The sequence below is a fragment of the Chenopodium album genome, chromosome 11 (assembly GCF_948465745.1).
Source record: "Chenopodium album chromosome 11, dcCheAlbu1.1, whole genome shotgun sequence".
Lineage (NCBI taxonomy): Eukaryota > Viridiplantae > Streptophyta > Magnoliopsida > Caryophyllales > Amaranthaceae > Chenopodium > Chenopodium album.
Genome location: NC_137844.1, coordinates 38,425,694 through 38,497,782, shown reverse-complemented (window position 1 = coordinate 38,497,782; position 72,089 = coordinate 38,425,694). Strand labels below are relative to the sequence as shown.

The 72,089-nt window shown below is 33.9% G+C and overlaps 3 protein-coding genes across 3 annotated transcripts; 1 reads left to right on the top strand and 2 right to left on the bottom strand.

The window, feature by feature from the left end:
* The first annotated feature begins 20,692 nt into the window (after nucleotides 1-20,692).
* On the top strand, nucleotides 20,693-32,843 carry LOC145567554 (putative zinc metalloprotease EGY1, chloroplastic). The gene is made up of 10 exons (XM_081626859.1): nucleotides 20,693-21,266; nucleotides 21,967-22,431; nucleotides 22,517-22,657; nucleotides 23,162-23,263; nucleotides 29,357-29,568; nucleotides 30,162-30,212; nucleotides 30,515-30,584; nucleotides 32,113-32,181; nucleotides 32,262-32,312; nucleotides 32,389-32,843. The coding sequence occupies exons 1-10, from the start codon at nucleotides 20,886-20,888 to the stop codon at nucleotides 32,545-32,547; spliced, it is 1,701 nt and encodes a 566-aa protein (XP_081482985.1). The 5' UTR covers nucleotides 20,693-20,885; the 3' UTR covers nucleotides 32,548-32,843.
* Nucleotides 32,844-38,828: 5,985 nt separating this feature from the next.
* Nucleotides 38,829-40,643, bottom strand: LOC145566595 (uncharacterized). The gene is made up of 2 exons (XM_081625965.1): nucleotides 40,030-40,643; nucleotides 38,829-39,435 (listed from the first exon to the last, which is right to left on the bottom strand). The coding sequence occupies exons 1-2, from the start codon at nucleotides 40,641-40,643 to the stop codon at nucleotides 38,829-38,831; spliced, it is 1,221 nt and encodes a 406-aa protein (XP_081482091.1).
* Nucleotides 40,644-49,815: 9,172 nt separating this feature from the next.
* On the bottom strand, nucleotides 49,816-50,367 carry LOC145566594 (F-box/FBD/LRR-repeat protein At1g13570-like). The gene has a single exon (XM_081625964.1). The coding sequence runs from the start codon at nucleotides 50,365-50,367 to the stop codon at nucleotides 49,816-49,818; it is 552 nt and encodes a 183-aa protein (XP_081482090.1).
* Nucleotides 50,368-72,089: the final 21,722 nt, after the last annotated feature.

Here is a 72,089-nt window from a genome sequence, read left to right as displayed (position 1 = left end):
TAATATTTCATAAAACTGTTATTTTATTTAGTGTCAATCTATTCCTTGTTTTACATCTTAAATTCAATTTGTTGTTTAAAATTACCATATTAGAAATTAAAGTTAGAAGGGTTTTTTTTATTTTGAGTTGTTAGTTTTGAAATATAACATGATTAGTATAAGTATGACACATTTAAATTTCACTTTTTTTTTTATATTTATTTATTTTTTATATTTATTTATTTTTTATTTTTTTTTTACATAAATCATACGATTATTAAAAATCTCAAAACTATACAATGAAAATCAATTGTGATACCGAAGGACCCATATAAAAAGTTTGATACAAAATGTATCTTAAAAAATCATCATATACATGATTTTTTTGATTTAAATTTTAAGAACGTATCGTATGAGATTTTCTAATGCAAAATCTAAACGGAATATATACCATATTAACCTAGATAATTTTTGCTTATATAGTTATCTTTAGTTCTTTTTATGTATTCACACCATCTTAGTTTCCACAATCACTTAAAGTAAAAAACCCGTCATCAATTACAAACAATACCAAGCAATGAATTCAAATTCTAGTTCCAAGAAATCATCAAAACGACCTTCAAAAAAATCGCCAAAATGCCACCAGAAGAATAATAATGGAGAATGGACAAAGGAGGAAAATAAGAAATTTGAGAACTCTCTTGGGAAATTGGATGTTAGTGAAAATGATTTGTTTGAAAAAATCGCTATAAGGCTTCAGGGAAAGACCGTTGAGCAAATTAAAATCCACTATGAAGCATTGGTCAAAGATATTGAGCGCATAGAGCTTGGAGAGTTTGATCACCTTATTAAGTAGGTCTAAAATTATAATATATTTTTCTATGTCATTACTTTGTAATAAAAAAAATATATATGTGATGTTTGCTAATGAATTAAAATACAACTATTGCATAATTTCAATAATAAAATCACATTTGAACGATCAATTTTTTTACAAGGGATATAACCATACAGAGAGGATTCCCTTCTTTTTTTTTCAAAACAAACCTTGTACCCCTTCTCACATTCTTCTTTTTGACCATCTTCTTTATCCTTCTTTTCCAATCTTTTTTTGCCATTTTTGTTACTTTTTTTTTTACTATTACATCTTTTCTTGTTTTACTTTTAAGGTTATATTACTATGTCTTTGTTGTTCCTTGGGTTTTCATATTTTTTATATTTTAATTTTTGTATATGATTGTGTTAAGCAAGATTTATTTTGCTTCTTTAGCCCGGCCTAAATCTTTAGATTACTTGACACAATTATTTTCCTATGTCTTTTGTCTTTTGATTAGTCGATTTGCCTTTGATTGTTGTACTTATGATTATATTCAATCATCAATTTTATGAGATTAAAAAGCAAAATCACCTACAATTTTGTACCTAATTTCTTTGTTTTATTCATGGCTCTACTCATGGTTGAAGCTTCTGTTGGACCCTTGATTATATAATAAGGTCATTTGCTTTTGTGTGATTTTTTTTTTTTTTTTGGGGGGGGGGGGGGATTTAAGCTTAGCTTATTTATGAGACTTTTTATTTATTTATTTAATTTAGGCTTGCCTCCATTGCATGTTACTTTGGTTTTAGGATTAATCTTGTTTGGCATTTGATAATGGTGTTGTTTAGTGATTAGTTTCATCTTTAATCTATTATATTATCTTATCTCTCAATTTTAATCTATTTATTTGTATTTTATGGGGGTCAAGGAGGGGGTTTCCAAAGTTCATCTAAGTATTTTAATTTTCTATTAACGATAGCATCCTTGCTGATATTGCCACTTATTTATTATATAATTTAATACTATCTTTTATGTATTATTTTTTCCTATTTTTTTTTCTTTTTATATATTTTTTTTAATTTTGGTATGTAGTTTTTAGATATCTGAAACAAGAATCACTTGCCACTTATGGTCTTTTCTTTTCATAGAAAGACCATTAACAATGTACCATTCTTCTGTTAATTATAATTTGTTAAAATTTTATCTTCTTTTACACTACATTAAGTTATGTTTATAGTTGGCAATTCTAACCCGACCCGAATGACCGGATCTGTGATCCAAAATTGACTCGAACACAAAGCTAGCCTGACCCGAAGTGGAGTTGACCCGAACTTGACCCGATACCCGAATTGACCTGACCCGAATTAAACCGACCCGAAGTTGACCCGATACCCGAATTTACCTAACCTGAAATTGACCCGATACCCGAAGTGACATGACCCAATTTTGACCCAAATTGATTGACCCAAACGGACCCGAAACCCGAAGCGACCCGAACTATACCCGAAATGACCCGATCTAAAATTAACAAATACTTAAAATGACCTAACTGATTGAGGGCTTAATTATTTTACCCAAATAAACACTTATCGAAATTAAACTAAATTAAACAGTATAGTATTGTGTATATAATACTGTTGAAATGTGCATGTAATTTAGTACTCGATCGTAATTCATAAAGAGTTCCATTTTATAGGGAAGACTAGTTATTGTTATTGTTATTATTATAACCATTACTCTTAGCTTCTTCTTTTAAGTGTTACATTGAATTTTTTTCCACTATTCACTTTATCTGATTTGAATTTTGACCAATTCAATGATAGTGATCATACATATGAAACAATACAGTCTTGTGTATATAGTAGCGTTGGAATTGTCTCTTGAATATATAATTAATATTCAACTCTTATACTTTATACTTATTGTTAATTATAATATATTATTGGTCAAATTTCTACATCGACATAGACGAAGATTGACCTGACCCGAATTGACTCGACCCGAACTCAACCCGACCCGAATTGACCTGACCTGAGCTTGACCCGATAATTGGACCCGAAGACTGACCCGACCCAAATTAGCCGGACCCAAACTCGACTTGAAGTGTTGACCCAATACCCGACCCAACCCGCATTACCATTGACCCGTAACTGACCTGACAAGGACGGATCCAGAAATATTTTATGACCGGGCCAATATTAATAGAATATGAAACTCAACTAACACTAATTGGCTGCGAAAGCTGCTATAATATCTTTTTTTTCCTCTGGAGTGTTATAACTACTAATTGGCTTACGCAACGCCGGGTCACGCACTAATATAGTACCACCTGTATTGATTGTAGGGTTATCTGATTGTTCATCTACAATTTGATTAGATGACTCTGGAACTACATTATCTAATTCAATAGCACTGGTTGGACCATCAGGGTGCGTGTTATCAACATTTATTTCAAGGGTAGATTTTGCTTTTGTAAAATATGAGTCAATTGTTTTCCTCTTCATCATTCAACTTAATAATAATATCGGAAAAAAAACTAATTATCACTAACTACACTCAATAAAAATATACATATAATTTCACAAATTCAATGCTAATTGCTAAGGTAATTCGTATTTTTTTTCGACGAATAATTCGTATTTGATTAGTAATAAACTAATAATCTAGTCAAAGTCTAAAAGAACATAACAAATTGTCAACATATGAAATATAATTATACAAAAGTAAATTATATATGCAATTTAAATGACTTAAGAAACAAACATACCTTATAAAATAAAGTATGGATGATGAATTGAGCTTTTTTGTATGGAATATCACGGAGCAGCACAAATTTTGAGAAAAAACTAATTTTTTTTTTGATTGATTGGGGATGATACCTGACAAAGTTGCAATTGTAGGTATTTAGACTTTGTAGCCTTGTAGCTGTAAGTATTAGAATAAAATACGGAGTAGTGGAATAGCGGGATTGTCTTAAGCCCACTTAATTTTTTATCCGTGTTTTGCTATTTGGGCTAATTGAGTAATTTTGTTTTTAATCATGTTGGGTGGGGATAATTAGTGAACACTAGACCCTAGTGTAGGTACCACACCCTACACCCCCCTCTAAACGCAACGTTTAGCATCCTACCCACACCCCCCACTAACCCACATAACATCAGTAACTACCCACTCCCCCCCCACTAACCGCAGTAAATGAAAAAATAACCGCCCCTACCCCACATATATATTTACATAAAAAAAAAACCTCCAAATTTCAAATCATTTTCTCTCTCCAGAAACCATCTTCTTCATTTCTCTAGAATTTCTCTCTCATCAAACCCAACGAAAATCGATTTAAATTACTGCAAAATTGCTTCAAAATACTCCAAAATTGCTTAAAATGTCTGATATTCGAGAAGAAATTAAACAATCACAACAACATTTTGATAAAGAGTAAGTAATTTTGTTCATTTTTTTGCAATTGTTGTGCAATTTTATGAATGAAACCTTATTTTTGTTCAATTTCTTGCGATTGTAGTGTGATTTTGCAAAAGAACACTTCAGAGAAGAACATGCAAGATGAAACTGCAAAATCGGAGCAAAATGTAACTAAGGAGTAAGTAATTTTGTTCATTTTCTTGCGATGGCGATTGTAGTGCGATTTTATGTTTGAAACCTAATTTTTGTTCATTTTTTTTGTTATTGTAGAGTCACTTTTGAGAAGAATACTTCAGACAAGAGTACTTCGGTGAAAAATTCTGACGATGAGTATGAAACCTAATTTTTGTTCAATTTTGTTCAATTTCTTCACATTTTATTTATGAACCCTAATTTTTGTTCAATTTCTTGAGATTGTAGTAAGATTTTACAGAAAATTAACAATTTAATAAAAAAATTAACAATTTATTAAACAAAACAGAGACGATGATGATCAACCTCTTCAGTCAAGAGTAGAAAAATTGAAAAAAAAACCGCGAAAAGACTCCAATTGTAGATCCTGAACTATTAAAAGATATTGACAAGTCAATTGCTACAGATTTAAAAATGTCTTCATTACCAAGGTATATAATCATTTACAGAATATATTATGTTCATGTTTAATATGCTTTTTGTATTTGATAATATTTTGGTTTTGTCATTCTTTAATATGCTATTTGTATTTGATCATATACAAAGTTATTATGATTTGGTTATATTATTGTATATGATCATATTCGACACTCATAATGTTCATATATAGATATAGTTATGAACATATATTTATATTTGTTCATTTGAGTATTCATTGAGGCTTAAATAACAAATGTACATTTCGTTGAAACATCATTATATATGATCATAGTTGATACTCATAATGTTCATTTATAGATATAGTTATGATCATATGTTTATATTTGTTCATTTGAGTATTCATTGAGGCTTAAATAACAAATGTACATTTCATTGAAGCATCATGCACATATATAAATGAACATTATGCATTCAAACTAATGTACTGTAATTAATTTATAATGTAGTGATGTGCCATTTAGAGTGATACACTTGCTTCAATTTAGAGATGGAAAATCTGAACCATTAACTCTAAAGAAGGATATAGAACAAAATGAATATGGTAGTAGTTATCAAAGATACACTTTAAACAAGTAAATTTATATGTATAAAATAATGTTCATTTCATTTTTGATAACTATCTATTTTGTGTACCATTTATGTGTATTTTTATTTAAAGTATTTTTTAATATTGATTTCAGCAAGCAAAAAGAAGTTCAACCAGAAGGGCAAAGCAATCTAGAAAAGAATACTCTTGGCCAAAAGTAAGATAAGTTAAATGTTCATTTTCTATAGAATTTATGTTCATTTGCAAAGCAATACAAAAAACAATACTCCTGGCCAAAAGTAAGATAAGTTAAATGTTCATTTTCTATAGACTTTATGTTCATTTTTTATTTATTTAATCAAAATTGTAAATTCAAACATATTTTTAATGAATTATCAGAAAACCCAAAGATGATGATCAACAGAAGCGTGCAAGGAAAAAAAATAAATCAAAAATAACAACCTTAAAGGACAAGATGCAACAAATACATTTAGACATAGAGAAAAACCCAAAGTATGTTCAAATTTGAATAAGTGAATTAATATAATCAAATAATGTAGATATTTCAAAATTATATAACAGTATCATGCATTTACAGGAAGTACAAAGAATCGACAATCAGAATTATGAAAAATCTCAAAAGAATGGAAAAGGCAAGCAAGGAAATCAAAGAGGTAGATGTTCAAATTTATTGAATATTTTTGTTTAATAATTATAAATATCAATTTTAACAATACTATTACTTTTGAAGGTGAAGCAAAACAGAAAGAAAAAGGGCCAGTAGAAAAGAAAACTGTGGAAACAGAGCTGAAAGGTAAAAAATTTTAAAATGTACATTTTTATTACATAAAATGTTCATATTGGATCTGCATAATATTGAATGTTCAATAAGATTAATAAATTTCAATTTTAACTGATTAAATTTTCATAGAAGGACAAGAGGGAAAAAAAAGGGCTTGAAAAAGAGAAAAGCCCTAAAGAGAAAACTGTGGAAGATGTCTTTCCAAAGACAACAAATCTGAAAGATAAATATTGAAAAATGTACATATTCATTACATAAAATGTTCATTTTTGATCTGCATAATATTAAATGTTCAAGAAGATTAATAAATTTCACTAACTAATTTTATATAGATGGACAAAAGCAAGACATGACAAAGCCTAAAGAAATGAAAGATACAACTGCAAATGAAAGCCTAAAGAAAGGTAATATTTATTATCTAAAATGTTCATTTATATTGTATATATTAAACATTTGTCATACTATTTACATAAATGTTTATTTAATGTTTTATATTTGATCATTTAATATGCAGCACAAATGTCATCTGATTATGTTGAAATTAAGGATGAAACTCATCTGCTAAATAAAGATGTGGATAAAGATTTCACAAAAATAAGTGAGGAAACAGCTACCTCATCTCAAAAGAGTGAACAGTCAACCAAAAGGAAATCAAGATACAAAATGGTTGCAAGGAAAAACAAAAACAAAAGGCCTGTTGTGCCAAGTGGTAGAGTTACAAGAAGCCAATGTAAAGGTGTAGGGAATATTTCAAGCATTATCCCAAACTTGAACCCCACTGTGATCATACACTTAAGCATGGTGGCGTCCAAAGGGAAGGAAGCTACAGCAAAAGAGTCGCCAACAAGTTTTAGGAACTTGTAAACCGTTCACAAGTTGAAGATTACACCCCTTAACGATCCATGAGACCGTCAACTCCAAAAGGTCTTGAACCAAATAGGGTTCCGGGATGAAGGTACAAATCCAACCTAAAATAGATTGAACCTGCCCTAAATAGGCCTCTACTTTATTCTTCTCGTATTCATGTGCGCTTTCTGACTAACATGCAATCAACAGATTAACCCTAAACCTGTTTAATCTATGTTGGTTGAATATTAATGCACAAATAAAACTATTATTGGCGACACTTGAATTATAATCAAATTAGCCTAAACAAGATTATTAATTATCTTATTAAGCGTGATTACAAGTACAAATTCCCTTTAAACATGCATAAAAGGTGTGATCAAGCAATAACAATAAATAGGCATCAAGCAACATAATAACAATCATCACCATCATAACAATCATAATCATGTTAATAATAAAGCTTAAATATAATAGCAAGATCTTAGGCATGATACTAACAAGATTAATAACAAACCCTAGCATGTCACTAATCAATAAAGATCAAAGCTTTAGCCCTAACATGATACTAACATGATATTAGTAAAGAGAATAGGAAGCATCGCAGGAATCATAATAAGCATATTTGATATTATAACCTTTTCCCTAAACATGATACTAGAAAGCAATAACAACATCCTAACATGATACTAGGAATTAAACAAATTTAAACATGCTTTCTACAAGAATAGAGCAATAAGATTACATACTTGGATGCCTCGTACCTCTTTCTAATAACAAAATACACGCGTTAGTAACTTCAAGAAATATATAAAATAAAACAATTAAATTAAATAATTAAAATAGAGATTAGGGACCAAACCCTCAGAAATTATAACCTTTCACGTCTAGGGCGAAGGCAACTTCGAACTCGGCTAGATGTATCTAGATCTTGTGAATGCGGAATATTGTAAGAGGGAAGGTTTAGAAAAAGAATATAGAGAGAAAGCTTCTAGCTTTAGAGAGAGATGATTGTTGTAGATTGTAGATGAATAAAAACGGAGGTTCAGGACCCTATTTATAAGAAAACAGTCCGGAAATAGGTAGAATTTGATAAGGAATAAAACTCCACGCTGTCACTGCAAAACCGACCTTGTCGCCAGACAACAGGGTCTGTCGCGTGGCGACAAGGCTTATCGCGTGGCGACAGGCCTGTCGTCTGGCGACAGCCTGGACTTCTACGCGCTTTCAACACGGAGTCCACATATGAATCAAAATCAATTTGTAAAGTCCGTATGAAACTGAAATCGTATCTTTCATAAAATAATATTTTATTCCAAATAAAACTTTATCAAAATATAATTATTAATTCTAATTCTATTAGGATTAAAGAGAACCTTCTAGAGAATTCTAGAAGACTATAATCAATTCTAATAACTTTAGGAATAATAATTAATATTGGGCCCTCCCCTATATCATTGGGCCGCATGTAAAGATCAAACCGGGCCCAGTTTAGTATTTTGGCCATAACTTCCTCATTATTCATCGGAATTGGGCTTATAATATATCGTTGGAAAGCTCTTTGCAAGCCCCATCCAACTACACTATTATTGGACCCTTGTCATGGACCAAACTAAACTGGATTGGCTGTTTTCATAAAATAGAGTTGTTTTCGAAACAGAAAGAAAGAATTTAATAAAAACCAACCGCAACACTTGACCTTTCACACTTTCACCTCATTCGATAATCATTCGACGCAAAAGGTATTCATCACTGGGTTTGGTTTTGGGGAGACACATTTGGGTGTCTACAAAAGGTAATACTTTTCTATTTAATGATAAATATTACATTTTTAACTTTACTAACATAAAATTTAAAAACAAAATAGATGTTCTGTTAGATGAATCTGAAAAGGGAGGCCAGAAGGAGGCTGTTGAGCCTGCCGAAGAAACCGCGAAAAAAGGTCAGAAAAGAAGAATGTCTACAAGGACTTCTCCTATTCAAAAGGAAGCTGATGCACCATCTGCAGCACCTACTCCAATAAAAAAAAATGGTAGGTGCTCCTGCTGAATATGTTGCAGCACCTTTTAAAAAAATGTCAGGTGCTCCTGCTGAAAAAGTTGTACAAGAACAAGCCAAAAGGGTAAATTTTCAATTTTAATATATAGAATGATCATATATAATGATGTATTATTAATGTTCAATTTCAATATATAGGTGGAAAAAAGAAAACCGTAGAAGAAGTGAAGAAAACTTCTAGGGTTGCTGGCAAAAGAAAAGCAGGTATATAATGATATGTCATAAATGTTCAATTTCTATATATAGAATGATCATTTATAAAAACAATTTTGTTCATTTTATCATTTTCTTATTGTTCGTTTTCAATACATTAAAAATCATATGGAGATGATTTTTATATAAATTTCAATTTTCAGTTGTCAGCCCTGCCAAGAAAAATGTTGGGAAGTGGAAAAAAATACAAGAAGTACCATCTGATGAACCATCTCAAGATCCTACTGATGAAAGTTCAACTGACAGTGGTGATGATAGTGAAGAGTCAATATATAAAGCTGAAGCAGAGCCTGTCAGTGAGGAAGATGATGAGTTGGAGGAGGAGAATGAGGAGGAAATAAATCCAAAGAAGAAACAGGCAAAGAAGGTGAAGGCACAGAAGTTAGTGAAGGCAAAGGCTGAAAAGGGGGAGCAAAAGTTGGTAGTGTATGATCAAGGAAGGAGCGAAGGTAGGGGAAAAAAGAAAATGAAAACTGAAATAGTTGAAGCAATGGAAACTGAGGAAGTTGAGGAAATACAGGAAGAGGAATTTGAGGAAGAGAAAGCATCAAAAAGAGGAGGACATGTCAACTTCATGCAATGGATAGATAAAATGACAGCTGAGCAAAAACAACAAGTTGTTGATATAGGGTTAGGATCACTTCTTGACATTAGTTTACATCAACTTGATCAAAGGTTCTGTAATTGGATATTGGGAAGTTTTGAAGAGAGTAGCCAAACTTTTGAATTGCCAAAGAGTGAAAAAATAGAAATTGAGGTAGAGGATGTGAGGGTAGTTTATGGCTTGCCTACAGGAGAAATTCCAATTGTTGAGGCAAAGTCTGATAAAGCTAGTGAGGAGTATGCAGAATTTCTGAAGAAATGGAGAAAGTCATGAGGAGGAAAAACTCCATCAGTGAGTCAGGTATGATCAGTTTTAAATGTTCATTTATAATACATTAAATGATCAACAATTATAAATATTTTGGTCATTTTGTTTACAGATTGTCAATGGATACATACATGACAAATTCATCAATAACAGACCACCAAGTGAACATTTCATAACCAACTTTTTAGCAGTGGTTGTGAACTGCATGATGAAATGCAGTGCAAACAATCAATGTCATTTCAAGTTTCTTTTTTCTATGATGGACAAAGAAAGAATAAGAAATTTGAATTGGTGTCAGTATGTATTTGACTCACTTATCAAAAGTCATGTTGATTGGAGAAAGCAGCAAGGCAAGGGGTTCTACAAAGGCCCTTTGCAATTTCTGATGGTAAATTCTTAGATACAAAATTTTCATTTATATTTTGATAAATGCTCATTTCTTTTATTGTTAATGTTCATTGTTTTCTTTTTTCTTGTAGCTGTTTTATTTTGATAGGGTTCAAAGGTTAGACAAAAGGGCTCAAAGAACATTTCCTATTATATCTGCATGGAAAAGAGACATGGTTCTTGAAAGGATAAAGACTGAATTTGATTTGGGATTTGGGAGAGGAAAAATTCTACCAAGGATTGCTGCAAAAGTTGAAGAAAGTCCTCAGGTTATAAAAATGATCAATTTCGTTAACATAAATGTTCACTTATATGATCTTAAATGTTCATCTGCATAATTCTGAATATTCATTCTTATAATCTAGGTTTTCATGGATGATTTTGTAACCCTGGTAAAGACAACTTGTTCAAACCTCTCAAAGCTTTCTACAAAATTGGTGAAGGCAAAGGACATCTTTCCTGGAAATGACTTGGTCAAAAAAGTTGATGAAGTGTTAGGAAAGGTGGCAAGTAGGGAACCATCAATTCTAAGCCAAGATGAAGAATTCTTTAGCAGTGATGATTTCCTGAATGCACTTGATCAAGTTGAGAAGGATCTGATGCAAGCATCTGAAAAGCAAACAACTGAGAAGCAAATGACTGAGAAGCAAATTTCTGAGAAGCAAATGACTGAGAAGCAAATTTCTGAGAAGCAAATGACCAAAAAGGGAAAGGAAAAAGAACAAGAATATGACATCAGAAAAGCTTTCAGCTTGGGGTTGACTCCACTTTCTCCAGCCATTGGTAAATTCTAACTCAAAGACACTATTTTGATTTTTATATGCAAAATTCTCAATTTGTGGTCTAAATTATTTTAATTTGTTAATCTTTAAAAACAGGAACAGGACCCAACACTTCAACACTTGGTAATATAATTGAACCACCAACAACTTCAACAAATGGTAAAATGTTCATTTATATAATAAATAATGTACATAAGTGAAAAATAAATCTTCATTTCTAATTATTATGTGTAAATACTATTAACTTTATGTATATCCATAATGATGATATATAATACAGCTGAAGAAATGGATATGGGTAAAACTTTAGCAGCTTCAGAAGAAAATATTGAAGGATTGCCTAGAAATGGTAGAATGTTCAATTATAAAGAGTCAAATGTTCATTTACAAAGAAATAATATTCATATCTAATTTTATTTCTTTTTAGATGCAAGATCTGGTTCAAAAGTTGATGCTGACACTAGGTCAGATATTGGTGGAAAAAGTGATGATCCAATCGGAGAAGCAGAATAAGACAAGGAAGATGTTTTTGAAAAAACAAAGAATGATGAAAAAGTGGAGGGGTAAAAACTTGAAGACATGTCTTACTATTAGGTTTATGTAATTAGTAAGGATAAATTATCTAGATGGAACAATTTAACTTATGTAACTATTGTGTTGTAACTTCAAACTGGTGTTTCATAAACTATTGTATGTGTGTACAATATTTTGTTGAATATGTAATATGAATGTGTGGTTTATGTTATATAAATATCTTTCATTTTATGAATTGAAAACGCACATAACGTATTATATGACTTATCATTTTATTTATATGTACTGACACTGTTTGACATTTCAGTGAACCCAAGGAGACTGATACAACATCCTTAAAAGTCACAAAAAGGTACATACATAAAACTAATGTTCAAAATTATTAATGAACATTTTCAGATAACTAAATGTTCAATTTTCTTATTTAATATGTCCAGGAATGATGAAAAGAAAAAGTCAATTGCAGAAAAGGATAAAAACACTGAAAAGCAAAAAGTTGAAAGGTGCAATTTTATATTTTTTTATATACATATAAATGTCCATTTATATAAGAAATAATGTTCTTAATTTCACTACTTTATTTAATTTACAACAAGACCACAACGTGAAAAGCAAATAATTCCTCTTGCTTTCCGATCTCCTTACATGATCAAATACAAGGATCTATTCAAAGATGACAAAACCATGAACCAAGTTGCAGTAGACTTTGCACTAGGTGGAAAAGATGAAAGGTATTTACTTTTACTCATTTTACTTAAGGTTAAATATAATCTTTGAAAATATGTTCACCTTTATATTACTAAATGTTCATATTACAGTGCACTTTTATATTATGATGGGTTGAATCACATCAATAGACAAGAAATGAAAACACTTGGAGATGATGTTGAAGTGACAAATTGTGTGATAGATGCATGGGCAAGGTTTCTTAATCATAAAAAGCCAAGAAACAAGATTTACTTCTCAACAATGCTTCATGTTAGTTTTACTTCTTTTTTAAAGTATAGGTGTTGTTTTATATGATTTATAATTGCTAAAAATTCATTAATTTTGAATATGTTTGTGTCTATTTCAACATCACATTATGTGCACAAATAGAGTTTGTCAAGAAGGCTCATCCATGGAGAAAAGAATTGAATCCTTCATAGAAAGAATGAACAAGGAGCTGAAGGGGAATAAAATTGATAGCATTGTTGGATACAACACAGGTATTGCCATGATAATCATATACAAATGTTCAATTATATTTAGTAAAATGTTCAATAATATTTTATTATTTGTTCAGGTCTTCTTCCCAGTATCAACTTCTCAACATTTTTTTCTATTGTGCGTCAATCATATAGAAGACAAAATTCATATAATAGACAATAGAAAACTGCCACAACATGTCTCAGTCCAAGGAAAGAATGAAGAACAACCAAAATTGATGGTGAGATAATATGTTCATTTATACTTAGATACATGATCAATTATGTGTTATTAAATGTTCATGACTTCATCACAAAACCAACAATTCAACAATTTTTTCTGTTGATTTTATCAGTTAAAAGGATTGGCAGAATACATGAAACACCTTGGATATGAAGATGCAAATAGAATTGAAGACTACACAGTTGTTTTGGAAAAGATGAAATGGTGTAGCAACAATGATCATACAAACTGTGGAGTTTACATTATGAAGCATATGGAAATCTTCACTGCTGATCCTAATGAGAGTTGGATTTGTGATTTAAAACCAAACAATGTAAGTATGATAAATGTTCAATAATATAAGATATAATGTTCATTTATAAAACAGTGTTTAAAAATTAAAATTTGATAATTCATTTTCTTCAACAGGTGAACCAAATTAGGAAGCTTAAGATCCAATACACAGTAGAATTGATGTTGTTTGAAGAAAATTTTGAATCAAGAATAAATAGAAGGAAAGCAAGAAAGTTTGCAAAGGATTAGTATCATATGTTCATTTACAAATATGTATATGTTCATATATTATATATAGACTTATAGATGTTTTTTTTTCTTTTTAAGAAATAGACTTATGAATTTTATTTGTTAAAAAATTATTGTTGATATTTCATTTTAATCTTTGAATGAAAAAATTTATAAGTTTTATAAAATGGATAATTGTTCTTTACTTTTGTTCATATACAAATGACTAAAAAATCATTTATAAATGTTGAATTTTAAAAACATATAAAATTCTAATCTAAAGTTTAAATTGTTCTTTACTTTTGTTCATATACAAATGACTATATAATCATTTATAATTGTTGAATTTTAAAAACATATAAAATTCTAATATAAAGTTCTAATTAATCTTTACTTTTGTTCATATATAAATGACTATATAATAATTTATAAATGTTGAATTTTAAAAACATATAAAATTCTAATATAAAGTTCAACATTACAAAATATATAAAATAGAGTTAAATAGAACTATATGAAATAGACAGAAAATTTTTATGTCTTTAAAATAATAAACAGAAAATTCAACATTACAAAATAGTACTTAAACCACCATTACAAACAAGAAGTTAAATCCACATTTATAAAGATCTAATATACTAACCTATTTATCTTTATTAGCCAAACGTTTAGCTACAGTTGTATCAAAAAAAGGCTAACAACCTGTCATACTTAGAAGAAATTTTTCCAGAACCTAATTGAACATTTCTTGATTGAACATTTGGAACACGAGCACCTTGATCATTTCTTTGAACTATTGGAGGAATAACTTGAACATTTTGAACACGAGAACCTTGATCATTTGTTGAATGAACATTTCTTGAATTGGATTTGAACAGTTCTGGATTGAATTGTGAACAATTCTGGGGGGCAGTTTGAACAATCCTAGCAACCGTAGGTTGAACACCAGCAGGAGATTTTGTTGAAGCACTAGTATGAATTGGAACTCCTGAATTAACTTGAGAATAAGTTTTAACACCAGCAGCATCTCTATTTGCACCAACATTGGAACGAGATTGAACAGCAAAAACACCTTCAACAACATTTAAATCCTTCGCCTGTAAAAAAATTAAATTGATCATTATTAAAAGTATATATGATCAGTTACAAACACTTATATAAACATATAAGGAAAAAAAAGCCTTAGCAAGAGATGAATTATCAACATCAACAAATATGCTGGATTGAACAGTGCTTTCACCAGAAGCCTACAAAAAATAAATAAAATATTATATACATAATATATGCATAAAAATAAAATAAATTTATAATTAATAGCAAACAAACATACCTGATCAAAATTATTAAAAAAACTCTGATCTGATTCCTTAGAACTAGAAGGAATTTCTTCTAAAACAACTGAATTCAATCCAACCTATATTTTTAAACAATTAAAAATCATTAATATATAAAATATAAATAAACTTTTTTTTTAACATTTAAATTTACCTGAGACTGTTTATTTCTCAAAACAATCAATTCAGTGGGATCACTGATAGAATTAGCATAGGTAACAGCACACCCATTCTCATCAAGTTCCTATAAATATATATATATATATATATATATATATATATATATATATATATATATATATATATATATATATATATATATATATATATATATATATATATATATATATATATATATATATGTATGTATGTATGTATGTGTATATATATATATATATGTTATATATGTTCATTTCAGAAAACACAAATGTTCAATACTGAAATATTAAATGATCATATACCTGTAAAACTGCTTGCCCTATACGCCTTTTGTAAGGAGTGTACATTGACTTTTTCCTCTTCCAATTACCTTTTGCCTTGTTGCACTGTTTCTCCAAGGTACTCTTAGGCCTTACATTCCTCTCACCTTTAGGCCTAGCTTTTGGAGGATTCTTGATCTCAAGATCAACAATTTCAACCTCTTCAACAGGTTCACTAAAATCAATTGCACCTGATATGCTCTCAACCTTTTCTTTTAAAAGATTGAAATAACATTCAACCTCTACCCTTGCATTCAAAGAATTCTGACAACTTGTTATCAACTTAACAAACTTTCGAAGTGTTTGTGACCTCCAAACACTAGTAGCCACAATATTTGTGCTCAAAGTAGGTTCTTCAATGCCATGACTACACATGGCAGCCTTTGTCCATCGTTTCATTATATACTCTTGTGGAATATTACGCACACAATGCAAATGATAAACTCGAAGAGAATGAGAACAAAGTAAACCAGTCTCACTAAAGTACATGCATGTGCAACAAACTGCATGTGTTTCTTTATTGAAAACAACTTCATGCTTAATTATATCCTTCCCATGTCTCCAAAGAAGATATGAATATTCTGGAAAACACAAACCATTATCAACATGATCATAAGCAGTCCCCTTAATGAACTCTTCTTCAAAAAGAACATAAGCTTGAATAGTGTACAATGATCTTGCATGAACTAATATACCAATATTAGCAAATGCTAGGTGCCTATTACCCCTCAAAGTATTATAATCTTTGCCACCTTCCTTACTTCTCCACTCAGAAATGACATCAAGAAAAACATGATAAAAATCACATAAACCTTGGGTCTTATTAAGACGTTGTGAAACTGACTTATTAGTAGTTTCACTACGTCGAGAGGACAAAACACCACCAGACCAATACTTCTTAGAGTAAGCAGGACACCACATTTCTTTTATTTTATACAAATCACATAACCAATCAACATTTTCACACTTGTATTTATCCAACATCCTGTACAACAGAAATGATCATATATTAATTGAAATTGGAACAAAATATAAATTAATATGTGTACATTTGTATAAAGAATAATGTTCATAAACAACATGGACACTAATAAATATTATGATAACATACAAAAAACATAAAATGTATGAACATATGTAAAACACTAAATGTTCATATACATATGACATAATAATCAAATATATCACATAATAAAAATCAAAAATAAATATTAAAATAATAATATACCTTTTCCAGAAATGTTCAAATTCAGGAGGAGTTTCACAATACTTCAAAAGATATCCAAACAAATCTGTAAAGCGTTCGAAAGCTCTCAATGATCCAATGTGTTTCTTCAAATTTTGTTCAAGATGCCATACACATAAACGATGATGGACGGTTGAAGGAAAAATGTTTCTTATACCCGCTGCAATCACTTGTGCTTGATCTGTCATAACTGTAATAGGACTTTTCCTTCCCACTGACTGTAGAAATGTATCAAACAACCAATCAAAATACTCGGTGCGCTCATTAAGAATAAAACCCATATCAAACATGACATTATTACCATGATGGTTCATCCCAACAAATGGAGCACATATCATTCCATATTTGTTAGTTCTATAGGTTGTATCAAAAACCAACAAATCTCCAAAGTAATGGTAATCTCTCATCATCCTACCATCACGCCAAAAAAAGCTAACTAAAGCACCATTATCATCTTGCTCAAAATCATAGTAAAAATCTGCCTCATCCACATGTCTCTTCGCAAAATATTTAATCAATTGGTTACTATTACATCCTTCAATTTTGACAGCTTTTTCAGATGATAATGCATTGTACACATCAGGAGTAGTAAAAGAAAGATTAGGAGATCCACCAACCTCCTTCTTTAGAACCCTCAAAGAATCAGTAACTTTGACTCCGCTCAATTTCATTGTAGAAATGAAAAGAAGTGAATCTTTATTGACAACCCTTTGAGACCTTATCAAATGCCTTTTTTCAGGAGGAATCATATCATGATTATGAACCATTTCATGTCTTGTACATGTATAAACACCTAAATGATCAATATGAAACTGCACAAAAGCTAAACAACCAGTTCGAATATCCAGCTTCTCATAAACCCTTTTATTCTTACACTTATCATCTTTGAATCCTTCACTACAACAAACAAATCTTTTCATCAAAAATGAATCATCTCTTCTTCTTTTACTCTTCCCAATTCGAATTTCAAAACCTTTCCTAAAAGCATATTCGTTATACGCATCAAAAGCTTCATCTTCAGATTTAAATTGTTTATCCTTTAATTCAGACTTTGATGCTTCTTCATAAACAATATTATACTTTTTTTCCACTGCACAAAGTTTAAATGTACAATTATAAATGAACATAAAGGGTTTCAGGAATGAACAATAATGAATAAATAAAATGTTCAAAAATAAAACAGCACGTGATCAATTTTAAAATTAATTAAACCAACAAAATAAAACCAACGAAATGTTCATAACAAAAACACACAATTCTAAAACACAGAGCAAAGAAATTAAACCACCGAAATGTTCATAACAGAGTATCACAATACAAACTTACAAAATATAATATAATCAAACTTACAAAATTTCAGCATAATATAATCACATTTGAAAGTTAAAACAACAAAAATGAATCATAATATATAAATTAAGTTCAAATAAACAAAGCATTATAACATTACAAACTTACAAAATTATGAAAAATTACAAAATTATAATGCTAACTACTAACATTGTTGAGCAAACAATTCAACCAAACGAACAAATTATTCAAATAAACAGAGCATTATACAATTACAAACTTACAAAATAATCAAAAATTACAAAATTATGATGCTAATTACTCACATTGTTGAGCAAACGATTCAACCAAACGAACTCCAGAAGGAAACAACCGCTCGCAATCACGATCAAAATCATCGTAATCTCCAGCTGAAGAATTTGCCATTGATGAACAATAACGATTATCAAATTCGAATGAATTAACCAGAAAAAAATCGATTCAAAAATGGTGAAAATTGAGGTTGATCAATTACAAAAATGGAGGTTCATCAATTGAGGAGAGAGAAAATATAGGGTTTAAATTAATATATATACGTAGCTTGAAAAGAAATAAACAAAGAATTAAGGAAAAAAGGAAAAAAAAAACAAGGAAACAATTGAAGAATGAAGAAGCTTATTGGGGGGGTGTGGGTAGCACGCAAAACGTTGCGTTAGATGGGGTGTAGGTAACACTACCTACACTGTAGTGTTGGGTAAAATTTTCAGGGGGGGGGGGCGCACGGCCCAGGCAGGCCCCCTAGGTCCGTCCTTGTGACCCGAAATCCGAATTGACTCGTATCCGACCCGAATAATGATAAACCAGAAAATGACAAAACCCGAACTGATCCGACCTGAACTAACCCGATCCAAACTAACCCGACCCAAATGACCCGTTTGTCAGGTCTAGTTATGTTCAAGTCATATACATGCTTTATTAACAGTATACAACTCAATCTCTAGTGCACAGCTTGAATAGTAAATATCTATACCATTGTTATTTCAATCATCACTATAAAATCACACTAGGAGAGAAAGAGTTAGGGTTTAAAAATTGATGAAAAATAAAAAAAGGGAAATTGTAGACACTTGATTGTGTTTCTCCAAAAACCAAACCCAGTGATGAGTACCTTTCATGTCATTAAATATCGAGTAAGGTGAAATGTGAAGAGTCTCGTGAATTCTTCTGTTTTCTAAAATGTTTTAATAAAAATAATTCATTTTTGTTTTTGAAAATATTTCTTTTCGTACTCTATTTATGGAAAACGTCTAACCCAATTTAGTTTGGTCCATGATATGGGTCCAATAATGGTGTAGTTGGATAGGGCTTGAAAAGACCTTTCCAACGATATATTATAAGTTTAATTCCGATGAATAATGAGGAAGTTATGGCCAAAATACAGTCACTGTTAGTGTGGCCCACTTTACACCAATTAATTTTTTTTTCTCGATTTGAGAGCTAAAAAAAATGTTTCGTTAAAGGTTTAAGGGATTATTTTGGCCTTAAAGAACCAAATTGAGCTCGGATTTGGCTAAAAATAACACAAAACCCTACGTTGTCATTATTCTTTTAACTATATAAATTCGAATTCTCAAAACGTAGCTTTTACATATTTTTTTCCCAAATCCGAGCTCAATTTGCATCATTAAGGGTTAAATGACCCCTAAAACCTATAACAAAACAATTAATCCCGTTAAGGTTAAAATTGCCATAATTGCTCCGTCTATTGAAATTAATCCCAACTTTATACCACATCTGCCAAAGACACTACCAAGTGACTTGCACTTGGTTAAGCGGGTTAACATTTGCGAGTTGGATTATTTTTTTTTTTTTTTTTTTTTTTTTTTTTTTTTTTGCACACGTATCACTACGTGATTGGTCAAATATAAAAGAAATCAAAATTGAAAAAAAAAATGAAAATAAAAGGGAAGCCACCCTAAACGCCAGCCACCTTAAAAGGCAGCTGGAATTGGGGACGGGTGGCCGAAATTCGATGGAAAAGGCAGCTGGGCGGTCAAAATTTAATGGGGAAGGATGAGTGGTCAGAAATTGGTGTGGAAGGGCTTGGAGGGGATGGGAGAGAGACGATCGGAATTCCACGGGGAATGGATGAGAGGGCGGAAATTAGCAGAGGGAGAAGGGGGTGCAAACGACGGGGAAGGAAGGAAGCTTGTCGAAAACGATAGGGGCTGCCATCTGTTTGAGGTGGTAGGGGTTGCCACTTGCTGAGTAAGGTTTGAGTTTTTATTTTATTGAGTTATTTTTTATTTTAATTTTTTTTTTTGGACCAATCATGATTGACACGTGTCTAATAGCTTGCTTTATAAAATTCGATGATCGGTAGGGTGCGAAGGGAGCGGATTGAGTATAAAGTTGGGATTAATAAAAAAATAAACGAAAGTTAGGATTAATTTTGACAAACGGAGTGAAGTTGAGATTAATCTAGAACTTTTCTATTGATTATTGATGATAATACTAACAAGATATTTAAAAGTAAAATAAAATTAAAATTTAAAAAATCAAAATTTAAAAAATCAAAACCAGAAGAAAAAGAAGATAAACTGTCCAAACCCAGCCAACGTGCAAGAACAACCATGAAAATTAACCCTCAATAACTTATTAGCCTCTTCTACTACTTCATCTCAATTTCAAAAAATCATGTCAAAAACACCATTTTTACAATACTAATCATCTCTTCTATGAGCTTGTATTCAATCAATGGGAACTTTTACTAGTTGCAGCAGTCTTATTACTCTTAATTTCAGAACCACCATTAATGGGGTTCCTTCATTTTCTTCCAATATACACAGAAAACCTCAAAATTTCAATGGTAATTTTGGGTTAAAGTTTGATAATAATAACTGTTATTTGTGCCAAAAGGGGTCAAAGAGAAATTTGTTAAATACCCAGAAAAATAGGGGCTTGTTTGATCGATTAATGTGTTATAGTAGAGGTAGTGATGAAGATGGTGATGGCGGAAATTCGGCAAATGAATCAAATTTGGCGACTAAAGAGAAAGAGAGAGTGGTGGAAGATAAAGAGGAGGGTGTTGCTGAGTTAAGGTCGGAAAATAAGTCCACTTCATTTTCTTCTTCGGAGGTGAGCACAATTTTTATATCCTACACTCGTGAGCATGATGCGCGTTATGCTCCCGGTTACGTTATGTTTTTGTCCATAGTTTCTTGAATGAATTTGTGGGGTGTAAGCTAAAATAATGTAATTTCATTAAGTTTTAGTATTTGTTTTGTCTTGATGATTGAAGACATAACTAGTTGGTATGCCAATTGCTAATGCACCCTAAATATTGAGTGGTATCGGAGTTCAGTTGAAGAGGTGTATGCCTTACCATTATAGGATTTGAATGTTGAATTTCACTAGTTTTAGTTGTGCAAGTAATTTGATGTATACCCCAAAAAAAAAAAAAAAAAAAAAAAAAGTAATTTGATGTATTTAGGGGAAGTGATTCTCCTTTGTGGAGCTGATCCTTACACTAGGCCTTTCGGCTTTGGTAGGTTGCTTAAGCAAGATGTTCCGTTAACTGATCGTGTATTAGTTGGGGAATCAATTTGTGATTTTAGAAATGAAAAGCCCTCCATATTAAATACCATGTACTTTAGAACTGGCAGTCATGGATTGCATAACATCATCAATTTACACTTTTTTAGGGGCCGGGGTTTTGCAGGATATAAGAAGAATTCCTTAAGTAGTTAGCCATACTGTTTTGAATCTTCCGATTGATTCTTTTATATGCCCTTGGTGGGAAGAAATCGAAATCCCATTAATATGATTATCTTTGCAGCCACCACCAATTTCTCCTGTAGGAACACCATACAACAATTTTCAAGTCGACTCTTTTAAGTTAATGGAACTTTTGGGACCGGAAAAGGTTGATCCAGCTGATGTAAAGCTGATAAAGGAAAAGTTATTTGGTTATTCTACCTTTTGGGTGACAAAAGAAGAGCCATTTGGTGATCTTGGTGAAGGAATTCTTTTCCTTGGGAACTTGAGGGGGAAAAGGGAGGATGTGTTTGAGAAGCTTCAAAAACAGCTCGCAGAACTCATGGGTGACAAGTACAATCTTTTTATGGTGGAGGAACCTAATGCAGAGGGTCCTGATCCTCGTGGTGGACCTCGTGTTAGTTTTGGTATGCTACGAAAAGAGGTCTCTGAACCTGGGCCTACGACACTTTGGCAGTATGTAATTGCACTACTTTTGTTCCTTCTCACCATTGGTTCCTCAGTTGAGCTAGGCATTGCATCTCAGGTATGCTTAAATCCATTAATTCCTTGGCAACAATTATATATCCAGATTATATCAACCTTACTGTCACAATTGTGGAAATTCACAGATAAATCGTCTTCCTCCAGAGGTAGTGAAGTACTTCACAGATCCTGATGCAATTGAGCCTCCAGACATGCAGTTGCTACTTCCATTTGTGGATGCTGCTTTGCCTCTAGCTTATGGTGTCTTGGGAGTTCAGCTGTTTCATGTAAAGACATTATTTACCTTGTCTTTTGGTTCTTCATTTGGTTTTGATTCATGAGAAGGATTAAATTTAGCCTTTTATGCTCAATCTTAAAAAATTACTCTTAAAACTGGAATTGAGGGTTTATGTACTTATTTCATAGCATCTTTTGTTTAATATGATGACGTTAAAGGAAAGAGATTTTGTTTCATAACTTCATTTTCTTGGGTGGGTAGATATAAAGACTGTATCTTTCAGCTTTTAAGTATTTCAGCTAATACTCAACCACCTATTTAAGTTCCTATTGCATGGAGTTTTCTATCACCAGTCTCGTTAGTCTTGGGTCATAGTCAATTACTGGAAACTGTCATACAATTTTCTGTAATCAGATGGTAGGCTAAAAGCTAGTTACCATTTGCTTACCTTGACTTATTGCCAATCGTATCTTAGACAATGGTGAGCTGTGACCTTGTTGCATACTTGTATTTTTCTTATATTTAACTAGACTTTTTTTTTCCCTTTCTGTAGGAAATTGGGCATTATCTGGCAGCTTTTCCAAAAAATGTGAAGCTTAGCATTCCTTATTTTATTCCCAACATAACTCTTGGTAGCTTTGGTGCAATCACACAGGTAAGAACACGTGCTTTTGTAAGCCAACTATTGAGCTCTCCACAATACCTCTGTAGTCAATAAGCATCTCTTACTCAAATTTTAACATTTCTGACTGAAATTTCAAACAGCTTTTCTATATAAAGCTGTCTTTCTTATTAATCCTCCAAAGGATAAAACCTACATAATCTGTATGATTCAGTAAGATGAAGATAATGTATTTATCAATTCACAAAAAGGAAAGAAAGGTTAAGGAGCTAAAACTGTCGATCATGGAATTTTACCGCTACTTTAAAGATTTATAATGGACTAAGTCTCAATTGTAATTTGACTGATCTCTGCTTTTTACTAGAGTTAATTTTATTTTGTCTTTAGATAAAAAAAAGAAATAGCATAGATATGGTATTCCCTTTTAAGAAATGTGTTAGGCTGATTGTATGAAAATGTGTTAGCGGTTTCTTCTATATCTTTGCATATTTGTTTGTTTGGTTGTTTGTAATTTTTGATAATACTTTACTTTATAGATGAGTATAAAAAATGCGGTCCTTAATTAGATCAGATCAAATAATTAAAATTCACATCAAACCAAATCAAATAGGAAAAATGAAAACTAATAATCCCACCTTTAGTGTGTCTTCCATAAACATCACACCTTTTCAAATTCCAGAAACAATCCCACCTTTGACCCCATCTTCCATTAACAATCCCTGATCTTTTGGATTGTTTTGGTAACCGGTTTTCTTAGGTTATAAGACACATATCAGATTTTAATAGGTTTATTCTATTTTTTAATAATTAAAAAAAAACCAAAACCCCCCGCCCTAGCCCTCCACTGCACCCCCCCCCCATCCCTGCCCTTGCTTTCCCCGGCAACCCAACCTACCCCTCCAAAATACCGGAACTTAACCCCTAAAACCACCACCCTCATGCCCAAAAACACCATAAGTCGCACACCCCATCTACGACCATCAATTTCGCAAAGTCCTGGAGTTCAACGATAACATAATTTGAACACCCAATCTAGGCGTCCTTGCGACCAGAATTCGGCGACTGGGGAGTGGGGTGCGGCGGAGAGAGGGGTGTGGAATCTCGGGTAGGTCTTCGTGGTGGGGATTTTAGGGGTCGTTTCGGGTGTCTTCGAGGCTGGTGGTTGAGTTTTGAGGGCTAGGTGGGGTTTTTCGGGGCTGGGGGTGGAGGTTTTCTGGCTGGGGCTTGAGTATCGGGGCTAAATGGTGTTTTTCGATGCTGGGTGGTGTTTTTTGTGGCTTGGGGTGGTGTTTTTGGGGCTGGGTGGTGTTTTTCGGGGCTTGGGATTGAGTTTTTTTGGGTTAGGTGGTTTTTTCTGAGGTTGGGTGGGGTTAAAGGGTTAAAGGGTTTTTCTTGGTGGTTAAAGGGTTTTTGGATGTGGCTAGAGAGTTTCGTGGTGGGTGGGGGTGACCGTTCAGGTGTTGTCATGGTGATGGATTGGTTGCCAAGGAGAGAGTTAAAAAAAAAAAAAAAAAAAAAAAAAAAAAAAAACCCTGTTTAATAGGTTGTAGGTAAAAAGGATTGTTAATGGAAGAAGGGGGGTCAAAGGTGGGATTATTTCTGGAATTTCAAAAGGTGAGATAGTTTATGGAAGACACGCTAAAGGTGGGATTATTAGTTTCCATTTTTCCAATAAAATATTATTAAAATCAGATGAGATCACCGTATTTCATGTGAAGTGAACAAGTCCTTAGTTCTTATGTATGCATACCCCCAATATTTTTTTTCCCAAAGGATTAGAATAAGCCTAGGCTCATGGTATATGGTTCCAACCTAAAAAATTAATACATATTATGTCATTCCACCAACATGGTCAACACCATAGGGGACCCAACCTATGATGGCTTACCAGTTACCAACTTACCATCTAGGAGTTTTCAATCTAAGTGATTAAGCACTATAGAAAAATAATTTTGCACGTGTACCATCACATAGGTCACATAATATAATAATTTATTTATTTTTAATTATAGTTAATCGTATAAAATTAGTTCCTTCCTAATAGATTGTTAAGATCTATGTACTACGTTTAATAGATTCCGATTATTCAATTTTCATATAAATGATCTTTGCAAGACTATTTGAAAATCTTTACTATAACAAGATAATAACAACCATCACTAGAAATAAGAACCCAAATGGGACCAAATGATATGTGTATATGCTAAAATAGTTGCTTGAAAAAGGGAAGTAACAAGTCAATTTCCTTCCCTAAATCACATAATACACTTATACAGTTATACACAAATAATACGCATTATCACATCAAAATATCAGTTTCATTTAGATTGATTAAAGTAAAATAATTACCTTATCAAGCTCGTATAACACACACTAAGATTTTAATATCCACTAGTTTCTACTACCCACCTACAACTAAAACGAAATAAATTGGTATTAGTTACAATAAGCATGAATATCATGACCAAGATAATAAACATGTATATCATCATTAGTAATACGCCGAACATGCTAATGAATGATTAGATCAAACGTTTTCTGCATTTCAATCAAGTTTAAAAAATTCCCTTTACTATTTTGATACAATCTCTCATTAGTACCACGAAATGCTAAATTATGTTTTGCAAGAAATTTCACGATTGAACAAATTCTCGACAAAACCTTTTACCAATGATCTTTTTCTTTTTCATTTTTTTTGAGCTACTTTATCAATAATCTTATTACAACTTTAATTACAAATCATACCAAATTGCCATGTTCTTATAATATTCCATACTTGTCTTATGCTCTTTTAATCTTATACTAATATGTGCCCAATCTTGACATATTTGATGGCCTTTGTTTTATTTTTGATTTTTTTTAAAAAATATTTCACAACAAAAGTAGAAAACTTTATCAAGCTCTTTTGAATAAACACGCAGTCTTTCTATTATAAGAGATATTTAATTAAACTCATTTTTATTTCACACACATTTGAGAGATTGTAAGAGAGATTGTATTAAATGCATGTGTTTCCCTCTTTATTTTATTATGTGAAATATTTATTATGTGAAATATTTGTGCGTCACCACACTTACAAAAAAAGTGGTACCACAACCAATTAACAAAACTTGGTAACAAAAAATAATGCTATAACTTTTCAATATCCTAGAAACCTAGACTTACTAAAGAAAATTATGATAAGTGCTCTTATAGGATGAGAACAGTTCTTAATGCACAAGAGGTTTTGGAGATTGTTGAAAAATGGTATACCCAACTCCCAACATGAAGACGTGTCTAAATTCAACTAAACTGAAAAAGAATATTTGGAAAGCAAGATAAAAATAAATCATAATGCACTTACTGCATGAAGGTTTGGATGATGATATGTTTGAGAAAGTTGCTGATTTAGCTAGTTCTAAACAAGCATGGGATACTCTTAAAATTTTTTGCTGATGGAGTAAATCGGGTAAGGGAGGTTTGCCTTCAAACTCTAAAAGGAGAGTTTGAAATTCTTGTCAGAAAAAAAATTCCATCTTTTCACAAGAATTTTATACATTATCAACCAAATGTAGAGGCTAGGTTAGTCAATCCTGCATAGTTTAATAGAAAGTATTCCGTTCTTTGAATTCTAATCTCTTTAACCACATTTTTGGTTGCTTTTAAAACTCAAATAAGGTTTTGGATTCCATGACAGTTGATGGATTTAATGATTCTCTTGGAGCCCATGAGTAACAATGATAGAAAGGAAAAAAAAGAAGAGCAATAGGTTTTTAAGCCAAAATTTCCTTTAAACAATAAAAGATACACATGATAAGCATAAGTATCAATAAATGTTGTTGAGTTGCCGTAATGGCAATAAGGACGTGGTCAAGGAAGATGGAAAGTGGCTAAAACTCCCAAAAGTATTATAGAAGTGAAACTTCTACTGGACATGGTAGATGAATGGATATTAAAAAGTTATAAACATTGCCATTTTCCATGGCAATGTTTTTAAAAAGGGTGCTGGAAGAAACAAATCAAATCTTATTGAAGATAAAGTAGATGTAGAAGAATCAATCATGCTATTTAATCTAAAAATGATGATACTTATTGTTGTTGTGGTTTGAGATTGTGGTTAATGATTTGATTTGGGTAGTGTTTGATTGAAAGTTGAATTGAAGTGATTTGTATTGTTGGACGATGATGGATATTGGTTGTTGAATGTTGGCTTGATAACATCAATTTGGGATTGTTTCAAAGTAGTATGATTGGTTGTTGTGGATATTGAGTGGTAGCAAAAGTTGTCTGACATTGTTTGGTGGATCTTTCGGGTTGAATTGATGATGCTTTTTTAAAGTTTTGGTGTGATAAAAAAGGTCAATTGTGAACAATTTGTAGCTCATAGAGGCTTTTTCTTTTTTTACCCATAGTTGGTGGGCATTCTCTGATGATCATTTGTGATCAATTTTTGACCCAATAGATGGTCAATATTCAGACCTAATAGATGGTCAATTTGTTGTACCCATCTATGTTACTCGAACTCGGGTACATGGGTACGTGTTCAAGTGCCCAACTCGGACACTTGATTTTGTGAAAAAAATTCTATGAGTTTGAACTAAAATGAAGTGTCCAAGTGTCCTACCAAATTACCAAGTTGGTTCCAACATGGGTACTTGAGGTAAAATGAAGAGTTCAAGTAACATAGGTGCCCATAGAGGCCTTTTAATGTGATCCATAGTGATCTTTGTTGTGGCCCATTAGAGGTCTTTTTTAATGATCCATAGTGATCAAATTTGATGACCCGTTGAGGTCCTTTCTTGCCCATTTAGGCCATTTCTCAAGATCCATAGTGAATTTTTTTTTTTTTGGATGTTTTGAAACTCATTTTCTAGTTGTATTGTCTCACATATCTTCTGATTCCCAAACACAATTTTTCTTCCATATTCATTCTCCTCTTGTTTCACCATTTACATTGGAGTTACGGTGTATTATTATGCAATTGGTGGTTGGTTTGCTTCTTGAATTTTGTGGAGTATAGGATAAGAATCAGCATTTTTAATGTTGTTTCTCAACTGAAAGTTGAGTTGTTGGAGATTGGTTTGGTTCTTGGTGCATGGTGCTTTTATGAGTTTCATCATTTTCAAAGAACAAAGGGATAGCCAGGTTCTCTTCCTTAAATCAATCGTTTCTTGTTCGATTGAGCTGGTTGTTTCTTGTGCAAGAATTATTGATGAGTATATGGTGATTATGAAGTGTTCTTTTGGCTGTGCCAGTATATATGAAGTGTGGCAGCAATGGTTCATTTTCTTATTCAGTATTGCATTGCAGTTTGGTGCAAAATTACGTGGTATGATTGTGGTGGTATTTTGAGAACATGGGACAGTGAACAACAGTAGTTATCTGGTGATGTTAATTCAACTGGAATTACTTGTTTTGGAGATTGGTATTTTAGTCTCCAACAAGATATATACTCCATTAGTAGTTGAGCATGTCAAGGAAATGGTGGTCATGTTTCGGTGCCTTTTCAAACTACATGAATGAAGGAAGTTCAAACTGGAATACTTTTGTAACCATTCCAGTTTGAAGGGGGATCTTGGAATTCAAGTATTTTCTAAATCATGGGTATCAATTTTTTCGATCAACACTCTGTCTACACTAACTTTGTGATCTAGCTGGTATAAGAGAGTTGATGTTAGCAGATATATTATCTCACTAAGTACTGACAAGTGACAACAAGTTTATGAGTTCATGGTGTACTGCAGTCTGCAAAGGAACTAGTTTGCTACATTTGGTTAAACATCCATTTCCAGTTTGATGGGGAGTGTTGTTGTTTATGATTTAGTTAGTTTATGTTTTGTTATTAGCATTAGCTTGTAAATATAGATACTATAAGCTTGTACCATTTCCATAACATAACAGAATAATAATAAACCTCTTGTTCTTCTGTCTTCCTCTCCAAGCTTTAGCATACCCTGTCACTAAACCCCTGATATTAATAAGAAATCTGCCTTAGCTTTATATACTTGCCTTTTCTGTTACTACTTGTGATGTAAAATGGATGAAGTAAAATTTGTACAATTTTTGTACCAGTATCTTCATTGTGCAATGTTCCATTAAAGGTGCAAAGAGTTGAATGCTGATTGGCTGACTGTTTTTTTTTTCCAGTTCAAATCTATCCTTCCAGATAGAAAGACTCAAGTTGATATTTCACTGGCTGGCCCCTTTGCTGGTGCTGCATTATCTTTGTCCATGTTTGCTGTTGGCTTGCTGTTGTCTTTGAATCCTGATGTCTCCGGGGATTTTGTACAAGTGCCTAGTACCCTATTTCAAGGTTCTCTGCTTCTTGGACTCATAAGTCGAGCCACTCTTGGTTATACGTATGTCTTCCCCTGAAGTGCTTTTTTGAAACTATTGTTTTAATTGATTAGGAACTTTCTTAGTGTCTAGTATACCTGATACACTGGCGAAATTTTTTCTGGTGCTTAGTATATGTTCCATCTTTTTTACGGATTAGTAATTTGAAGAAATAATTATGTTATTGATATAGATGAGAAGATGACCCATATAAAAAATTAGCTTATTATCATCTCAAGGTTAGTGTATAGAGTGCCTAGATGGCAAGTTGAAGGCATTAGGGGTCATACGCCTTTCGCTTTAGGCAGCTAGGCTAGGAAAAGCGATTTTGATGAATTGTGGATGAGGCGCACCTAAGCTTACCCTCTGAGGTGCACAACCGTTTTTTCATAATTTTTGTATTTTTTTGGTATGTACACCTCATTTCAACTAGGCGCAGCTAGGCCCACTTAAGACACAGGGAACTGTGCAGCTTGAACTTGTTTTAACATTGCTCACGGTCCAAGTGCAGCTCAGTTTTCTAAAGAATTGAGAAATAAATTCAATTATACTTTATATTTCAACTTTGTAATGCTCCTATTCTTAAATATTGTTGACTTGCTCTATGATAATGCAGAGCAATGCATGCTGCCTCAGTTTCAATCCATCCGCTTATGATTGCTGGCTGGTAAATTTCTGTGTTCCAATATCCCTTATATGTTTTCCACATATGCTTATTTACTACCTCTGTTTCATATTTTTTGCAACTTTGCAGGGTTCACGGACTCCTAGGCAAAATTTTTTTGTGAGTGTAAGATAGAGAGAAAAATAGGAATGCGTGTGATGAGGAGAGAGATAGAGAGAAATGACAACCTAAAAGGAAAGAAAACATTAGTTGCAAATAATGTGTAGCATCCATTTTTGGCAAAAGTTGCGAAAAATATGAAACGGAGGTAGTAATTGAAAATTTTAACCTAATCCTATTTGCAGGTGTGGATTGACTAGCACTGCTTTTAACTTGCTTCCAGTTGGGTGCCTTGATGGTGGGAGAGCAGTGCAGGTAATATATACCTTGGTCTCTTCTCTTAGCTGAACTACTTGGATGACAAAATAAGCGAGCTAGGTTACTTGGCTTTAACATTTTGGATAATCCGATGTGTATCCTAAAATATGTCTTTGTCTTGGCAATTTAGGAAGCTTTGAAATATTGTTATTCTTGATATCCGAGTGTCAAGGGTCTTCAAGGGTCAATATTATATTATAGTCCCATAACATTGTGTATAGTTTTCCCTAATTTCCTTGAAGAGTTCAATGATTCATTCATTTGTTCTTGTGGGTAACATAACATTTACTGATCAAGAGAGGTTCACTTTGGGCAAGAGGAAAGGAGTAGGAAATTACACAGCCTTTTTTCAGTTAAATCTATGAGGAATGACCTCGTGCTTTTTCACTTAATTAATTACAATCCAGTAGCCAAATAATAATTTAGTTTTTTTTTAATTTTATTTTCTACATTTAAAAAAAAAAAAAAAAAGCTAATCTGTACAATTTTTAGAGTGTGCAAATAGATGTCAATAGTGGTTGTAATGGAATTTCAGTTTTCAGTTTCTTCTTTTGCAAAATGAAAGTTGAGTTGTTATATTTGGTTATGCAAGGAAAGTTGAATTGCTACCAGTTCTGTTGAAACTGATTTATGATTGAGAATCATTTAAACCTGCACTCTGTTTTTTTTTTTTTTTTTTTTCATACGACTTAGTGGTCATGATAATACAAAAACTGATCATGGTGGTGATACGCAATACACTAACCAACCTAACTATGTTGGCTGCTCTACTCTTTTGCTTCATTGCATGTGCAAATCACTATAGTTGAACAAGAAAGTACTAAGCAACCAAAAGCTCCAGAAACAATGGAAGAGGTTATTACCTATGAACAATCTGTCAGCTCTTTTGTTTCATTTTTATTTTGGTGACATTAATTAATGATGTGAGTTTGAGGATTCATATTTCAGTATCCCAAGGTTTGTTAAATCGTGTTATCAGTTAATACACTGGAATTTAGTGTTGGGACTACCTGTTAACATCACATATGCCGTTTATAACTTCAGTAATGACCAGGCGATTCTTTTTGCATCTTTAGTTATTGAAGTATTTGTCTTCAGCGTGTCTTATTGTGCTAGAGAAATTGTGTAACAAGATTAAGTGATTATAGCTATGCCAGGTTGATTTTATCTTCTTTATGTGGTTGATTTAGTTACTTCAGTGATTCGGCTGTTACAGCCTTCTCTACTGCAGCAATGTTCAGTGATAACCATCTTTGTACAAGTAGTTGGAAATATTTGCACAAGTCTCCCATTTTAGAAGATAGGTGATCTACTTGGGGTTGCTACATGTGTTTCATTATCGGCATTGATCAGGTGCCCTTTAAAGTAAAATGGTTAAACTAATTGTTACTTTAGTTGCTATAAATCAGGTTATTATGGTCTTCATGACTTCACTCAATCAAACTATTCCCGTGTCTTCTTCAAGTATTGTGGGATAGTTCAAACTTGTAATTGCTCAATGCTTTTTCAAATATCATTTTTACAGGGTGCTTTTGGAAAGAATGCACTCATTGCTTTTGGGTTGACAACTTACGCATTGCTTGGGCTAGGAGTGGTATGACTCTTCTTTTATTTGATTGAAAAAACTTATAATTTGTTGATGTTCTATCACATGTGCCACAATTCTTGTTTCAGCTAGGGGGGCCTTTATCACTTCCATGGGGGCTATACGTGCTAATATGTCAGGTAAAATGCTTCACCTGTAAACTGGAACGATTATTCAGTCTTTTGTTTAGCTAATGTATGTACTAACAATGTTCAGAGAACTCCGGAGAAACCATGTTTAAATGATGTGACGGAGGTGGGGAGTTGGAGGAAAGCCGTGGTAGTAGCAGCTACTTTCCTGGTTGTATTGACACTGCTTCCTGTTTGGGATGAGCTAGCTGAGGAGTTGGGTGTAGGTCTTGTGACCACACTCTGATTATCTGTTTACGCGATGAACTGCATTCTTAAGAACAACTGAAAATGAAAAATCATCTGCTTTTTGATTTGAAGTGTGCATATGTTAGCTAACACAGAGACTTTGTTCGTACATGTACGTTATTAAAGAATAAATGTCCAAGAATTATACAATATTTGGGATTAGAGATGTACAAAAATTTTGTAATTTTGATTTATATACTCAAGTGTATTCATCATTTTTTTAGGAGTTCCCCTCGTGAGGAGAGTCTCTTAATGTCCTCTTTTATTAAAAAAAAAAAAAAAGTATATTCATCATTCTCTTGTTATAGCTTTTGGAAAAATTAGTCTCCTTAACTAGAATAATTGACGAGTTGGTGTTCGACTATTCTTATATATTTATTCGCTTATTAGGTACATAGCTCATATATTTTTTATTCGCTTCTAAGGTACGTAGCTCAGCTTCATAGAATCCTCATAATATAGTCGTATCTATACTAATATACTAAAGTAATACGCAAATAATTCTTAGATTACACGTGTCAACACCATATTAAAAATTTTCCCTCCAAAAACTTTTGTTTTTTGTCATTTTTTTCATATGGAAATAAATAATAATTTTTTTCATATGGAAATAAATAATAATCTTTTACATAATTTAAGAGTTAATTTTGCAACACTTCACCACAATCCTTCAAAACCCCAACTCTTAATTCTTACGCATTATTATTATTATTATTATTTTTTTTTTTTTTTTTTTTTTTTTTTTTTTTTTATTTTTTTTTTTTGGCATCCAAACAACTTCCACCTCTCTAAAAAAAAAATAAACCTCCAAATAACTTCCACTATTATTTTTCCTAATAACACACAACTACCCAAAAAACTACCTATTTATCATATATGGAGTACTATATAAAAATCAACTTCATTATTTGAAATATAATTTTGTTATTAGATTTTTTTTATATATCCGGTGCATTTTGCACGGGTACACTCTTTTTTGAAGACAAGCGGGAAATTTTTTTTGTGTACTCGATCTTTTTTTTTTTTTTTTTTTTTTTTTTTTTCTTTTGGTTGGTAAGGAGAAGGGTCCTACCGGGCCGAAACCTCTCACAGGTCCTCTCGGCCCTGGTTAGCAAGCTAGACACTTTGGAAGTGGGGGGATGGATAAGGAAATGCCCACCCCAAAGCGTCTCTAGTGGGATTGTGAGATACAACCTTACCACTAGACCAAGCTATGCTTGGTAATTTTGGGTATTTGATACTTAAAAAACAAAAAGGAAAGAACACGTAATATTTTTAGGCATAAGGTTTATCTGGTTAAAATTGCAAACTTATATTCATTCCAGATTGTATGGCATGTAATAGAAAAATATGATAATATTCTTTAATATATTCTGTATAGTCTCATTTGATATATTTGGGGTGGGGATTCCTTTACCTATATCTATATGTACATACAATCTCGAGTGCATCGAGGTCAACTTCCTTACTAACTTTGGGGAGAAAAAGGTCGATCAAGACTGAGCGTATCTCATTTTGGTAGAGATCTCCGAATGAAACAGTTACAGAGCCAGTAGCATCATCAGTAGATTGTGGATAGTTTCCGGCATAAACCTTGATGATTTTAGATTTGACCCTCTCTCTCCTACTCACTTTATCTTCGAGTGGCTTGAGGACCAGCTTCACTTCCCGAACTAGGTTTATCAAGAATAAACATAAGATAGAAATTTTAAATCTTACATAATCCTATTTTCAATTTGATGGAATAAAAAAAAAAAAAAAAAAAAAAAAAAACAAAGGGTTTGTTATATATTGTTAATTCCAGTTATTGTCAACTAAGTAAATCATTATACAAATTTTATTTTTCATAATATGCATAAAAATAATCCAATCATGTATTAATTGAAAAATCTGATCATAGCTTGGGCATTAACTAGCGGTTATTATTACTATGAGATTGAAATTTCAACAACCCCCTAGTATTCAATGTACTCCCTCCGTTGTTTTTTAAGTGTTACACTTTGACCGGCACATAGTTTTAAACAATTTAATTGACTTAAATAAAATAAGAGGTAAGTGGGGTAGTTGGAGTATTAAAAAATTGTAAAAGAAAAATAATAGGGTTAATAGTTTATTGAGAAGTAATGAATGTGAAAGGAAAGATATAATAAAAAAAGTAGTAGTGGGTTTGGGTGGGAATCATGAGAGGAGAGATATAATATTTTAATGTAGCTTTTTGCCAAAAAAAGAAAGTGTAACACTTAAAAAAACACGGCCGAAAATGGAAAGTGTAACACTTAAAAAAACACGGAGAGAGTACGACAAAATTATGAGGAATATTATTCAACGATACAACGAGAGCTGATACACATACAATACCATTAGAAATTTGATACATTAGCAAAAGAGTAGAGAAAATTAGGAGACAAATATAAAATTGAATTTAATGGAACTTAGACCCATTATTTTAACCAATAAAAATAAGACAAATTAAAGTTGTATGTAAGGACCACATACAACAATTGTATGTTTAGCCTTTACCATGATACAACTTTTGCACTATCGTGGTGTGAGTCCTACATGTTACACCCAGTCTTAGTTATTATTATTATTTTTCTTTTGTTAATTTTGGAAAACAAGCTACGATATATGAAGTGAAAATAGTACGAGCTATAGCAAGAAGGCTTGTATCAGGGACAACAGTAATTATATTATATTTTATACATTCATCCATAGAGTGTAGAAGTCTAAGTTTTTGTTCTAGGACAATTTTACTACAGACCATGGTAGGGGAAAGCAAAATGATGGTCTTATATAGACATTTGTTCCTTGATCTTGCATCCTTGTCTAAGATATCACCAGCTTCCGTTTTTCTCAAAAAAAAAAAAGATATCACCAGCTGCATTTCTAGATCTTCAAGTCCCTGCAATTTTTTTTAGTAAGGAGGTTAGTCTGCTGTTTGCACCGCAATCTGAGAGTTTTCTAAGAGTTGAATTGTCTATACGCAGTAAGCCAGCAATGAGCTATTATACAGTTTGTCCAATTGTGATGTTCTGCTTGAGCTAATGCTTTAAGTGTATTGCCTTAGTCTTTACCTGATTCATTGATGAAGACACCAGCTAATTAATGCGACCATGTCACATGTGTAATGAGACTAATGACTGAACCCCCTGAAATTAGATTACTTTTTTATTTATTTATTTTTTTATTTTTTTTAACCATTTCTCAGATTTAGTCTCCATGACTAGTAGAATATAAGTTTAATAACTGGATGGCTTCATCATGTATTGTTTATCCCTAAACATATAGACAGTAATGCGTAGATAAAAACAGATTTCGGTCATCATCTAAGTTAGCTTCAGCACAAAGATTGGCTACTTGAGTCAGTAGAAGATCTTATAACAGATACTGACTTTTCACAATCTGAACAAAAAGAAAATTCACAGGCTTCTACATTAACATCTAAATTACAAGCAGCATCCCTCCAAATCCAAGTTACGGCACTAGTAAAAATATTCGCAAATTATACACAGAAGCAAGCAATTTTTCACTTTAATTATCCTTCTCTTTATTTTTTTAACATTACCTATTGGCTTTTAATGAGCTGCATACATTATTAAGGGCGATGATACTCACACATGCCAATTAAAAACACTAAAGATGGATACATCTTTTTTGAACAACATTCTAAAACTGACTAGTTTAGACTATAGAGCATGCCATAAGGGCCCATAACCATGTCATATTTAACAATTTAGATTGACAATTGCAAATCGTTTAAAAATCTAATACTTCCTTATACTCTGGCTTGGCTTCACATAATTCGTCATATGGTTATTTAATTTTTAAGATAGAATTTTCAACAAGCCCCTTTGAGTCCAACTAATACTAGTTACTAAAGCTTAATCATCAACATTCATTGTAGCTCAAACTATGTAGAGAGTAAATCTAGAGCATATGTTGTATATCAAACCCTGTCTACTTACTACTACTATTTTTCATCCTTTCAAATCTAATTTGAAGCAAACTTTTAACACATATCCTGTGGCTTTAAGACCCTCAATTGTTACGAAAAGTTATAAGGCTTGAGTGACAACAAACACAAATCACAGCATTTTATGTCAATACCATCTAAAATTGACATGCATAAAACAAAACAATTCAAGAATGAAAATATATCACAACCATATACAAAATATAGAGATGCAAAAGAACCCATAGTAGAAGAAAGGCAAAATTACAATTTCATAGCAAGCTAACATATTAACAATTGACACAAATCCAACACATTGAGAAGTGATTGTAAGCATAAACCAAACTAAATTAATCAAAGCAAATTCGGAAGGAAATTTAGTTGTGAGTACCTGCCGAGCAAAATGCATCCTTTAATCTTGGAAGAATATAGTCAATGAACCTGGCTAGGTCATTTTACAAGTAAGCTTTCCTTTCTTGAAAGTATTACTTGATGATGTAATAAACCTTCCCGAAAACACAACCTTAGAAGTCGGCGAGCTCCTTGGGAGCTTAAACAAGGACTTACAGAACTTACGTTCCTTCCAGAGTTCTTGTGCTTGAGAATGTTCATCAAACCAAGCACCAAAGTAAAGCTTTCGCAAAACTTTTGCATTGCGTAGGATGCACCTCAGCAACATGAGCCCAGCAGCAATCCCACTAAGTGGTAGTCCGATTATCTTTATCATCTCGAGCTTATTAGCTAGACAGTTTGGTACAATATCTGGTGAGCGCCACATTGTCTGCACCAGTTCGTCAACAAAACCCATCACATCAAATTTCACCCAAATGCTGTAAGTTAGGGAAGCATTGCAGCGAAACCAATAAATCATTCCAACCACTAAAATTAGACCCATCCAAGGTCACTTCAAGACGGACTACATTAAAAAAACATGGGTGGATTTAAATTCAAGACAGAATATATTAATACTCCTGAACACTACAATCCCAAGGTTGGTAATACTAGACATTCCTCTGAAAAATTCAGAAAACCAGTGAAAATCCTCTGCATAATCATTCTCATCTTCTTCCTCGTCCTCCCTCCTCATTTCAATACACGCTTTGATTAATTCAGTTGGAATACGGTGAAAGGTATAAGGTAAAACACAACCACTAATAACAAGATGTGTTAATTCAGGTGCATCAATAGAAACCTGAATAAAACCGGGAATTAGAGCTAGCGTCAACGACTTCAAATTGAGAAAATGCATGCAAATTCAGAGGAGAAACTACATTAGGCGGTAGTCTAGACGTCGTCTCAAACACCAGAGCTAAATCTTGTAAGAACGGGACAAATGTATGCAAAGACCAAACCCAATTAGGCACATTTGAAAGGTTAATCAGAGAAAGCTTCTTCAAATTCGGAAGGTAAAACTAAGTACTTTTATAATCAAAGTTAAGCGGACCAAACAAATGCAAATCTACCAAAGATTGACAACTAAGAAAGGAATCAGGCGTTCGAAAGTGCCCTTCCTCTACACGTGTGTCAATGAAAATGAACTGTTCGACATTTCGGCGAGAAATATGATGAAAGCAGGACTCTACAGCATCAGCATCAGGGTCATCATCATCATGTAAGAAGGCACCCGAATCGAACTCGATTTTGAAAGAGTGGAGTTTCGAGGATGTTAGTTGTAGTAGGATATTGCTGAGGAAGTCGGTGAGGTTTGGTGCATCATCAAGGATGAGATCAAGGCGAGTGACGCCGGTCCGGAGGTAGCGCCATCGGTGGGATAAGACGGAGGTGGAAGCGGCGGTGTTGGTTGGGAGAAGAGAGAGTATGTTGATGAGAATTGTGTCGGGAAGTGAACTCAGACGGTCTTCTTTACGCTGGTGTTTGGCCATTTTTTTCCTGGAGTTGCAGAGGTCAATTGTAGGTTAGTGAGAAATTGAGAATAGTGTGACCCTTGAATAGTTGAATAGGAGGGGATTTTGGGAGGGAAATTTTTGGGTATTTGGCGCCAAAATGAGAAAGTGGGAGCCAAAAATCCCGCTTTTTACTCACTATTTTGGCTTTTAAGATTTTACAGTAGGATTTTTTACTTTAGAAACCAAATCACCCATTAATTTTCATGATTTTTTTTTTTTTTTTTTTTTTAATAACACAAAAGGAAGTATGCATTACCTGGACATAACCCTATTAAAAACTATTAAAGCCTAATGTTCAAGGGCTTGCATATGTGCAAAATGCAATCCTTGAACCAAGTCCAACTACTACACCATAAAATAGTCTTACAGACAAAGTTTGTTAAAAAGCTAGAAGAAGCAGGAGAACTATTCCTAAACAGACTAAGGATCTTGAGATAAAGCTTTGAGATCAGACTCATAAGCTGCTACAGCACTAACAGGGCAAGCAAAGTGATCAAGATGACCTACACTCATAGTCATTGCATACTTTGCTAGATATTGAGCAAGGCAGTTCAGTTCCTTGGGAATAGTGCTAAAGATGATGGTCATTCCCCTGTTGTTGAGGAGACGCGCTACATCAATGATAACAGCTGCTAATTCATCGTGCATATAATCTCCCTCCATGTTGAGGAGGCTTTTGATCTGCTCAGCATTAGCTTCAACCTTTACGAACTTAAGAGGCATGGCTCTAGCATAATTAAGGCCTTCCCTTAACGCATAGAGTTCTGCTCCTAGAGCATTAGGAGCATTATACTTGCTAGAGTAGCCAAAATTCCACTCTCCTTTTGCATTCCTAAAAGTACCACCTCCACCTCCTAATTCTGTAGAAATCCAAGTACCATCTGTGTTTAATTTCAGAAAACTTGGCTTTGGGGGACGCCCGTTGGCAACCTTAGGAACAGAAGGACCCGCTTCATCACCCAATTTTTCTTTCCCTTTCCAAACACCCTGTAAAACAAAAGAATTAATCTGATAATCTATAATAAATCTGTTGAAAACAGAGTTACAATTATAGAGTTCTTCATTGAAGATGACACCATTTCGAAGCTTCTAGATTTGCCACATCCCCATAATGAAAATGCATTTCCATTTAGGAGTTTGTTTGAGGTTATAAGTAATCCAATATGTCCAATCACTATTCATGAAAATGTGGTAGTTAAATTTTGGAGGAGGTTTAAGCTTCATGAAGATCATCTTCCATAGAATAATGGAAGAAACACAGTCTCTAAATAGGTGAATGAAAGTTTCAGCATTGGTTTGACATCTGCAACAAACAACATCAAAATTTGGGATTCTGGAAGAAAGAAGAGAGGCTGTAGGGATAATGGAAAGAACACAATTCCACATGAACATTTTATATTTATAGGGCACTTTAATCTTCCAAAAAGATTTCCAATTAAAAGCAAAGGGAAGAGGAATAGGAGTTGGATTAGTGGAAGTGAAATAAGCAGATTTGATTGTGAAGTTTCCTAACTTGTGAAATTTCCATCTGATTTGATCTGGGGAGGAGGCAGGATCAACCATAGAGATATGGGTACTTAGAATGAGAGAAACAAGATGGGGGGGGGGGGGGAGAAGATACTTGATGTTATCAATGTACCATTTTCCATTTCTAATAACATTGGAGACTCTCCAGTGGCATTTGGACTGAGGGACATCTGTGTCAATGACTTGATAAAGAGGAGCTTCACCCACCCAATGATGGTACCATAAGGATGTGTCTTCCCCATTACCTATTCTAATAATAATCCCTTTGAAAAGTAAATCTCTACCTTTAAGGATATCCTTCCAAATGGAAGATTGGGATGAGTTGGGAATGCAATCTTGTAGATTGCTTCTTCTCACATACTTATCTTTTAAAATTCTAACCCAAAGTTTATCAGGTTTTGTCAAGAAGATCCAACCCAATTTGGCCGTAAAAGAAAGGTTCCAATCTCTCAAAGATCTCAAGCCTAACCCTCCCAAGGCTGTGGGAATAACAACATTACCCCATTTTGTCCTAGGAGTGTATCTAACAGCTTCTGTCCTATTCCAAAGGAATCTTTTATAATGCTTTTCCAGATCTGTAAGGATAGAATCAGGAAGAAGATTAGTTTGCATGGCATGAACAGGGTAAGAATTGAGGACAGATTTTATGAGAGTACATCTTCCTGCCATATTCAAGAGCTTAGCTTGCCAACCTCTTATCTTATCCATAGACTTAGCTATTAATTCCCAATAATCTCCCTTTTTCAATTTGTTTGGTCTTATGTTAACACCTAGTTATTTTCCAAATGAAAGACTAGATCTGAATTTACACAAAGTGGAAAGATGCTTCCTAACATTATAGTCCATTTTAGGAGGGAAAATAATACTGGACTTTAAGTCATTAACTTTTAGACCAGAAAAAGCACCAAAATCCTCTAAAGTGGAAATCATAGTTGACAAATTATGAACATTAGCAGTCCCAAAAAGGAAGACATCATTAGCATAAAAAAGGTGGGAAAGACTATAATTTTTAGATATCCTTAGAGGCTTCCAAAAACCACCCTTAACACTCTCTTCAATTAGAAGAGATAACCTTTCCATACACAACACAAAGAGATATGAAGAAAGAGGGTCCCCTTGTCTAATACCCCTAGAAGGTCTAAAGCTACTAGTGATCTCACGATTCCATTAAACAGAAATATTTATAGATGACACACAATGCATAATCAGTCTAATAGAAGAATTTGGGAAGTCAAAACATTTGAGAGTATCAGCAATGAAAGACCACTGAAGACAATCATAGGCCTTATCTAAGTCTAGCTTCAAAGCCATAATGTTTTTATTCTTCTTGCACTTATGAAAGATGTGAGCGACTTCTTTTATAAGAATGATATTATCCTCCATACATCTATTTTTAATAAAACTAGTTTGAAAAGGACTAATCACTCTATGCAAAATAGATTTCATTCTTGAAGAAAGGATTTTAGTAACCAATTTATAGATGGTATTACAAAGGCCAATTGGTCTAAAATCATTCATGGTAATAGGATGATCTTTTTTGGGGATAAGAGAGATATAAGAATGATTCAAATCCTCTGGGATAATAGAAGTCCTAAAGTTAGAGGCTATAAACTCATGGATAGATGATCCCAAATCATTCCAAAAGTGTTGGTAAAAAAGAGGTTGGATACCATCTGGTCCAGGACTTTTAATAGGGTCCATTCTAAAAAGATTAGATTTGACCACATCCAAAGAAGGAATACAGGAGAGAAGCTCTTGATCAGAGAGATTAAGAGAAGTAATGGAGACACAGGGGAGAGAAGATTGACTACTTATGGAGCTAGTAAATAAAGATATGAAATGAGATCTAGCTAGGTCCTTAAGTAACATATGATCTTCTATCAAAGCACCTAAAGATTTTGTCAAAGCAACAATCTTACTTCTACTCTTTTTGACTTTAGCAATAATATGGAAATATTTAGTATTGAAATCACCAAATTTTCTCCAATTAATGCCTGCTTTTTGAGCCCAGATGATTCTTTCCATCTTATAAATACCATTTAAATCTAGGAGAAGAGATTTCTCAAGATTCACAAGGAAAGCAGAATATTTTGTGGCTAAAGAAAGTTGAATGCCATTTATTCTAGCTAACAAAATCTTTTTCTTTTTATTCAAATTACCAAAAACATTATTATTCCAAGAAAGGGCATTTTGAAGAAAATTGAACCTAGCTTCCAAGAAAGGTATAAGAATGTCATTATTAACCCAATTAGAAATGAAGAAGTCCTTAAAATCTTTGTGTTGGAGCCACACTTCTTTACACCTAAAGGGAAAAGGTCCTTTAGGTCTTTCAGCACATAAACTAATCAAGATAGGGCAATGATCAGAATATGTCTTGACAAGATTAGTAACAGATACCCGAGGGAAAGCTTCTATGAAAGCAGCATTGACAATAGCTCTATCCAATCTCTCTCTGATTAGGGCTCTTCCATGCCTTGCATTCTCCCAAGTGTAAGGGTTACCAATAGCATGAAAATCCATCAAGCCTGCCTTATTGGTGAAATTTGTGTAATCCTTGCATTGAGAAGATCGAAAAGGTCTCCCCCCTTGCTTTTCTCCTTGAGTACTGACTTCATTCATATCCCCAACAACTAACCAAGGTGTGGCAGGAAAAGGGACATTGCTTTGCATTTCATTCCAAAAAGCATGCCTTTCCCTAGCAACACTAGGGGCATGCATTCTTGTGATAAGTGCTTCTGATTTATGGTTATAAAACTTAAAAAGGGAATGGAATTTGTGATGATCATTATCATACAAGATCAGATCAATAGTTGCTTTAAAGAACAGACATATTCCCCCTTTGAGACCTCTGGCAGGAATAACCCTCTTATCATGAAACCCTAACTGCTTCATAAGATCAGAAGCCTTTCCAACATCACACTTGGTTTCAAGTAGTATTATGATATCAAGCCTATGCATTTTAACTAAGTCCCATGCATGAGATAGAAAATCATCATTATTGACACCTCTAACATTCCAAACTATCAACTTCATTTTTAAGTTAGGAAGGGGTCTTTGAGGACATAATTTAGGTAAATCACCTGGGAGATGGTTGATCGGAAGGAAGAATTCCTCCCAATCCCTCCAATGTTGCCAGTGACCCAACCCGTGGACATCCTCCACCTTTATTGGTGATATGTAACTCCCGAGAGATGGCAATATCCTGGAGTGTTCCTCCTGAGCTAGAATTTGGACTTGAATCCCTAATACCTCCCCTTAAGTCTGATAGATTTTCATGAGTTGAAAGAACTATTTAAACAAAGAGTGGGTCCTTTTTTTTTTTGGAAGGCATAAAGACTTAGGGTTTATTCTGATTTACTGAACTAAACTGATTAGAGCTGAAATAAATTATATATGACAGAAGGAAATTAGGAAATAAATTAAACTAAACTGATTGGAGCTGAACTGAACTGAAATTAAGCAAGAGAACATGCCCTTAAAGAGTGGGTCTGGGTTAATCATAGAGATAAATATAATAATTTGTTTATCAAATGACAATTATATAAATACTGAGTGTTGGATATCGTGTTGTATTTACTCTTTTTGTTAGTTGTGTATGAAGGTAAATAAGACTCCTCTCCAATACATTAACCAAAAGGATGGCAGTGTTGGTTCCTGGAGTTAAAACATTTTAGATAACTCTTATGAATATTATTTGGATAATTATACCCTCTACCTTATTTGTCCTCATTAATGTCACTCCATAATTACTTTTTTTTTTTTAACTCTTAAAAATAGTGTGGATATTTATACTCCTAAAAAAATATGTTTGCACAATTAACAACTAAATTTGTGACATAAACAAATCGAAAAAAAAAGTTCATGTAGTCGAAAAAAAAAATATCATGTAGCCGACCCCTCTAATCGGATTAAGGCGTTCAAGGCAAAGAAGAAGAAGATTTAGGCCTTGTTTGGTAAAGAGCTTTTTATAGAGTTTTTAGCTTATTTTGCTCAATTAAATATTTGTCCAATTAAACAAACTAATTTGGGTGTTTGGTAAATAACTTATTAAAAGAGCTTTTTGGGCTCAAAAAGCTCTTTTAGAAAAAGCTCATTATAAGAGCTTTTTAAAATTAGTTTATTGAGCATTTAGCTTTTTGTCTCTTAAATATACTAAAAAAGCTAACAATTAATAGCTATTTACCAAACACTTTTATACAATCAACTAATTATAACCAACTAGTTAAACCAGGTAATATAACCAGCTAGTCAAATTAGCTAATATAATCAGCTATAAGATAATTACCAAATAGGGCCTTAATCATATATGTCTAAGGTGAAACTAGTACATTGACATTTTATTTTTTTTGAAAAAGTAAGATACACGGAGGAGTTTAGGTACATTAGCATGTATGTCGAGTTTAATTGTGTCAGAAGAAGTATTAACCTTGATATTTGGCATAACCAAAGAAGGTAGTTCAAATATATCATCAATTGACCTTGAACCTCAGCTTAGCAAAATCATTTCAATTGCAATTTCACTATCCAATCTCCTTATTCTTTTTATTCCCCATGAATATGTCATTATTGAATTTCTCGAGTCTATTTTCTAAGGGTGTTTGATCAATATGATCATCCATGAACCTACCACACAACTTCTGAATTTTGATCATCCATATATCCGTCGTCTAAAGCTTTGCAAAATATTCAAATAATCAAATGATGATGGTAGCACTTATGCATTGGTTCTTCTCAAGCTTCGAAGAGAGGATCTATTGTAGTTGAGTTAGAATACGATTGTTCTGCAGTCAGTTGGATACTTCAAAACTAGGATGTTGTAATAATCGAGTCAGACCAGATTCATCATAGCCAACTAGCTCAAATCAGTCTGTTACTTCACCACCAACTGACGGCTCAGCTAAATCCACCTCTGTTCCAAAGGCGTTGAACTATACCTGATTGACTTTACAGATTTATAGGTCCATATCTGAGGTCACTTAACCAAGCAAGTTACAGCATCTCTTTGCTAAACTAAGGCTACTTATGTTGCCTGTAAGTGAAGAGAGATTACAATAACAGTATATAGTAAAACCTGTATGATATTCTTTCAAATTCTAAACTACATCAAGCAAAGTTCTCAAATAATACTCTACCATGAATAAAGTGCATCAAGTCACCAAGTAACTTCAAAATCAAGTAACATAGTAAACGACTCATGAGGGATTTAGGGAGTGCAAAATAAAAAAGGCATAGGTGTTTTGCTCTACAAAAATTATCAAATAAGCCTTCAGTACGCTGCAGAAATAACAAATAAGCCTTCAGTAACCTACTTTATCAGAAAAGAATTATCTTCAGTTCTGACAAATTTCCTTTGCATCATTCTAAAACCAGGAGGTTCTCGGAAAAATTTAAGCACCAAGATTCTTGAGTGCATTGAAAAATTTCATACAAGGACTTGTTTGACTTGCACACAAAAGGAACTGATATCGATCCCTACATGTAGCTTAGTAAAAATTCATATCTAAATCTCAAGGAGATTAAGAAAATTGTTTAGATTAAGGATAATGATGGCCATCACTTAAGCTTAAAAAGGCCTGACAAGGATTCATTGTGCACCACAGTACAGTACATAGCCACATACTATCAACCAACCAGAAGCTATATATTCGCTACCCTTTTCGCTTTCCTTCCCCTTATTAACCCCTTCTCTCAACACATTCTTTATTTTGCCCCACTACCTCACTCCTAAAGGAATTTTTTTTTATAAATGTTCATGAACACAGGCTAAAATAGCCTCCAAACATTTCAGATGACATGTCAGGAGGCAAAATATTCACTTGATCTGTTTTCTAGACTCATTGGTGGGATAAGTGCTTAGATACACTAGTGTCTAATGTCAAGGAAGCTTAGGACATAAAATTAGTCACATGAAGCTGGTTTCTTAAAAAATTAACTCCATCACCGCGCTTTCTAAAAAGTAAGCAATCATAACCAACTTCTGTTCTTGATCAATGCTCCATTGTAGGAAAATTTCAATTGACATTGATATGAATTTTTTTTTTTTTTTTTTTGACAGAGATATGATAAATTCAGTTAAGAAAAGGATCGAGTGGTTTTTATTTATTTAATTATATGCATAATTATTGCAAATTGCATAAGTATAGTTACTTCATTTTGCATGTAAAAAGGGAGGAAAAGGCTGGTTATTAAAAACCTGACACGTCTGTCAGCTTGACGAAGTTAGAAATTTGCTTCATTTATCATATCATATGATGTAATTTAACCAAAAAGTTTGGGAGATAATGAGCTGGGATTGACGATATCAGTCCTTTTGATGAACAAGTGCATATAGACCAAGTGAGACAATACATGGCATGGCTTAAATCACACTTTTAATGCTCATTTTCTTGCACATTCCTAGAACATTATCATAGTAAATCATGTCCAGTAGCATTATAAAATCAACATGTATAGAGTAAAACATTTTGAATCACACATACACCATAACCATACCATATAGAGAAGCAAAATAATAGAATATAATAGAGACGGATTCATGCATAACAATGTTTTGTACAATGATGCACTCACACTACAAGAAGTGATTATAAGCATACACCAAACCATACAAGAAATTTAAATGGAAATTGAGTAGTCAATACCCACTATTGATATGCTTGAATTTAGCCCTTTTATAAGCAAGAAGTTGCAAAACTTTAGTTGGCATTACTCAGAATGCACGCTTAGCAACTTCAGCTTGTCATCAAAGCCCTTCAGTTGCACTATTTGTATTGTTTTGAGCTTACTTTCCAAGCAATCATGTACAACTCTGGTGCACACCAAATCTCTGAAAAAACCAGTTAATTTGTCAATTCAATTGAGTACTAGGAAAATAAATTAATAATTCACAGGCTTCTGAACAATCATCTGAGTTTTAAGTTGCATCCCTCCATCACATAAGAGTTACGGCATTAGAAATTAACACAAAGAAGCAAGCAGTTTGTTTCTCATTTTAATTATCCTTCTCTTTAGTTTTTTACCTTTACCTATTGGCTTAGTGAGTTGCATACATTATTTAAGGGCTATGATACTCACACACGTCGATTACAAACACTAAAGATGGATACATATTTGTGGACAGCATATAGCTACAAATTCATATTCTTTCACATTTGTAAACTGACTAGTATAGAGGATGGCATTTTGAGTCACATAACCACCATAACCATTCATATATATAGAGGCACATGACTAAAACTTACTTAAATAATTATAATATTAAAGATTATAACATAAAAATAATAAAAAATATGAATAAATAGCAAGGTTTTAGGTAGATGATACACATCAAACAAACACTTTTTTAATGGTAAGGTGAACACTGGCCAAATCTTAGCCCTCACAGTTTTTTTGGTCCATTATTTTCAGGTACATGGAAGTAGATGGGAGGGTAAGGGAATTCCTACCCCAAGTACCCTCACATGGTAGGATTCGAACCCTATACCCCAAGAACCTTACCAAGTGAGCCAACACTTAGTTGCTACATCAAACGAACACTTATAGTGATTTCAGGCATAAAATAAACTATTCTATACATCAAAAGATCAAGAAACTAGAAATCGATACCTATATCATATGTCAAATAGACCGGAGATTTCACATATAAGTTTTCCGTTTTTCCAGTCATTACTTGAAGCACTAAACAACCCACATAAACTAAACACAATCTCACATGTTGAAGATGCCCTGGCTAGCTGGAACAATGGCTTACAAAATTTACACACATTCCATAGTTGAGCTTCTTTGTCTCTCTGGATGTAACCAAATTCTATACACTCTACCTGAAGTTTTTCCAAATCAAGGGCATTGCTTAGAATGTACCCTATCAGCACGAGTTCATCATCAATTACTTTTACTCTGGATATTTCTATTGTCTTCAACTTACTTAAACACTTCGGTACACACCAATTCACGGGATCCATTACAAGATCAGAATCCGTATTTAGGCACACCTTAAGATGCCTTAAGTTAGGAAAACATTTCATACAAATTAGCAAATCCTTCCAACCAACATAATTTAAATTCGTTTCAAGACGTATGAGATTAGGAAAAGTTATCCTAACCTCGAGAATTGCAGAGTTAAGGTATCGATATATGTTGGTCAGTTCATTATCCTCTAGCCTTAGTGTAAGATCTGTTCAGATATTAATTTCATGCCTTATAATCTTTATCCAAATCTTATATGGTTGGATAGATCTTGAAATTATCTTTCCAATGATATATTATAATATTAATTCCGAGGTATAACGGAAAAGATATAAAAGAAATACGAAACTTTATTCAAAACTGTCCCACTATTTCGGCCATATATTTTTATCTACAAAATATTTTAATCTGATTCTAATTGGGTTGGAAAGTAGACTTCAATAGCTTTCCAAAAACATAGTATATGCCTTATTTAGACTTCTGGATCAAAAGATATGATAAAAACAAAATTCACAAAAACTGCTGTCTACGAGTTTTATTTTGATTCGAATTCGAATTCTTTTCTTAATTCTTCGACCCTCTTTTTTCCTATAAATAGAGGTCATATCTCCCTCCTTTCAATCATCAACAATCTTGATCCACAACCATAATAATTCTCTAATTCTCTTCTCTCTCTCAAGCAATAGCTTACTCTTTCTCCCTTTAGCTTTCTAAACTAGCCATTTTCAAAATGCAATACCGCATTCACAAGTCTTAGACACACCTAGCCAAACTCAAAGTTGCCTTCGCCCTAGACGTGAAAGGTTGATAATTTCTGAGGATTTGGTCCCAAATCCCTATTTCAATTATTTAATTTAATTATTTAATTTATTATTTATTGAAGTTTACTAACGCGTGTATCTTGTTATTAGAAAGAAGTACGAGGCATCAAAGTAAGTAATTTAATTACTTATCTATTATGTCGATGTAGAAAGCACGCTTAGATTTTATTACTTCCTAGTATCATTTTAGGATGTTATTGTTGCTTTCTAGTATCATGTTTAGGATGTTTCCTATGCTTTCTAATATCATATCAATATCATGTTAGTATCATGTTAGGGCTAAAGCTTTGATCTTTATTGTTTAGTGACATGCTAGGGATTGTTATTAATCTTGTTATTATTATGTCTAGGATCTTGCTATTACTATTGAGCTTTAACGATGATATGATTATGATGTTGATTATTATGATTAATATCATGTTGCTTGATGTTTATTTATTGTTATTGCTTGTTCACGCCTTTTATGCAGGTTTAAAGGGAATTTGTACTTGAAATCACGCCTAATAAGATAATTAATAATTTGGTTTAGGCTAATATGATTTTAATTCAAGTGATCGCCAATAATAGATTTATTTATGCATTAATATTCAACCAACATAGATTAAACAGGTTTAGGGTTAATCTAATGATTGTATGTTAGTCAGAAAGCGCACATGAATATGAGAAGAATACAGTAGAGGCCTATTTTTAGGGCGGGTTCTTTCTCTTTTAGATTGGATTCGTACCTTCATCCCCGAATATCCAGTCTTGGTTCCAGACCACTATGGAGTTAGTGATCTCTAGGATCGTGAAGGGGTGTAACCTTCACCCTGTGAACGGTTTACAAGTTCCTAAAACTTGTTGGCGACTCTTTTACTCTCGTTTCCTTCCCTTTGGACGCCACCATGCTTAAATGTATGATCACAGTGGGTTTCAAGTTTGTGATGCTTGAAATATTCCCTATAGCAATGATTTTAAATTCGATGCTGATATATTCAGAACAATTTGGTGTTTGGGTTGGGTTATGTAATCGCTAACTATCAAATCGGCTTCAATCAAACTTTGACAAGACCTAAATAGACTCCCTAAACATTTAGAGCCATTAACAAGATAATTTAGACTGAATTTCTCAAATTGGGAAGTTGAGTATCAGCATTTTCTGGTAACTCAAACTGAATCACACCTTTTAATATCAAAACCACTAGATACTTACAAGAAAACAGAAACCCAGGAATGGTAAAGTAATCCATATTACCAGGTTTCACTTCGATAATGATTTCCTCCACGTTTCGGCTACAAATTTCACAAAAACATGAATCTGCAACACCAGGGTTACGAAAGTGGGACAACAAACTTAACTGAAGTTTGAAAGTACGGAGGGTCTGAGTGGTCAATTGTCGGACGATGTCGACGACAACGGTGGAGAATTTGTCTAAGGTTTGTTTGGAAACGTAGTTTCCGTCATTGTCGAATGTGAAATCTGTGATAGCAGTCCAAAGGTAACGCCATCGATGGGATAAGGTGGAGGTGGCAATGGCGGAATTGATTTGGAGACGAGAGAGTATATTGGTAATGACATCATCTGGAAGTGACCTCAACCTGTCTTCCTTGCTCAACCTCATGCGTTGTGCTCTGACGTAGTACTTTGTATTTCTGCTATCACCCATTCTCGAATTCTCCTCACTATAGGTAGCAATGTAGAATTGTGTTAGTTACCTGCTTACCTCATTAGTTATACGAGTTCAAAAAACCCTCTTATTTCCTTTCTTTGTTTCTCGTCATTTTGTCAATTTTATCTCTTAAACTCCCACCATTTCGTAATAATCTTATTGCATAAAATTTAAAGAAAATTATAATTCATATTTGGTAATCGGTATTATAACTATCTTGCAGGACATCCGAAAAACCCCGAAAACACTGAGCAAAAAATTAGAAACATGACTAATCCGATTATAGACATGTGAAGCAAACCACACATAAAAATCCCAAGCATCATCATCACGCTCGAATTCACTTTTATACATGTTTTCAACTATATTCCTAGTTTGCTCATTGATACCACAATAACAAAGCTCACAAGTCTCCTATGGCCAACATCAATTATAGTCCACAAATCTCTTAAATATATTGAAATATATTGTCATATTAAGGAAATGAGATATATGTCACTATCTTTTTTAAAAAAAACAAATAAAAAAAAGTATCTAGAAAACCTAGACTCAAACAATTAAAAACATTCCAGCAAAGACACTATTTCCCATCATATCAAACACGAGTCAAGAAAAAGTTAATTAAGTCAGTTCTATACCAAACAAGGGACAAAGATAACTTCATTATTAGTTTATTACGAATCTCCTATCTCTATCCTCCTTTCTTATCCCTCGTATCCCATTCCCCTAAAGGCCCAAGGCTACAACCAAATGTCCCTTTAAAACCCCTACTGGTGTTAATTAGAGGTTTAAAGGTAGAATTGCTACTGATGTTACTAGTTGTACCTTTTTTAAACCAAAAATATGCCATTTTTGCCAAACTACGGCTCCCTCCTTCCAACTTCTTTTCTTCACAAATGAAACTCCATAAGATTGATACCAAAACCAGCAACAATGGCAGACAATGCCACCGGAAGCTAAACAACTACGAACAAGATGAATTGAGCTCACTATCAGACTCCATTCTTACCAACATACTCTCTCTCCTCCCAATCAATTCCGCCGCCACCACCACCTTCTTATCTCGCCGACGGCACCATCTTTGGACCGCGGTCACCTCTTTCCAATCCGACTTCGATCTCTCCCAAGAACCTTCAAACCAAAATCCTCTCAATCATCAACAACATCCTACAACTGCTGATTTCCCTGAAACTCCATGGATTTCATCTGGTGTTGATGTGGATCTCTTAAGACGCTCACAAGGCTCTCAAGCTATAATAACATTAGATCTTCGGATTTTAACAAGAACTAAAGAAATTACACGAAAATTAAAAGGATATTACTCTAATTCTAGCAGGAATAGATGGTCTTTTCCTAGTCGCAACTAGAAGATGATCACGAGTCGCAAAAAGTGATGTTTTTTATTAACAATCAAACGAGCAACGCTTAAAGGAATAATTCCCATAACAAATCTCTCTCATTATTAAACTATTATTGACATACACCCATATTTATAGGGTGACAAATCGTACAAAGATAAGATAGGAAACTAATAATTATATCCTAAAATAAGATAAAATATTAAGAATCCTAATCCTAATATATCTACTAATCATATTTTAACTAACTACTAATCTATCCTAACATAAATAAATTAAATAAATAAATATCCTAATGGCTAAAACTCTTAAAGCCTAAAAATAGGAAAAATCCTTTCAAGTGAAAGGTAAAAACCCATAGGCAAAAATCCTAATAATTAATAATAACTAAAAGATAGTGTAGGCTTTCTTAAAATTCCATGAATTTTCAAGAATACCCATATTGGTCTATTGCTCCCGCATCAGGTGTTCCCATCAGAATCTAACTTAGATCAACCTGAAGCAACTGAACAATGCTTTCGAATGATTCTCCGACGAAATGTAGAGCAGATTGTCTTCAATGTGGGGGATAGGAGTTTCTTTAGGGTTCCTGCTTCTTGTCTGTTTGATTTGCAGTCTCTGGTAATTTTGAAATTGATTGGTATGCTTAAGATTAAATTACCTGAAAAAACAACTATTCAGCTTCCTAATTTGAAGAAACTCAATTTATGTGATCTTCTAGATGTTCAATCTTGTTGGGTGATTTTTTTTAGTGTTGTCCATTGTTGGAAGATTTGCAATTGAAATTTGATTTGATTTCTTTGCCGCAACCCTAGAATCCTGATTCTTTAGTGAATGTGGATTTTTTGAATTTGAATTCATTGGAAATTTGTATGAATTCATCGAGTCACCTACAACGGAGTATGATATATATTCACGCGCCGAAATTAGCAAACATTAGAATTCGTGATTGTGATTCATTTTATAGCTTTATGACGAATCCAATTGTGTTGGTTGATGCGTGTATTGACTTGAGGGGGATTTCAATGGTCGAGTCTAATGAAGATGTGTTACAAGATACATGGTATAGATATGTTAATTGGATGTTCTTCTCTTTTGCAAGAATGGTTAATGTTCAAAACCTTGAGCTAATGGTAGAAAATTGTACCAATATATTTACCTGTCTTCGTCGTAGGGTGGATATGCCAATGTTTGTGGATATGCCAGTGTTTCATAATCTAACGTTGTTGGGTTTTGATGAGTCCGACTCATCACGGAAGAAAACCTGAGCCAAGATTACACTCACAATAAATATAATCAAAAGGCATAATAAACATAATTAACAAAAGAGATTAAGAAAAGAAGTAATTACCCTCGTAGCGTGCTTCGCTCGTACCTCGAGCTCTTACTTCGGAAAGCTTTAAGTCTCGCACACGCAAAGACCTCCTACGGAAATCCACCCGTAACACTCCCCGATGAGGTCTATTGCCTAGAGGTTAGCTAGGCCTGACCAAACTTACTCGAGTAATTATATGTGTTCAAAGGTTTTCTTAATGGAGATGCCTTTTCCAACACCTTACTCAAGTGAACAATCCCAAGCCATGCCTTGGCTATTTATAAGGAAAGCTTCCTTGTGAATTCCACTCATCTTTCAATGTGGGATTTTTTCACAAAAAGATCCCACATGGAAAGATTGTAGAATTCAATCCTTAGTTAAATTAACCAAGGAATAACTAAGTAACAAGTGTCACATGGTTAGATGAGGACCACTTCCTCACTTGCTCCCCAAGTCAACTCATATGCATTATTGTGAGCTAACCATGTGGCACCCAACCTTGAGCCCCAAGTTGGGTTCGGTTGGGCCACCACCTTTTGGCCCACGTCTATGACCTGCCACCCGGGTCCGTGGTCCGTTGACACATGGCATTGCCAACGTGGCATGTTGCCACTTGGTGGCTGCCAACGTGGCACGTCGCCACCTTGGCTTGCTACCACGCCGCCACCTTGGCGCGCTGCCACGTGGCACGCCGCCACCATGGTGGCTGCCATGATGTGCTGCCACGTGGCACACTTCTATTTGGCGTGCTTTCCTAGCCTTTTGCGCGGCTAGGTTTTTTACTCGTTACTTGAAGCATTTTCCCGTCTTGCCAATTCCTAAATTTTGGCTTGACGTTTAAGATTCGGTTCCGACGCTCTAAGCTTGGAATCCGACATCTTTGTTCATAATACTCGAGTGACTCATTAATTCCTTTCGGATTAATTCATCGTGTCGGTTCGTTTGTTGCTTGGGGTGTAACCCATAGGGTTCAGTCAAGATTAAGCTTTAATATTAATTATACATTAATATTACTGATCGGAAGCAGCCTCCACCTAGGCATTCCGATCACTTGACCTCACTGAATAATTAGCTTTCTAATAATTCTGAACCCTTTATCAGAATAATACACTTGTTCGAAGGACACTATTCCTTTCAATCTCCCACTTTTCCTTCCGGACAAGTGAGCTTTTAGTGTATAGCCCTTTTCCTATGTCACTTAATGTCTTTTCATGGACTATAAGGTAAGATTATTCGTCATCCTTATTACGTCCAGAAGTGTTTCTCAAAATCCGAGTTCGACTATCAATAAACAGATGATTTCTAAAATCCATCTGAGCACGACCATGCATTTTCACAGTCTCGCTCTTCGAGAGGCTTGTAAACAACAAAGACATGTTCGCTATTGTTAGTAGGGGGACATTCCTAGTCTTGTAATGTCAGCTTCTCTTACTAAGAGGACCTAGCCACCCGATTTTCGTTGTTATTATAATCCCCATGTACGGCAGACGTTTGACCAGCATCAAAACGGGTTAGTACTCAAACAAGAGAACTCACAATACTCATGGTCGAGGAAAAAGATTCCGATAGAAATAATGAGAAATATACTTATGAAGATATTTAAATCTCTTAAAGTATTCTCACAGGTCGATCAAGTATGGTTCTAAACCAATATTTGTGTAAATGATTTATGACAATCATGTCCTCGTAGCACAAGAAACAGTGCTATAAATCATACTACACACTAATCTCAAGTGGTCATTAATCGTCCATCATTTAAATGACCTTGATTAGGGATAATTTTCGAATAAAATATTCAATGTTAACTTAATAGGTGTTTCTTTATCCAAGACATTGTCTTGATACCCTATTTTAAATATTCTCAAAATCAAATGGACTCAATATTTAATTCTAAACCACAATTAAATAGTTTTGTGGAATATTTAGAAAAATTTTATTCCACTATGAAACTTTACAACGTTTCATCTTATGATAAATGGTTTTTCCCAAATGTTTTAAGAATTGTACTCTTTATAAAACGTTTATAGAAATCACAACCATATTTTATATGCTTGATTTCTTTTACGCAATTTGTGAATGTTGTCTTTCACTTATTGCATAGGTTTAGTCATGATTACTTTGCAAATCTTAGCATCTTAATTATCGACCATTTTCATAATAAGATGATAAAACTTTGAGAGTGTTTATGGATTACATGTGATTTAGGACTTATTGTCCAAGTGATATCTCCCACTTATTTTCATGATTTGAGACCTTCAACTTGACAACCTACAATCATCAACGTTCAATAACATACTTTTCATTTAACATCTTCCTTATTATTGCCTTTAAAGGCAACAATACTCTCAACATATATTTTACTAGACTTCCTGATGATGCTTTGTTTGGGTTCAGTCAAATGACTCACAACGATTTGGGACACCCTAATCACTTGTGATCATGGAAATTTACCTTAAATTTCCGCACATTATATATGGATGCACATCCATGTTACCATTCTCAAGCCACGACGCTTCTTACCTCGTGCTTACGAATGGCTTCCTTGTTAAGGTTTGTGCTTGCAACATCAATATTCAAATTACATTCGTTTCCATGCGTCAAAAACTCATCCTCTCACTCATCCAAGTGCTTTGGATGTTCTTGACTATAATCTAATGATCAAATAATTAGATTCAAGTTGATTGGTACTATATACATACTTCACATGCTCTAAGCAAGTAAGTCGTGTGACGATTCCATATCATAGCTTACATGATGGATTTAATGGTAGAATGATTCTCAATCTTATTCCATCCATGTAATATGTTAGCTCATTCAGTTTTACTGAGTCTTGCTAAACTGTTTGCTATGTGATACGGTTGAAAGTCTCTTACTAGAGTCTTTCTTGTTTGACTTAGTATTTAGCCTAGCTTATACTTAGTTCAAACCTTTACTCAGTTTTATACATATGGGTTGAAAGCCTTTCAAGGTCCTTCATGTTTAACATGATAAATTCCTTTAAATGTTTAAACATTTAATTAAGTCTATACCATAGAACTTAATTCCCAATATGTACGAAGTATCGCCTTTAGCTTGGTCCATTGTCGAAAATACTTTCAAATCTAATCATTGAGCATTTGATAGTTATTTCACAATAGTTCTCGTAAGCTTCTCGCTGGACCTTTACTTTTACTCCCACTAAACTTCTTATTCACAAGAATTTCTATGTTTCTCCATAAGCCAATCCTTTTATTAACTTCATGAGAAAACACGTTCCAATTCCTATTTTCAATGCTCCCTTTAATCCCATAATTGGATTTCTTGAGCTTGTTTCCAAATCTAGCATTATTTAGATTTTGCCAAACCCTTAGACTATTTTTATAGTCACTTCCAAAATCCTATTTTAGGAAAGCGGTTTTGGTATCTATTTTGCCATATTTCATATGTGCAATTTTGCTAGAACAATCACAAAAAGACTTAAGCATTCCGATTGGTGAATATGTTTTTATTAAAATCAACTCCGTAAATTTAATTATATCCTTTTCAACCAATCTAGCTATGTATGCATATACATTTCCATATTTGTTAGTTTTCTCCTTGAAAACTTATTTGCGATTGATGGGTCTTTCACCCTTCATGCAAATTAATCAAGTTTCAAACATGATTTTCAAATATGGAGTCTATTTCGGATTTCTATGGCCTCTAACCATTATTTGGAATTTGGATTTTTTCGTAGCTTTCTTACAAGACATTATTCCCTTACTATCTAATAGTAAATAGTATGCTTGCAAGTATTAGGTTTATTTCTAACTTAATAGAAATTTATAGGATTCAATCCAAGACTTTGGTGAATTCTATGCCTATACGGGGTAAATGCATCAAACACTGAGTTTCAAGGCGCTTTCAAAGCCCTTTGATTATGTTGATCTTACTCCAACATTTCTGATGTTTTGTGAGTAATGAATTCTCTTTTAAGGCACTTGTAAAGTCCTTTTGAGTATTCTTGATCAAGCATTCTCACGAAGCCGAAGCCCTTTTAAGGTCTTCCGAGATTCTCAGTTCTAGTTTGTTGCTAAGCTCGATGGTCATCGAGTTCATTTTCCTCCCACTTGTCGTTTTGGAAATGTGTTACTTTCCAGAAAGACACCAGTTAGAGCAAAAAACATTATGTTCTCAATTAGGTTGTAGAGGTAATGCCCGTAGTCTCACTTGTATGCTTACAAAGAGACATGTATATTTTCTTTGGGTAAAAGTTCGTTGTGCAACAAACAGTTAGCTCCCACTTGAGCTACCTTAGCCTTTATTGAGCCATTAAGCTCCCACTGAGCCACCTAGTTTTCACTGAGCCGGTGAACTCCCACTAAGACTAAGAACCTTAGATATATACTTGAAAAGACGTTTAGAAGTTATTTCTATCCATAACTAAATATGGCGTCCTTTCTTAGATTCGACATTTTGTTTAGTGTAACATTAGTCATTTGTGCAAATCTTTTAAGAACTTTATAGGAAGGGATGTGAACCATCATCATTCGAGTCATTTTCAAATGACTTCGAGGTCTCCGTGAAGAGATACTATATTCTTTGTGGAGTTGTTTATGAAAATTTCCATTCATAATTTTGAGATGGTCACACTTGGCTCAAGCAAATATCGTGCGATCTAATCTAGACGTTTTGATATCTTTCCAAGTCGATCCTGTACTTCACTGAACTCTTGGGCTACTCAGGTCAAGTTTGTTCACATTTGATGAATATAGCCATATTCTTTCAAATTCTTTGTGAAATGTTGAAGTAATTGAATCCTCTTTAGCCTTCGGAGTCAATTGTCTTTACCAAGAATAATAGCTCTTTGCTTTGCCGATTTCAACAAGTAAGACTTGCTTGTCTTAGAATGATTCCGAATCGATCAACTATCAAGAGCCTATCTAATAGAGCCTTGAGTATGTTCTTGTTGATGTGACATTGCTAAAGATGTTCGGAACGCAAATCATGCCCATGACTTGAGCTTTTGTGAGTTTATCATGTTAGGGAAATGTTTGTTTATAATCAAGCATTCTTGACTCATGGCTTAGATAACCATGCCATCCAAATAAATTCGCAACTATTGTTATTTACTTTGAATGTGAGTCTTTCCGTGTGTAAATGGATCATTTGTTTGATTACGGAACATATTAATAACCATTATTTGTTCCAGCCTTTAGCTCAAAAGGTCTTTAAACAAAGCATGTGACCTTACAACTGATGTAGCTCTTCTTGCTTCATTCTAAGCTTGTAAGTCGATAACTTAGCTTAACTTCAATAGTTTGAGGTCAATTTCAAAGTGGAACACTCAAGCAGTATCCGATACTTGTGAAGATAATGAGTTGCTAAGTTAACTACAATAACATGAACTCATCGGTAGAAATGGAATCTTATTCCTTTTCTACGTTCCTCGTTTCCTATATTTCTTATCATACAATATCTCATGACCTTACTTTAAAACAATTTCTTTAAGTGCCTTGACTTTTATACTTTGTTAGGCATAATCAAGCACCTAGTGCGCCGTAAAACAAAGTTTCATTTTTTCCTTTAATTTATTCTTGAATTACTACATTAATGAGTCCTACTCATCTATGTATTAAGCGAAAAGATATGTTGGTTGTCAAAATTGACAATTTGAGTTTGCAACTCAATACTTCATGTTTTATCAAAACTACCTAGTATTTTGAATACATGATATCCAACCGTCCTTTCGGACTTATAAAAGTCATTTATGAGAATTGTATTTTAGAAATGCCTTTCCTTTCTCTGAGAACTATTCTCAAAAATTTCCTTTACCAATCATGGAAAACAATATAGTTTGATTTGGAATTCTACAAATATAAGTGCAAAGAATAACCATTTATCAAGAAAATAACATAATAAGTTTGAAATTTAAAAGCATTCATGCAAATTTTCAATCTTATTAAATGTCTTATCCATGCATTAAATTTCTCCCCATTGGGCGAGAATAAGGCGATTCCAAGATCCAAAGAAACAATGAGTGGTTAAGCATGCTTTTTCTTGTCTTAACACTCAAACTTCTAAGGTAAGCAACTCTTTGCTAATGGCTCCAAGCCACTCTTGGTTGGATAAATCGTCGCATCTAATGCTCTCTCAACAACTTATTCACTTTGCCACGACATGTTAGGACTCCATCACTCATATCGTTGAGTATAACCAAAACCAACTTGCATACCCAGTTTGCCTTACGTATCCTAAGGAGTAATAGTAATGCCTCGCTTTGGCGTAGCCCACCACTACTCTCAATAGGTCGATAAGTGTTGTTTTGGAATGGCAAGTTTTACTCAATATTTTAGGGACCTAGGATTCCTATGTTGGTTGATTTAAGTGAACTTAATTAATCATCCCAACATTCGAAATCCTAAACATGCATCTAACATATAATTCATATATATATATATATATATAATCATAAATATATATCGAAAACATAAATAATGATGCATTTGGTAACTAGCATGACCCCTTGAGCCTTCAAGTCTTCAAGGGTCAGCTTTTACAACTTCATGGCTTCGTCTTCCAAGAACCTCCGTCTTCAAGACATGACTATAATCATGCAAATACTAGTATCTATGATTAGGACTAATCTAAATATTAAGGTACAAAAATATTCAACGGTTCGTAGACCGTATTTAGACTTACAAAAATACATCACGGAACGCAGTCCGTATTTTCTATCCTAATCGGGCCCCACTTGTTGCCATTTTTATAAAACTTGTGGGAGAATATACATTCCATTCATCCATTCACTATTTGTGAATGGCCCATGCATTTTACAACGATAAACAACAATGCACAAACACACGAGAACTAGTAACTAATTTAGGTCATTAATCCGATTAACGCGCCTAATTAAAACTAGTCAAAGTTGTTAAACCGATTATGTAATTTAGCGCAATTAATAATTGAAGCTCCCACTAAATTCCGCATCATATTAATTAATCCAATTAATTAAGCCGGTAAACCTAAAATTTTGCCAAAATAAAATTTTGCTAATGCCGCTCAATACTGAGGCCTAGCCTCCAAAATTTTAATTAAAATAATTAAAACCAAATATAATTAAAATAATTAGAATAATTAAGACGACAAAATTCGCATAATAGCATTGCTTTAAAACTCGGGGCTAAAGTGCTAAGTGTGGGGTTGTGCGCATCGTGCCGCAAGCACGTAGCACACCCCACACGCCCTCCCCGCAATACCAAGCACACACACACTGCTCGCACTCCCCGCACCATAATAGCACCACACACTACTCGCACTACGGCAGCAGCACAGCCACAGCGCACTGCTGCTTGGCTGGTGTTGCTGTGGCTGAGCACACTATCCACGCTGCTAGTGTGTGGTGTGCACCAAGCATACTATCCCTTGGCAGCCACATGTGGGCTGCTTAGTAGCCCGGCTGGCCAAGGGTAGTGTGCCTTGGTTTGCATGCCATACTCTCGGGTTAAAATCCGAAATTTTGCGTGACTTAATTATTAATTCCAAATTAATTTTAGAATTAATTCAATGAGCAAAAATGAAAAATTATTACAAGTCCGACTTAAATAAAAAATCATCAAAGTGCACTCAACCAAAATTATTCCTAAGAACTACTCTTTAATAAAATTGGTTCAACTTGGTGCAATAAAATAAATAAGGACAATTAATCACAATTAATTTAATTAATTTAAATTGGTCATGAGATTTTGACAAAATAAAAGGGAGTTAGAAATATGAACACAAATGTTCAAATAAAGATTCCAACTTTTAAACTTGTGAATCCTTGAAAAATCATCTTCCAACATGAAGATTTAATGAAATTTCTATCATAACTTTTAAACTTGTGAATAACATGAAGATTTAATGAAATTTCTATCATAAAAGATTCACAACTTTTAAACTTGTGAATCCTTGAAACTTTTTAGGGGTATTTTTACCCCCTTTTTATAGACAAATGAGAGGCCAACAAGTGGCCCAATGATAGGCTGACACGTGGCATCCTGTTCAGCTAAAAAGGCCAATAAGAGCATGACACATGGCCTGTAGGAGTTTATAGGCACTAATTGTGGAATAACATGAATCATATTCATAAAGCACCTAACCCAAGGATCTCATGCATAACACATAAAGAATAAGAATTATACCTTTGAAGCGTGATTCCACGTATGTCGAGCAAGAACAATAAGGAGAACAAGAACCCCACGTGTGATTCCTCTACTAAGTCCACGAGCATGGATTAAACCTCCACTAATGCTAGTTAGTCGTGACCGAACACTTCAATCAACCTTCAACGGAGATGTGAGTCACGAGCACACCACGAAATACCCAAACGACCACTACACGCGCCGCCTAGGAGGGCGGCCGTATGGGCAAGGGAGGAGAGAGAGAGGGCCGTGTGGAGAGAGAGAGAGAGAATTAGGGTTTTGGGAGTTGGTTGCTTGATGCACAATTCATAGTGTGTTAATTGTTATGTCATGCAACCCTAGGCATGGATTATATTTATAGATCATATCTCTAAATAAATCCATGTCAAACCCAAAACATTCTAAGCTCATCAAACTATCCTAGCCCAACAATCAATGGGGCATGTCATAATCTCATGAGGCCCAATAATGGGCCTCTAACTTGTTTAACCCAATACTCTTGTGTGTGACCTCATAGGATCCATTCTATAAGGCTTTAGACTATTTAACTAGCCCAAAGATCAATTGTCATATCTAGCACCAAACAATGACGACCCTATAAAATGAACTAATTATCTCCATAATCGTGATCCTTGATATATCTAGTAATTGAACTTATCGAAGACAGAATTCCTTCAAATACCCTATCATTTCATGATGGAAGAGGGGAGAACACACAATTCCCAAAGGCACAATGCCCAAAATATGCTCTCACTTCTCTCTACTTTCTCTCTCTAAAATTCCGTTTTCTGGTCACTAACTTGATCGTCGGTGGCGGATCTCTGATCACCGAAGATCCGTTGTTTTTCAGGTGTTTAGGCCGTACGAGTGTTGCATCCCGGATTTGTCTCCCGCGGGAATCCATACCCCCCCCTTCGGGTTATCCAAAAAATCCCCGAAACATTTGGCGTCGTCTGTGGGGAGACACATCTAGAATGGCACTTAGCCATATCCGAACACCAAATCATGAAGTAGAACTCTTCGTTACAAATGTAACACAATGTGATGGCAAAGATGTAATTCTTCTATATCTTCGTCATTCTTAAGAAAATGAGACGAACTCTTGTATGAAGATAAGACTTGGGCGAAACTAAAACCCAAAGTCATGATCATTATTATGATTATCAAAAAAAATAAATTCAAATAAAATTTTCGTCAAGCTACATTGTTTGATGTGTGCCGGTGAGCTAGTCAAACGACTTGTCAAATGGATGAGGAAAAGCGTCCGAGCAAAAGCAAGAAGCTCGTGAACACGAGCATAGCTACTCGTACGGGGCAGCTAAGTAGCATGTACGAGCCAAATTGAGAAGGTCGTGGACACGAGCATAGCTACTCGTACAGGGCAGCCAAGTAGCCTGTACGAGCAAGCTTGAAAAGCTTGCTTACACAAGCATAGCTACTCATATAGGCCGAGTAGAATGTCAAGCAGGGGCATTCCCTAGCTAAATTAATCGGCCATGAAGACCACACGGTCGATGAATCCATCTGGCCTTATAATGGACGAACGGATGAACATCAGGAAGTCCTAAAAATCGCCCAAGGTATTTTTACCCAAGCGGGGCAAGGGCATGCTAGGCGTACGAGCCCTTAGAAATTTACAAGTTGAGAAGTACTTGAAATTTCATGAGTACGTCCGAAAGATAGTGTCAAAGGACGACTCAATACCACCTAAAAAAAATTTATTAAAAATTAGCTTGGCCGAGTAGCCTGGGGCTGGCCGAGCAAAAAGGCAAAGCATTCCCTTCCAAGCATGGATGGTCGGCCAGGGCTAGATAAGCCAAAAAAAAAAAAATTTGAAAATACATATAAAAGTATGTACATGATATAATTATGCAGCTAGCGATTTAGCATTTGGATGAATATGTGTACAGCTCACATGCATTTTTGTTCGCATGAAAAGAGCAACTAAAATCGTACAACAGCTCACATGCATTTTCAATTGTATTTCATTGGTACAGCTCACACGCATATATTATACTTTGCTCAGTTTCATGGGTAAGGATGTAATACATGGCTCGGTTTCACGAGCAAAAATGTACTGCAAAATTGCAAACCTTGGTGGCTCATAATTGAAGATGATGCCGAGAGAATTATCCTTGAAGCCTCATTGAAGACAAGCTACTAGGCCAACTTGGTAAAATCAGGCTATCTTCATTGAACAATTGACATGACCGTATAGAAGCTTCAGCCTTTATTAGCATAATTATACATGAATGCCGTGTGAACTTGGAGGGCTGAGCTCCGTACAAGAGCAGGTTGGTCCTTGTAGGGAATATTTCAAGCATCCCAAACTTGAATCCCACTGTGATCATACACTTAAGCATGGTGGCATCCAAAGGGAAAGAAGCTAGAGAAAAAGAGTCGCCAACAAGTTTTAGGAACTTGTAAACCGTTCACAGGGTGAAGGTTACACCCCTTCACGATCCTTGAGATCGCTAACTCCATAGTGGTCTGGAACCATGACTGGATATTCGGGGATGAAGGTACGAATCCAATCTAAAAGAGATTGAACCCGCCCTAAAATAGGCCTCTACTTTATTCTTCTCATATTCATGTGCGCTTTCTGACTAACATGCAATCATTAGGTTAACCCTAAACCTGTTTAATCTATGTTTATTGAATATTAATGCACAAATAAAACTATTATTGGCGATCACTTGAATTAAAATCATATTAGCCTAAACTAAATTATTAATTATCTTATTAAACGTGATTTCAAGTACAAATTACCTTTAAACCTGCATAAAAGGCGTTATCAAGCAATAACAACAATATATATCAAGCAACATGGTGTTAAATCAATCATCATCATAACAATAATCTCAATAAAGCTTAATAATAATAGCAAGATCCTAGGCATGATACTAACAAGATTAATAACAAACCCTAGCATGTCACTAAACAATGAAAATCAAAGCTTTAACCCTAACATGATATTAGCATGATAGAAGGAAGAGGAAGCACCCTAAACATAATACTAGAAAGCATTAAAAACATCCTAACATGATACTAGGAATTAATAAAATCTAAACATGCTTTCTACAAGAATAGAGTAATAAAATTACTCACTTTGATGCCTCGTATCTCTTTCTAATAACAAAATACACGCGTTAGTAAACTTCAATAAAATATTAAATCAAAGAAGTAAATTAAAGAAGTAAAGAGTTTAGAAATTGGAGTTGGGGTCCAAACCCTCAGAAAGTATCAACCTTTCACGTCTAGGGCGAAGGCAACTTCGAACTTGGCTAGGTGTGTCTAGAATTAGTGAATGCGGTATGGTGTTTGTGAAAAATCTAGTTTAGAAAGCAAGAGGGAGAAAGAATAAGCTATTGCTTAAGAGAGAGAAGAGAGAGAATTGATGGTTGTGGATGATTTGAAAAACGGGAGTCAAGGACCCTATTTAAGTAAAAAATAGTCCGAAAACGATAGAAAAGATTTCGAGTTCGACTCAGAATAAAAAAACCTCCTGTCACGAACGACAGGAGCCAGCGCCAAACGACAGAAATCACGCCTGACGATAGGCTTTGTCGTTTGGCGACATGCTTGTCGTTTCGCGTTGACTAAGAAATAAAACGCGCTTTGCATGCGGAATCCTGTTCTTAATATGATTAAGTAGTAAACTCCGCGTTTATCAATTAAAATCAGATTTATCATAAAATACTTATTTTATTCTAAATTAAACTCTTGAAAACATAATTATCAATCCTAACTCCATTAGGACTTAAGAGAACCTTTTAGATTATTCTAGAAGACTAAAGTCAACCCTAATAGCTTTAGGAATGATAATTAATAATGGGCCCTCCTCTAGATCATTGGGCCGCATATAAAAATCATTTTGGGCCCAATTTAGTATTTTGGCCATAACTTCCTCATTATTCATCGGAATTGGGCTTATAATATATCATTGGAAATCTCTTTTCGATCCCAATCCAACTACACTATTATTGGACCCTTATCATGGACCAAACTAAATTAGACTGACTACTTTCATAAATAGAGCAGATTCTCAAAGACAGAAAGAAGGGATTTTAATAAAAAGAACCGCATCATTAGACTTTTCACACTTTCACTTAGTTCGATAATCAAATGACGTGAAAAGTATTCATCACTGGGTTTGGTTTTGGGGAGACACATTTGGGTGTCTACAGTCCTCATGTAGCAAGACGGCAAAATGATGAGTATGCCTAGAAAGAACAACTAACATTTTAAAAGCATACGGCCATCCAAGTGCCGAGCTCGATGTGAGTTTTCAACTTTGTAAAAAACAAAGTGGCATGCCGAGCAAAATTCGAGAGCTCACTCTTAAGATTGCTGAGCTTCTCAAGTCGAATGAAAAATCAAAGCACACCTTCATGAACCTAGCGTGCAGCCTGTCCGAGTAGCTTGGCCATGTGGCTGGCCGAGCTGCCCCTCATTGAAGCATCTTGTTATCGTATTTGTACGGCCACGAATGGCCGAGTAAAATTGCAATGTATGCTCTTAAAAGCTTAGATGGTCGGCCAACCAAAGCAGGGTGTCCGAGTTGCCATCATGCAAAGAGCCATGTTTTATGTTTAATACGAGGAAATACAAGTTCATCTATTAGATCAACATAACATGTCAATTTAAAGGGCAGGGTCGTCTTTTCAATCATTTAACTTGGGGATCGTTGGTAATTCCCAGTGTCATACTTGTCTATAATGCCACATAGCTTGGTTATGTTGTCCACGTGTACATGCTTTGTTGTACAAATCCCAGTTTGATAACGTAGGGTTTGGTCTTCGACTTGGTCGCCGACATCTGCCCGGTCTGCCCGCTTTGACTTGTATTCATTGTCGGTAGCATTGGACTCCATTATTGGAGGTCATACTAACATAGTAAAACATCGTTCCTATTTCCATCTTCGTCTCTATTACAATCGGGATTCTCTCAACAGATCGATTTTCAGGGATCAGTTTGTTGTTTTTGTCTGATCCAGGTTAGTATCCAATGCCACCCACTTCTCAATAGACACGGTAGTGGATATTTTTAATTTTTGTCATTGTTCTATTTCAATTTTTGCTATTAGTTATTTCGAAATTAAATTAGGCAGATTTTGGATTAAAAAAAAAAAATCATATTGATAAAATTGGGCAGATTTTGATTATATGTTACGCTAAGTTATGGATAATTTTTTGTGTAATTAGTTCAGATGTTGTGATTGCGGTATGTAAATTTTCGATATTATATATTGTGACATTAAATTGGGAAGATTTTGATTTTGCTTTATCAAGTTCAATTAGACTAAACTCTTTACAAACATCCGCTATTGATAATCTGGGGGATTGTTTTAAGGTATTCTGTAATTATGTTGTTATACTATGTTTGAAGTTGAGTACGATTCTTGGTATATCAATTTAAGATACTGAAATAAAATTGGGCACATTTTGATTATATGTTATACTAAGTTCAATCTGGTGAGCCTTCATATGCAGAATTCCATTCGCTATTACTAGCTTACTGGTCTGTATTCGTTGCCTCTAATAGATGTTCCCTGTCAAATTGCAGCCATATAACCTAGTGTTAAAGATGTCTGTAATGAAGTTGCGCAAGCGTATCGAGCAGTCTATGATACCATGGTGCCCAGACCAAGCACAGTTGCAAACAATGTAAGAAATTTGTAGTGTATAATGCATTCTATCTATGCAGGCAGTGGTACATTGTAGTTTGTGTATTGGTAATTGCCATCATTTTTTAATTTGTATTGTAATTTCAGAGTGCAATTGACGATGATTGTGATTCCATGGCAAGTTCAATAGAGGTTATAATCTTTGGGATTGTGGATTTATTATTCGTATACATTTAGTTAAGGCATCACTAACTTAATGAAACAGGTTGCAAACACCTCGAAAATGATGGCATTAACTCCAGAATTGTTTAAGGTGTGGACATTATTTGATGAATTACATTATTACAATTTTAAAAAAACTGGGGTGGTTTTAATTATATCCATAACGTTTTAAGCAGGATGACAGCATTAGCGTTGGTGGTGTGGTGAAAGCAAAAGGAGAAGTATTGAACTATCACTCACTATGTAGTCGAAGGGTAAGTTATGTTCTTTTTATAGATCTATATTATGTTATGAACGTCATTGGTTATTTTGTGATAGCAATAGGAGAATAAGTGAATCTTAGTACTGATATTAAAGTAATCAATCGTGTTAACCATCCATTTCAGCCTCCCAATATGAATTGCAGAATTGAAACATTTGGACACATATGCCAAAGGTTTGATGACAGAAGAAATAGGTGGGTGAATGAAATGGGTTTCGGAGGGCTGCTATATTTTTCTTTGGGTATGAATCTCCCAAGACAATTGGCTTATTGGATAGCTACAAGGATCAATCCAATCAATAAAAAGCTTATTGCACCAGATGGGAGAGTGTTTGGATTTTCAAAGAACCAGGTTCAATGGATCTTAGGAATTCCCCATGGATCGAGGCCAGTGCCTTCAGTAAAAAATATGACTACTGATGTGCGTGAGAAGTTCCAGAATTTGTTAATGAAATACGGAAGATCATGGTTGAGTAAAGTGAACACAGACTTTGAGCGTGTATACAGCTCTATTGGTATTCCTATGACTGGGGAAATGATGGATATGCTAGAAGGACATTTTGATCTGGATGAAGAAGAAGAATTCAAGTCTTTATTCCTAATCATAACATTGCATTTGGTGCAGTGTCCAACCCAGTGTCCCCGTGTAGCAGCTGACTTGTTACCTGCACTAACTTATGCGATGGAGTGTACTCAATATGATTGGTGTGAACTGGTGTTAAATAAACTCATGGATTGTGTATCCAACTTCGCTAAGCGTTTTTACGTGAATGGTTATGCTGGTGGATGTGGTGGATGTACGATGTTTGTTGTTGTAAGTATTGTTCTGTTTTATTGCGAATGGTTTGTTGTAATTTGGCCTGAATGAAATTACATTTTATCCCTTTTGAATTTAAACACAGATTTTTTACCTAGACCGACTAAATTGAGATCCAGTCGATTGGAACACACTTCCCCGGATCAAGGTATGGACAATGAAACACATAGGGATGGCAGCCAAAGACGATCGTTTGCACTCCGGTGATTATGGAAAGTTGGGGGTAATATGATATTAAGGTTTAAACTTTGGCATGCCAATGATCATCTAACCAATTAATTAACTATTTTCAATATGCTGGTCTTTAGTTACTAGACGTTGCTTATTGAGATAAACACCCCGGAGAACCCAAGGACACAAGTCCTTACACTTCGTTGCTGCACACGGTAAGTAATTATACTCCGCCCAAGCAGAATCAATATCAACAATCTGTTTTGAAGCGAATAATTAGATATGTAATTGATTTTGGTTGATTTTAACTATTTGATATTCCCATGCCTATGATCATGATTACGCTAATTTGTTGATAGGACATCTCAACCTTTGTGGTGCCACATAAGGGTAGGCGAAGAAGGGTCGATGTAGGCTGTGTTAAGAGGAGACAAGAGGCTTGTTCAGCTGCGTTCTCGACTTTGCATTCCCAGGACGTTTAACCATGGTGTAAGGAGTATGCCATTTCTTTCATTGTACCCTTTTACGTTTTAATTATACTTTGCATACTAGTACGTTTTAACTGGTTTATAATTTGAGAGAAGCATGTTTGCATTGATAGGGAAGCCCATTAACAGAAATATGATTTTAATTGTTTTTCCATTAGACACATAATTATACTGTTAATTATAGATAAACATGTGTAAAATTATCAACTGTGATTGTACCAATAGTGTTTTGTATTTTTTTTTTATTTTGATGATTAAAGTGATTGCACCCACCATAACATGCTAATAAAATCGTGTTCAATGACTCGAAGTGATTTTGGAACCCCATATCTGGCCAGCGAATATGAAAGTCAGCCCATGTTGTACTTGTAACTCATATACTGGCAAGATCAAACCTTTAGTAAACCGGCCCATATAGTTTGGGTTAAAACCTAATCTTTCATATTTTGATCACATAGCAATGTCGGGCCCAACTGACTAAACTCATAGAGTACTTTATATATGTTGGGGCCATTGGCACTAATAGAATCAAGGCTCATTATTGGATCTCAGAAGAACATAATCCATAATTCAGAGCCAACTTGAACAAAAGAAGTACAAATTCTTCTATGGATCCTAGTCCATCTAAAATAGCTAGACCTCTAATAAAACACAGCCTTATTCTCTTCTTCTTCTTCCTGCCATCTTTACTTTGCTTGTCTTTTTCTTCTTCTTCCAACCATTTTAACTTGTCTTTCAAAATCACAATGTCTCTCTTTCTTTTTTTAATCTAATCTCTTTTTTATTTCTTTCTTGATTTTACTTCATTCTTTTTTTTCCCTTTTCAAATTCTTATTTTCTTTCTCCTTTGTTCTTTGATGTTTTTTCCATTCATTTCTTCCATTAATTTTCTGCATTTAATGTGATGGAACTAGTTCAAATTCCCAAAGATATCAATCTAGGTTAGTTATTATGAATTCATTGTGATCAATATTAATTTATTTTTTTATTATGAGATGAATTTGTGGATAAAATCATTGTTTCTAATATCAATTGAATTTGAAGAAGTTAATTTGGTCGATTTCAATTCGTAATCGATTATGATCGATTTCAATTCCTAATCAATTATGATTGATTAACTGATTGTTTTTATTGTTCTCATTAATTTGATTGTTCACATTAATTTGTATGTATTTTCTGATTTTGATATGAATTTGTGTATGAAATCATTGTTCTAACATCAATTGAATTTGTTGAAGTTAATTCGATCGATTTCAATTCGTAATCTATTATGATCGATTACTTGATACTTTTGAACATTTAGTAAACAAAATCTGAACAATTGCAAATTTTGAACATTAATTAAAAAAAATTGACCATCGAAAATTTTGAACATTCAGTAAAAATACCTAAACAATCACAATGTCAATCCCTATTTTTTGAACATTCAGTAAAAAAATCTGAGTAGTTGAAATTCTGAACAGTTAGTAAAAAAATCCGAACATCGCAAATTTTGAACATTTAGTTAAAATATTTGAACAATCGCAATATACCACACCTATTTTTTGAACATTTAGTAAAAAATTCTAGACTATTGCAAATTTTGAACATTTAGTAAAAAGAATCCGAACATCGCAAATTTTGAACACATGGTAAAAATATATGAACAATCGCAATGTACGCCACCTATACTTTTAAACATTTTAGTAAAAAAAATATGAACAATTGCAAATTTTGAACATTTAGTAAAAAAATCTGAACACTGCACCATGCCCATACTTTTGAACATTTGGTAAGAAAATCTGAACAATCACCGGTGGTCCAGCTATTCTAGATGGACAGGGTGCACAATAGACTTATTGCAAAAGAAGTACATAATACATAATTCATAGCAAACTTGGACATATTTAACTTATCAGAGGCTCAATTTATTTAGTTACATAACCGACCATTGACATCCGTTTTCTAGAACGTTGTCTACTTTAAACTTAAACTTGCTTGATAGACTAATCATCGCGTAAACCCCCACACAATCCCTTTTAGACATGCCAACCATATAGAACCAATGAAATTTCTGACCTATAAATCTAGCCATCTGGATTGTTACTCGAGTCTCACTTAGTAAAATGATGGCAGGTGCATGGACATCTATGAGATGCTTGATGTTAACAAAAAATGATTTCCTGGTCATGTCACGGCAATTCCAAGCTATAATATGACATTTACTATTATCGTGATGACCTTTGTAGTCCACATTTATAGTGGTCTTAATGGACCTACCATCCAAAGTAGTTGTACTCACACTAGTGCATGTGAATGCTATGATGCCTATCTTAAGGTGCACTGGAATAGTAATTAGTTTTAATTCGTCTGAGTCACTACTTATATGTAGGGAGTGTTTACCTTCTGGTAAGTAGCACGACTCACGTACACGGGGTAGAAGGGATGGCGGGTCAATAATGAATCGTAAAGCCTCTGGTATAATATGCTCGTAACCATTGCTTTTTTTGCCACCTCTCACTGATAGGATATGCCTTATTACATATTTTAGAGCCGTTGGTAACAGTGCTAGGTCGGATAAATCGGGTACATGGGCAGGGAACACAACACCATATTTTCCTATGTATATTAGGTCTCCCGAGAAACCCTTACCGCTACAAACTCTTTGCGCAGCAGTTTTTGCGTCCACAACACTAATAGGGATAGTTCCATGTTTGCTAATCGCATGTGACTTGATTTCAGCAAGAATTCCTCTTCCATGGAAGCTTTAGCCTCCTAATTGTTTAGGTGGTTTATTATGTATTGTTATTGTGTTTGTGACTTGGATTTCTAAGGGGATAGGTTTTCTTATATCACACAGGAATATATCAGGATCAGCTAACATGGACATGTTGTTCATACGTTTTTTAACTTTGATATTGTGCAGGGGAACATCTAAGTATTTCCTTTTCATTCTTACAACGATGGTGTGGTGGATTATGCTAGTAGAAAAGGATGTATAACTTCCCACTGGATATCTCCTTGTAAATACTAGAGAAAATGGCGGGTTATCAAATATTTCCCACGGGTTTATTTATTTTAATTTTTTTTTCAAATACAAACTACAGCTTTATTCTATGATCAAAGACTAGGGAACTTTTTATTACACATTTTTTATTAATTGGTTGGGAGTATGAAGACATGTCATTAATTTGTTGGTCAAATATTGATTTGAGTCAATGGTCAAACACGGATGGCCAATAGCTATATAGGTTATAAAATATTAAGATTTTATATGGACATTTACAACAAGAAATTGAACATTTAATTTCCATAGACTCCCTCAAAAAAAATTCCATAG

Bases quoted from the DNA above. Each gene is read 5' to 3' on its own strand.
- LOC145567554 (XM_081626859.1), top strand. From the start codon at position 20,886: ATGGGAACTTTTACTAGTTGCAGCAGTCTTATTACTCTTAATTTCAGA. The intron at 30,213-30,514 runs GTAAATTTCTGT...TCCTATTTGCAG, and splicing joins CCGCTTATGATTGCTGGCTG to GTGTGGATTGACTAGCACTG. The intron at 32,182-32,261 runs GTATGACTCTTC...TTCTTGTTTCAG, and splicing joins CATTGCTTGGGCTAGGAGTG to CTAGGGGGGCCTTTATCACT.
- LOC145566594 (XM_081625964.1), bottom strand. From the start codon at position 50,367: ATGGGTGATAGCAGAAATACAAAGTACTACGTCAGAGCACAACGCATG.
- LOC145566595 (XM_081625965.1), bottom strand. From the start codon at position 40,643: ATGGATAAGATAAGAGGTTGGCAAGCTAAGCTCTTGAATATGGCAGGA. The intron at 39,436-40,029 runs GTATCTTCTCCC...TGTTTTCAACAG, and splicing joins TGGTACATTGATAACATCAA to ATTTATTATAGATTATCAGA.